This window comes from Saccostrea cucullata, unplaced genomic scaffold (assembly GCF_032062105.1).
Source record: "Saccostrea cucullata isolate Sc308-1 unplaced genomic scaffold, CSIRO_AGI_Scuc_v1 ctg7323, whole genome shotgun sequence".
Taxonomy (NCBI): Eukaryota; Metazoa; Mollusca; class Bivalvia; order Ostreida; family Ostreidae; genus Saccostrea; species Saccostrea cuccullata.
Genome location: NW_026937297.1, coordinates 1 through 72089, shown reverse-complemented (window position 1 = coordinate 72089; position 72089 = coordinate 1). Strand labels below are relative to the sequence as shown.

Below are 72089 nucleotides of genomic sequence, written 5' to 3'. Positions count from 1 at the left end.
TTTGTCCTTTAAAACTGGTAATTTATTTTTAGCGAGATGTTAATTTAGAGATTTTAAAATGCACATTAAAGTTACTATTAGAAATGAAATGCGATTAATTTTTAGCGACATTCAATTTTAGCGATCTCGGCTAATAATGCCAATATTAAATCCTCGCTAAAAATTCTACTTATACGGTATTAATTCCATGCTTGAAATAAAAACTGTCATAAAGTTTGACATATTTTATTTTTAAAAAATACTTTTCACATTGACAATTTCAATGTTTCGATAAGGATGTACATGTATTAAATGCGTAGCAGATATAGAAAAAGCAGTCACAACTCCATTTCTGTCATGTTCTTCAAAACCTTAAAATTTCCATCTAAAACAAATAATCATATCTTGTAATCATAAACATGTAATTCTTTAAAATATGTGGTAAATATACACAGATAGTATCAATAAATATGGCACTCTTTCCATTTTTTTTTTTTTTTGATTTTCATTAAAATTTGTTGAAATATCAGCTCAGGTCAGACCTCAAGGAAGATTAATTCTAATGTTTCTTCCAACTTTCTTATCCTTAAAGTCCTGTGTGTGTTGAAGTCTGTCAGTTTGTCACCTTCCAGCCTAAATGTCCCCCTAAAGAAAATAAAAGTCATAATCAGATAAAAAAAACTATAATTTTATTCAACCTCCCAATTGAGAAAGAAGCCACGATTAAATGAAAGATATAATATAATATCACTTTAACAACCTCTCTTTTAATATTTGGTTCATCCAGCAGAAATAAGTACATGTACAAGTATGACTGTCTACTAATAAATGTGGTACACGTAGCATTTCCTAAGTGTTTAACATATTATCAGATTATTTTAGAGATTTTATCATTCAGAAACAAATTTAAAAATTGTCATACTGAATATGTCCCTCCTGCATGGTCAGTATGGTCCTTTTGAGGGCCACGCTGTCCTCTAGTTGTAGGGCACTGACCCCTGTTAGGGGCCACCACTTCCCCGCCTCATCAATGACCTCCCACCTCGGGGAACCGGAATCTGGGGATTATTAAATTTAACATGTATATATAATTATATATATATATATATATATATATATACTCGAAAAATGAAGTAAACACTGGGTTATGAATGAGATGTTTCAACTTCCCATTGAGAATAAAAAAAACACCCACTTTATTTGTGATCATATTTTAAAAATGAGTGTAAGACCAATTGAAAGAAAAAGGTATTGTTTCCATACAAATTTTGCCCTGTGAAAATGAAACTGATGTAAAAGTTTAAGACTCCTGATTTTTAAAAAATTGAAATTCAATACAGAAAAATCATACAAGTCATTTTTCTCACATGTGTTAAAATGCTAATTATGACGTCATAAACATGTGCATTTTCCCGTATTTTCTTAAAAAGTTGCAGAAGACACCAATTTTCAATAAAGTTTTCTTTCAGATAACATTGTCCACAGGCATCGCCCACAAAGATCTTGAGATATGTGATTTGTCATGAATTTTGCACAAAATATCAAAAAATAAACGTGGGGGACGGCTGTTGAGTGGACACTGTGTTCTAAAGGAAAATCACCCTTGAAATGTGCCATTTTGGGGCTTTTTCTGTTGAAAATAGATAAATGCTTCACATTAATGACTTAATTCATATTTGCAGAATAGTAAATCTTCATGCCATATTCTTTCCTGATTCATTAGAGTCATTTATTTAACTAATATTTAAGCAAGTTTCAAAACTTTTTGATGTCATTACATATTTAGGGCGCAAAAAAAGCTAAAACCATACCTTCTTCTTTTTTAAATATTAATTGCACAGTCTTGCTACATGAATATTGATACAATCAGAAGTCAAGATCTGTTTTTAACTAAGGAATTACCCCCCTCCCCCTCAATATATACATGTACTAACAAATTCTCGCTGTAGTCATTTCTTGTAAGTATAAAAAATAATGTTTCATCATTGATATAACGTGCAAGTGATAAATCATTACCAATTAGTCCTTCCAAGTCAATGAGTGGAGATTCTCTACAAAGGAAAAAAATGGTAATAAATAAAGTTATCACTGATTACTAGAAATATAAATTTAAATAAGACAATTTTTATGGCCCTATCCCAAATATATGAAAAGTGTTATTTTTGAAATAAGGCTTCAAAATAATCAACAGACACATCTCTCAAACTTACGCAACGTCAATGTCAAATCTTTCTTGATCTCCAAATCGGTAAACATTCAATTCATGTGCAGCTAATGGTGAACGCCAGCATACCTGTTGTAAGGAGAAATTAAGAAAAAATTTAATGTTTATATCCATAAAAGATTATATCTAACTAGTCACTATAAACTAGTGTAAACTAAATGTAAATTGCGCCCCCCCCCAAAAAAAAATTTTTTTTTTGATTGACATTATATTTTATTGAACAATTTACAACACAGTTAAAAAAAAGTACTACATTTAATACTACAAAATAATAAATGATAAAGAAATCCCCCCCTAGTTTTCCCTATTACATGTATAGTCCTTGTAAATCAATTTTAATCTGATAAGTTTTAACAAACACCATTAAATTTACATAAATGTTGTTTGTTTGAAAAGAGTACAAGTATTTTGTATATGGGAACAAATTGTGAGGGTAATTTTTGCAATTTATCAACCTATTTACCTAAAATCTATTTTTTTTTCTCTTTCAAAAAAATAAATGAAAACAGGACCATCCTCTACTAACACAAAAACAAAATTAGGATTTAACATGTTTCAAGAAAAAAATTGAATATCCCTCCATCTGATGAAACCTGACAAGGAACATTCTGCAGATGTGCCTGGTTGACAGGGAGCTTACTCCTCCATGGCACCTGATCCCACCGCTGATGTTTTTAGATGTCTGTATTTGCTCTGTTGTTTTAATGGTCTACTGTTCATTATCTTTAGAGTTCATTCAGAATGTCTGATTGTATTTCACAGTGGTTTTCACATACCTTGACTAGCCGTCCTCCATCTTTGTTGATGATGACGACCCCTATTTCATCTGGACCTCCATCTTGATCGTCATAATTCCAATGTCTGCCTTCAAAAGTGTTTTAAATGATAAAGTTATTACTGCATCAACATTATAAATCAATATAATTTGATAAATTCTTAGTACAATTTTTTTATTACACCCAATCCAAATACATATATAAAGAAAAGAGCATCAAAATTTACCTTGTAATGTAAAATTTGAACTGTGAAATTGTTACATTAAATGGTTAGTTTTAAGTTTCTATGCCATAAAACATTGAACGATGGCCTCCGGTTTACCTCTTCTGACCAGTGTTCCTACAGGTAAGGCTGTGTAACCCGAGACTGGTGAGGATTTGTAGAAGAGCAGGTTCTCCTGGTCAAATGTCCAGCAGTGGTACCTTGTCTCCAGTGTCAAGAACAACAAGAACATACTGGGTCTCTGAAAAAAACAAGCAAAATAGAAGGACTACAGATATTTTACCAACATTTGATTTAGTCTAGCTACCATGATAGAAAATTTGTAAGGAATCATTGTTTAGTTTGTAGGGTATGCCAGGGCATCAATAATAAATATGTACGAGGGTTGTCCCGTAAAATCGTGGACAAGTTGTCTAGTGTATAAAATAAATATCACTGCGTTTTGAAATTTTCACTATTTATTTAGTACATATTTTAGTAATATGCACAGCTTTCAGATTAATATATGCATCAATAAACACATTATGAGATTTAATGCCATGTATTGTATCACCTTAAGGCGCATGGATTATAACGTCAAAGTGTCTAAAATACCGTCACGTTTTATCTTTGCTGAAAATGAAGTTGGATAAGTCCGACTTAAATTTAGGAATTTCATTGATACACATTCTTTAGTCTCCATAAACAGCCGAACAACCAATTGACACCCTCATGCAATCTTCTGAAGATTTATTAGTTTAAGTTACGGACAATATTCTCACCATCATTCAACTAATAAAAAAATCTCATATCGGCGGTCTACTGTGGCAGCGTCTTTTGCTATTACATAAGAAGTTTGTCCGTATGTTTTGCACTCCCAAGGGGCTCGTTCAAAAAAGAATTCGCTAACAAAACTCCCATTTCATTTGTATACTTAAGATATGGTGATATCTTTACAATCTTTTTTTCTTCTATGGTAATTTCAAGTCTCTAAAGGTGTCATTACAACATCAAATTAAAACGGAACTGCTCTCCAGTGCGCCGTAACGTCATTAAACGTCACCATTTTTCGCGTGTTGTGTTTACCACTTTCCCATTTCGAATGCTCGAGAAACTGCAAAAAATTAACCAAATGCCTTAAAATATTTACAAAGACTACAAAATTTAATGTTGAATTGAATTAGGGTAATTTTTATCCAAATCTTATGCATTAAAAACTTTTATTTTGAATTTAAACTTGTGTCTTCTTTAATAAAACCTTGGTTTATGTGCGTGCGCCGTAGGACAATACCCCGTGCACATTCAAGGATAATAATATTTTTATTTTTGCCTATATCTTATAAAAAAAATTATCATGCACTTAAATATGATAAACAAGTTGCTGTCCTTTAAAAAAAGGACTGCAATACGTGGACCATATGCGTGTTTTTTCTAACTGAAATTCAATTAAGAAAATTTCTAGGTGTAGGGAATATACATGTACGGTTTGTTCACTTATTCTAAAATTATCTGCCACTTATAACTGATCGTTGTCTCAAAACACACATGTGAAATTTTATTTCCGATTAGCGATCTTTAGTTTTGTCAGTTGTAACATGTTTTAAAAATCGGGTTATTTTGACACGTGTAACAAATATTGGCTGGGACTTGACACCTGTTCTGGATTTATACGGAAGAAATTTATCATGGGAAAAATGGAGAACTGATGGTTCACGTGTAGCACACCTCTGTACAACGCAGATTTTTTTTTATTTTGTCGGAGTCCCCATCCCCACCCCTACCCCCAACACACACACATTGAAAGCCCTTGCTACAGACCTTTATCAAACAATAATTAGATTGCTGAAATATTTAATTATTTTGCGAGTCTTGATGCACAAAGCTTATGCCAGTGGAAACTTGTTCTACTTTAAAAGCTTTAAAAGCTAAATTTATTTCTGTTCGTTGAGTGACATTTCTCATTCAAGTTGTTAATTTACATGTACTACCACGGTATATACTGTAACTTCTAAAATGTTTGTACCATAGAATCAATGTTTAGTGTAAAAGTACATGAATAAAAGAGAGGAAATCGGATCTGCCAATGAATATGTAAATGCTATGTGCAGATTTAAAAGCGCGATTTGCCAATGAATGGCATATTTTAATTCGAATAGGGCGAATTATTCTACGGGCAAGTTACCTAAGGTGCGAACTCTCTAGCATTCCCGCGCATGTGTAGCCTGTCGTTTGCCCAGGGCATCCGCTTTAACTTCGCTTATATATTTACTGCGTGGACCGCAGGGTCCACGCAATAAACATTAACTGAAATTTTCAGCTTAGTGCGCCCATTACTTTTCGAGAAAACGCTTTGTCCACGATTTTATGGGACAACCCTCGTACATTTAATTTGAAACATAGGATAAAAACATGCTGAAATTTATGCTGACACAAGATAGAGAAAATTTTAAATCTATTTAAGATTGAAAAAGAAGACCTAAGTCAAAATTAAGAGTGTACGAAACATTAACTTGTTGTGAACTTGACAATCATTGAATTAATTAACATGTATTTATTTGTATTTGTTCTTATCAACGTCATTTTCTTTTTCTAAAAAAAATTTTATATTTGGCCAAACTTAAGCATATTACCGGTTAGTATATATGTAACCCCAATATCTCTGAGCCTTATAGATGTAATCCCTCAATACTATGTGAAAAGTAAGAGACGTGATCACCCGTGGGTATAAGACGGATGGATTGATCTATAATCTTTCCCTTTATTATATTTCTTTCTGAAACTCTATTACCCGGCATGCCCCCGTGTCCCCAGTTCCTATGCAGAGCTGTTTGTCAGTGATGACACCGTCCCAGCTGGAGTTACACGTCATAGCAGAGGTTATGGGAATGCGTAGATGTCGTAGTACAGCATAACTGTCATTATCACCAGTTCAATCAATTTCTATAAGTTGTATGTGAGGATTAATTTATGCGCGTAAGCACATTTAAGGGTAGTTGTTTGGTCATGGTATATAAGAAGTTGGTCAGGCGTAAAGCGGTCATCGACGAGCAATAATCAACCAGATTTCGAACACGCTTTACCTGGAATGAATGAGTCAATTTCTAGTCACGAGGAGCGGGTTATACATGCATGCTGCGCCTCAAATTGGCCAAAGTGGACGACCTTGCTTGACACAAAATTAGCAAGATGAATCCACTACTCAAGATGCACTGGATATTTTTACAGACAAATTCGATAGGGCGCTTAGACGGCAAAAGCAAGAAATCGTCAGCGAGTTGAATTTAGCCCAGAAGTCCACAGAAAAAAGGTACCTGACTTTAGATATCAAGGCAATAAAATTCAGTTTGAATTCAATGCAGAAAGGGACATTGACATTAAAAAAGTACATGTATTAAACCTGTTGGAAAATAACAGATTAGAAGCGGCTAAAGACATTTTGAATTTTACTATATCTCATTTGAATAAAAGGAACAAAACTGTTCGCATAGCGGATAAATATGGTTGGGACGTTGTACGAGTATGATGGTGATCCTCTTACTGACGACGCTGACGATGCTACTAAGCTTCGACAAGCTATTTTCAGAGCAAAGAAAAGAAGCAACAAGAAGAAGCCTTTCAACAGAACAACACGTGCTTATCCTAGATGAATCAAATTGCTGATGCGTACAGTAAGATTTTTGATTTTGATGATTGGTCAGTGGGTGATCACATTTTCCAGTTTTTAAGTAAGAAATGGGGGCCATTTGATAATGATTTATTTTCAAACTGTAAAAATAAGAAAGTAGAAAAAAAATTATTCCAGATTTTGGAATCCTGGAACATCAGATGTAGATGCTTTTGGGTTTGATTGGTCAAAAGGTAATAATTGGATAGTACCTCCTGTTAATCTGATTATAAAAGTGATTAAACAATTGATTTTGTGCAAAGCAAGAGGTACTCTTATTGTTCCTAAATGGCAGTCTGCACCTTTTTGGCATGATTAGTTAAGCCGTTTTCTGGAAATTTTCAAAATTTTGTTAAAGAATGGCTTGAATATCACAAGCCTTGAAACTTTTTTAGGAAAGGATTTCATGCAGAGAGTGTGTTTGCTGAACCACAGTTTCAAAGTAATGTTATTGTGCTTTATATAGACTGTTCTGATTGTTGAATTTTGTGTTTATGCTATGTTATAACAGACAATGATAATGAATGTATGTTAGCCTTTATGGGGCTTTTGTAATGAAAAAAAAGCCCGGATGGGGCAATTGTGATGAAGCCCGGATGGGGCAATAATGATGAAGCCCGGATGAGGCAATTGTGATGAAGCCTCGATGGGGCAATTGTGAATAAATTTTATATTATGTTGCGTACAATTGTTAATGAAGCATTATGATTAAGATTACAGATGTGCTTATTAGATTTTATCAAGAACGGGCTGAAATGTTGATCAAGAGACATAAATGTATATATATTTAATATGAAGTAATTTTATTTTTTTTTTAATTTCAGCTCACATTTAGTTTCTCGCATTGGAAAGAAATTAAAAAGATTCAAGATCCTAGACTCAAGGACACGGTACTCAAAATGAATGATATAGTAATGCACAGTAAAAGTGATAACACGTATAAAAATACAGAAGCTATTTTTTACAGTTTAAGGGGGCCGACTATAGTTTCCATTGCGCAATATTTTGCGCATCATAGTAAAATGAAGCGTATTTACTGTTTTAATGCAACTTTTTTTCGCTTAATTATTAAAATAATCAAAATTAAGAAATTATAGGTATGAAAATGTAATTACAATTTGATATAACTGATTTTTTAACTGATTTTGCAATTGATAGGTAGGTTGACGTCGTTGCAGTGTGTTTTTGACGTTATGATAATCTGTAGCTCTTAAAGAAAGGGGTAATAAAAATATTACTAAAGAAAAAGTAATAAACATACGCTCTTGAAATTTAAAACATAGAAATTTGAGAATATCTCCAATATTTTTGTTATGTTTTCATGTAAATCCATTGTGTACGTCATATTTTGTAATACTCTATAAAAATAGTAAAATTTGCTAATTTTTTGCATTTTGAGATGCCCCCCTCTGGCAACAAGACGGTAGAATTTTGTGTTTCTTACGTATATTGTATAATATAGTATTACTCATCAAATATTATAGTTTGAACAAAATGTCTATTGTAGTATTTATATAATTTGCTTTAAAGTGCTAAAAATTGGCATTTTCCTATATAATCCTATAGTAATTGTACCTGTATTTTGAGACGGTCCCTTATAAATACCTGGACGGTAGATTTCCCCCAAACTTTGCATGTACACTGAACTTAATGTAAGTTATATATGGTATAAAAATGAAGAGTTTCGCTATTGTAGTTTTCACACAATAAAACTATAGTCGGCCCCCTTAAGTCCTGGTGCGCCTAATTTAAATTTCTTGCATTACCTGCTACACCATCTTATGTTGCAGTTTATTTGTCTTATCTTATACAAAAGCAGTCTTCAGTTGCAGTCAATAATGCGGCATATTATAGTATTCAATGGGCACATCATATTAATCTTTGTAATAATCCATGTGCAGACAACCTTGTAAATTTGATTTTAGAAGGAGGGAAGAGATTGTTATCGAAACCTGTAGTTAAGAAGGAACCTATTACACCTGAGATTTTAGATAAAATAATGGATAAATTTCCACAGTTAAAAAATTTATATCATTGAGATTGGTATGTATGGTATTATTAGGTTATGCAGGTTTCTTAAGATATGATAAACTTGTGTATATTCGAATGTGTGACATTTAGTTTCATGAATCAGGTTCACATGTTGAAATTAGAGTTGAAAAAAGCAAAACGGATATTTTCATGCAATGTAATATTGTTGTTATAGCGAAAATAAGTAATAAACTTTGTCCTGTTTCTTATTTTGAAAAATACATATCATTAGCTGGTCTTACTTTTCAGTCTAATGATTTTATTTTTAGAGAGGTTACATTTTTCAAAAAGGACAATGTTTATAAGTTATGTAAATCAAATAAACCTTTAACTTATACTAGAGCTAGAGAGCTTCTTCTAGATGCTCTTAAAAGTGTGTGTGTAGATTTTAAAGATTATGGTGTAGTTGGGATGCTAAACGTTAAAGGAAAACATATCGAAGACGTCTTGATAATTACAGGGTCTAATGACATTATCTTTATGTGAAATGTACGCATAGTTATACTTTGAAAAGTAAATTTATGGTTTTGTTTCATTTACTGTTCTTTTATTGAAAATCAAAACGAAAAGCCAAGATGTTATTTAAATAAAAAAAGCAATGTAATTCACAACAATTAATTCTTACTATAAGCACTTTTTGGTTATCAATCTATATAAATTGTACTAGTAATCAAGTTGCCCTCCGAACACTCCTGGCTTACCCGTAGGGACAGTGAGCGGCGGTAACAACCCATTGGTCGGACACCAAAGTCCCTCCACAGAAATGACCGCGGTCATCCTGAAAACTGACCTGCCAGGGCCACTCACCATCCAAAGCTGGTTCACCGCCCACCACTCTAAGGCGCGGATCTACATGGCGTGTCTGAACCCGTGTTATTTGTCTGCACTTGTCTGTGCCTTGAAACAAATAGACAGGTAACAAAAATAGTCTGGCAGGCTTTCTTTCCCAACTTAAAAAAATATGTACATGCATATATGCACTTTGTGAAACATATTAAAATTACTGTCAGATCAGATACTAGCTATAATAAAGCATTTCTTTGTTACATCTTGTGCGTGAAGTGCTAAGAGAAGTTAACCTGGATGTGCTGGTTCGGGATTGACAGTAGATGGCGCTGGTTTGCAGCAGACGTTCTTTCTACATCCCAGAGCATACTGGTCTACGTAGCCATCACAGTGGATGTTTGACCGAATGCACGATCCGCCTCTTGTCGTGCACGTGTCGACTCTTGCATGGGGCTTTCCTAAATGAGAAGGAGTCTATACTAAGCATTGCTGTAACAAATTTCAAACTCGGAGGTCAAAAGTGAACGTTTAACCTTACCGACTATAGATCTCACATTTATTAATGCCAGAACGAAAAGAAAAGACCGAATCATAGTACATATATTAGAATTCAGTGGAATTACCGATAATACCGGAACTTAACTTTGTCTTAATCTCCAGATCCTCCTTAAAGTGGAAATGTCCTTGTCATCAGAGAAATGGTTAATTATTACTGGAGACATCTTTCTACAGGAGTGTCGTAGTTATCTACAATTCTGCAAAAACAAAATGGCTACCCTTGCTAAACAAACCATCAGTCGATTGACTGTTTATTCCTTTCCAATATTAATTTGTTGAAATTTTCTTGACCCCTGAGTACTAAAAATTGTTGTGACAAATAAATTCATTGTTGTTGTATACTGTTCTTTATCCTGACACCAGATTCTTTTACATTGAAATGTGAATCCTTAATTTAATTCAATGGAGTATACATTATCAACATGTTAAAGTATACTGGACAAAAAGTTACGATCATCGAATTAAATGTCTTTTACATAGATTTATCACAGAAAGCAGAATTCAATTTTAATTTCAGTATCATATTTTATATTTAAATAAAAAGTTTGAAAATTAAACATTAAATGCGATAAGTATGTTTGAATATACGCTACTAATTCATAACGGTTACTTTAAAATTCGCCATATGTTGGATGAAGACCAGAAAATAACAGCTTTATTCAGAAAATTCAAATAATGTCGGTAAAATGTTTGCCAGCAATTTGTATCCCAGTGACATCCCCGCGAGGCAGTAACGGCCCTACAGCGCCATTCATGCTGCCGAATCAGCCGAACAAGGCTAGTCCGAGGGATCTGTTACCATTCCTCCTGCAAATCTGCTTAATATGCTCTTGTCAAATTTAGGAATCGTTACATCAGCTGAAATGCAGTGCTAAAGATTTCCCATGCATGTTCAATTTGGTTCAGGTTTGGACAACGACGTATGATCCATGAGGTCGAACATTATCATCCATAAGTACCTCCAATAGGTCTCCCGGTATTTCAATAATGTGCAGATCAGTTTTGTTGTCAACATTTAAACCTGTCCAAATCATCACTGAACCTCCATTTAATGTCTTGCTTAGAAATGAAACAATCAGCATACATTTCCCCCTCTGCTCTTCTGCAAAATCGCGACTCGTCTGAGCAGAGAAGAACGGTGCCATACTGCAACATTGGCCAAATAACGACCCTCAATTTAAATACATAGAAAAAATTTAGAGCCCACAACAGACAAGTATGATATTATTACAATAATAAGGAAAAGGTAAGCCAATGAATAGCAAAACGATTATACAATTAGTAGTTGACATAAATCATTTCATCAATAATCCTGTTTCAATTAAAAGGAATACATCAATATACATCAATATGCATGTATATGTAAAGACTAATAATACACGTAGGTAGTGTAGATTCATGCTTATTTTTTCAGATCAAGGGCCAAAGGGGGTAGGGTGGGCTTCGGGGACACTGCTGTAAAACTTTCAGTCAATATTGAAATGACTTTTTTTCTTGCTAAAATGGTTAATTTAGTACGACGGCGTATTAGTGCCATTTTAACAATGTAAAAGTTTTTTTTTTAAATCGTTTGTACGATTTACTCAATCGTTTGTACAATTTAATAAATCGTTTGTACGATTTAATAAATCGTTTGTACGATTTACTAAATTGTACAAACGATTTAGTAAATCGTACAAACGATTTATTAAATCGTACAAACGATTTAATAAATTGTACAAACGATTTACTAAATTGTACAAACGATTTAACAAACAGATTGTACAAACGATTTATTAAATTGTACAAACGATTTACTAAATTGTACAAACGATTTATTAAATCGTACAAACGATTTACTAAATCGTACAAACGATTTGCTAAATCGTACAAACGATTTACTAAATCGTACAAACGATTTACTAAATCGTACAAACGATTTACTAAATCGTACAAACGATTTACTAAATCGTACAAACGATTTAATAAATTGTCCAAACGATTTATTAAATCGTACAAACGATTTAAAAAAAAATTCTACATTGTTAAAATGGCACTAATACGCCGTCGTAATTTAGCTATGTGGCACCTTGTTATTTTTTTTAAACGCATTTGAATTACACTTAAATGTACCAGCAACAGAGCAATGACATACATTTACAAAATCTTTTATTTATCACGAGTTGAAATCCACAATTTTTACTGCGTTTGGAAATATTTAACGCTAGGCAGTGTATAAAGCTGATAATTTAATTAAATCGTCATTTGACTCCAACCAGGAAGTATAAATACCGGACAGGTATAGATATTGCACAGGTGAGCAGGTAAGTGGGTCATGTGCTCCTATACATTGATTCGGATATCATTTGGCCGACAAGACAGACGCCATTAAAGTCAGGTAAAAATAATGGAATGATTTCATTTGATAAATTTGATTTAATTAATACATACGAATTTCATACAAGACACAAATTAAACTACAAGTATCTATAATGTAAAATGAAAGAAATTTTTCGACATGTAAGATCGTTTTGAAGACATGCGTACATTCTTGAAATATATTCATAAGAATGTGTATCCCTTTAAAAAAATGTTTTCAAGGTCATTGATATAAATAATGATCAAGGCAGCAAGAGTGTCACTTGACAATATACTAGTAGTAATTCACTATCATTTGCAGTGGAGGATCCAGAAGGGAGGGGGGGGTTACGGGGGTTGCAACCCCCTTTGGATTTGCAAAAAAAAAAGGAAGAGAAAGAAGAAAGTCTCCCATTTTTGTTGTGTTTTTACTAGTAGTAAAATATGTTCAGTGAAAGACTATGTTGTAATATATATAGAAATTCGGTTGAGAATACATAGTTAAACTCCACCCACTTTACAAAACAGGAATTTCGGGTTCGGAGATATATTTTCCTTTCTTTTTTCAAAAACTTTCAGGTAATTCATACAAGAAGATCTACTTTTTCCCAGATTGATCAACCTCCCACTTTAAAGAAACCAAACACTACCAGGTATCCTATTGAGTTATTTAAGGACATACGCAACGTATTTTACCTACTGATAATTTTTCAAGATATTCTTAATTTAAACCTTTTAATAGCATTGCATGTTCTTAGACAAAAAATCAGCATGCCTTACCAGGGGTTTTGAAAAGATATCAAATTTTGAAAAATTTTGCATTATTCAAAGAAAAATGCACAAAAATTACAAAACATAAACTCCAGATTTTTTTCATCGAAAATTGTTTTAGGAGAGGTGTACAAATCCATATATAGACATTAAAAATATTGCACACAAGTCCTTCATTTAGTGGAACTCTTCAACTCCAGGGAAGAACCCAATTAAGTTAAAACTACCTTGCATATGACCTTAACTACATGTATGTGCAAAACTTACTTAATTTATAATAAATCCTCTCCCCTTTATCCCCCCAGCCCTTTGAAAAACTCCTTCAATCCCTCCTCTGAAAAATTTCTAGATCCGCTAAACAGTTTTTATTATTTTCGTTCTCCTGGACTTGACTAAGGATAAATGTGACTTGATAGTATATTGATAACAGTCAATACATTGAGATGCCATCAGTGTAATTTTATCATTCTAACAATGCCACCTTTTTCTACACTACAGGACTACTCTGATCATGGACCCCCGTACCAGTGCCCAGGACGTGATGCGATGTGACCTGTGTGAGACCGCTGTGGTACAGATGCACTGTGATGCATGTCTTGTCAACCTGTGTAAGGCCTGTGTGGGAGAACACATGGTATCTGATCAATCCAAAAAACATGAAGTTGTTCAGTTCAAGCTTAGAAAATCTACGCTGCTCTTCCCTGTGTGTAAAATTCATGACAAACAACAATGCACAATGTACTGTAATCAATGTGACGTTCCTGTATGTGATACCTGCCTTGCTTCTGATCAACATCTAGGTCATAAATTATCAAAAATATTACAAGTTATCGATGAAAAAAAGGAAAACATCATTAAAGAAAAAATTGAGCTAAATGACACAATATACCCAACCTACCAGGACATTGCCTCTGATGTACAAAACAGAATGAGTCAGTTAGAAAAGGAATATGGAGATCTCTCTACAGCCATAACAAAACATGGAGAGGACTGGCACAGAGAAATTGACAAACTTGTCAGGAAACTTAAAGCTGAACTTGATGAGATGAAAAACACACAGTTACAAACTCTACAGAAGCATCTGGATGAAATAAACAAGACAATGTCGGACATCAAGGATGAAATTGATTCAGTTGATGTTGCTGTGGAATCTAATGACTTGTCAAAACTATTTAAATTTACATTCAGTGTAGAGAGATATAGAAATCTTCCACAAAAAGTTCTGCCATCTTTACCTACATTCACGCCATGCAAAATCAAAGGACAACACCTTAGTAAAATATTTGGAACTGTATCATCGAGTTCTCCTACATCAGATAAATACGGCTACAGCATGAAGACAACAAAAAATTCACCAGAAGCTGGATCCTCTCCTCCAGTCAAACAGCTGCTTGATGAACCACAGATGGTCACCACCATAGACACTGGGTATGAAAGACTTTTCAATGTGGCCTGTCTGAGTGATGAAGAAATCTGGACAAGTGGACTTGACAGAACAATGAAACTCTTCAGCATCAATCAGGGATCACTACTCAAGTCAATCACAACAAAGTCAGGGTACAGTCCATTTGACATAGTGACAAAAAGTGGAGATCTAGTTTATACTGATTACTATAATAGTACATTGAACATTGTGAAGAATGAGAAGATAGAGGAGTTGATCAGCCTACAGAACTGGCATCCTCAGTGTGTCTGTAGTACCTCTTCTGGTGACTTCCTGGTTATCATGGAAAGTTATCATGGCAAACAAACAAAAGTTGTCCGTTACTCTGCCTCCAAAGAGAAACAAAACATTCAGTTTGATGATAAAGGTAACCTTCTCTATTCATCTGGTAGTTATAACAGATACGTAACAGAGAACAGGAACCTGGATATCTGTGTGTCTGACAGTAGAGCTAATGCTGTAGTGGTGGTCAATCAGGCCAGGAAACTGAGATTCAGGTACACTGGACATACTCCTGCTCCAAAGAAACAAACATTCTGTCCACAAGGAATTACTACAGACAGTCAGAGTCACATCCTTATAGCTGATATTGACAATGACTGTGTCCACATCATAGACCAGGATGGACAGTTCCTCCGTTACATATACTGTGAACTGAGTGGACCCAAGGGACTGTGTATAGATACAAATGATAATCTGTTTGTTGCTCAGTGGAGAAACAGACAAGTTAAGAAAATCAAATATTTAAGTGAAATTTAACAGTGTATCAGTATACATATTAAAATGTTTTAAAAATAAATTTCTTTTGTGTTTCAACATCATTAAGATAGTTAAATGAAAGCAAATACTGTATACAGGGTTATTTTATCCCGTCTTATTTTCGCCCTTTTGAGCTTGTGAACAATTTTGCCCCGTTTAAAATTCGCCCGGTCATAGTTCTGTTAAAGAAATTATGAGGTGTAATTTGAATTCGCCCGTTTTCAATTGGCCAAATCAAGGAGAGGGCAAAGGGGCGAAAATAAATTGGGGGTGAAAATTTACCTGTATACAGTAGCCACAGACACAAGATAAATTAAACAAGTACAGGTTATTGAAGAAATGTTTATCGCATTAAATTTAATGCTATCAATACTGACTTGAGTAAATAAAGAGTTGAATATCAGTAGGCATATAATTTGGTTCAAACAATACATAACAAAGAAATTGGTTGGAAATTCATTTTCAATAAAAAACTAGAACTGTCCAGTAGGGACAAATACCCCCCCACTGGGTTTTTCAGAGAAGGTGCCAATTCAAAAATACTTTATGGATCTAGAGGTGTTCACAATTTACTTACAAAAATTTGCAGTGAAATATAATTGCTCATCATGTTTCTTAATGAATGAAACAAAGGTGCAAACATTCAAATGAAACATCAATACTCATACATTGTAATTCCATTGTAACATTAGTTATTTATTTTATTTTTTTATTTCTGCATTAAAAAAATATATTGCAATTATGTGTTATGTCACTCTGTAAACTGATTGTTGAAAAAAAAATCATACCTGTATTATACAAAATCAAATTAATCTTGATAACTTTATATCAAATTCATTTTGAAAATAAAGAACTGGTCATCCAGTTATGAAGTGCTTTGACAGACAATATTTTTAATTACAATTAAGAGAATAAGAGAAGAGAGATCTTTAATTCTTGTGCTCGATTCCCACGAGATTACACATGGTTGATAATGAGATGCCTTAATGTTCAACTTCCCACACCAAACTCATTAATTTATCTTTAACTGGATGCATGTTCAGTCATTATTCCCAAGAGACAAATGAAATTAAATTATCTTCTGTGCAATGTAAAAACTGTTTTTAACACTTGATGATGTTTCTTTTTTAAAAGTTTTTATGAGTAGTTTTAAGCTGAAGTTAACGTTTTTGTACAGATATTCTAGATTCTATATCTCAAACCTTATACATGAGTCCAAAATGAACAAGTCAATTTACATAAAAAATAAAACCTGTAAAATGCTGAAAAATGAACAAAAGGAGTTGAAAATTCCAGGTGCACACCTTCATATGGTGAATAATAAGTGTACAAATTTTCAGATTAATCCTTGCAATAGTTTCTGAGAAACGGTCTGGACAAAACCACAAAATAAAAATGAAAAAAACACCTGTAAAATTCAAAATAATAATGGAATCACGATGAAAATTTCAGGTGCACAACTTCATATGGTGAATAATATATGTACAAATTTTCAGACAAATCCTTTCAATAGTTTCTGAGTAATGGTCCGGACAAAATCTTGTCTACAGACAGACGGACAGACAGACAGACGGACATGGTGATTGCAATATACCCCCCCCCCCTAGACTTCGTTTGCGGGGGGTATAAAAAATACATATTTAATATTTTTTTAAAGATTTCATTAAAAAGAGAACAAGCGTTATTCAATTTATCACTGAGCACAGATCCAATGTATGTTAGAAATATTAATTCCATGCTTGAAATAAAAACTGATATAAAGTTTGACATATTTTATTTTAAAAATACTTTTTACATTGACAGTATCAATTTAATGTTTTGATAAGGATGTATTAAATGCGTAGTCAATATAGAAAGCAGTCACAACTCCATTTCTGTCATGTTCTTCAAAACTGTAAAATTTCCATCTACAACAAGTAATCATATATTGTAATCAGATAATCCTTTTAAATATTTGGTAAATATACACATATGATATCAATAAATATGACACTCTTTCCAATTTTTTGGATTTTCATTTAAATTGTTGAAATATTAGCTCATGCAGACCTTTAGGAAGATTCAATTCTCATGTTTCCTCCATCTTTCGTATCCATAAAGTCCTGTGTGTGTTGAAATCTGTCAGTTTGTCACCTTCCAGCCTAAATGTCCCCCTAAAGAAAATAAAAGTCAAAATTAAATGAAAGATTAATTTATTACCCGCCTCTCCTTTCATTTTTGGATACTCCAGTTAAAGTAAGTACAATCTATACTGACAAAATGTGGAAATATTACAAAAACATTAGATATATATTTCTACATAACATTAGTAATATTTCTCCAAAACATTAGATATATACATCTACATACTGAGTATGTCCCCCCTGCATGGTCAGTATGGACTTTTTGAGGGCCATGCTTTCCTGTAGTTCCAGGGCACTAACCCCTGTCAGGGGCCAGCAATTTCCTGTCTCATCACAGACTTCCCAGAATCTGAGGATAATTATATATAATCTATATATATACTAAAAAGTGTAGTAAATACTGGGTAATTAATGAGATGTTTCAACTTCCCATTGAGAATAAAAAACCCACTATATTTGTGATTATACGTTGAAAACTATTGAAAAGGCCAATTGAAATTTTATAAATTGTGCAAAGTCTTGCTACACATGCATGCATATTTATTTGATCAGAAGTCAATATCTGTTTTTAATTACTAAGGAATTACATCCCCTCTCCCCCCTTACAATGTATACAAGTCATGTACTAACAAATTCTCGGTGCAGACCCCTATAACTTTTTTAAGTATAATAAATGTTTCATCATTGATATAATGCACAAATGATTAATCGTTACCAATTAGTCCTTCCAAGTCAATGAGTGGAGATTCTCTACAAAGGAAAAAAAAACGGTAATAAATATCACCGATTACGAGAAATACCGGGTACATTAAATAAGGCAATTTTTTTTCTATGCCCCCTCCAAAATAAATGTCTTGAAAAGTATTATTTTTGAGATAAGGCTTCAAAAAAAAATCAACAGACACATCTCTCATACTTACGCAACATCAATGTCAAATCTTCCTTGATCTCCGTATTTGTAAACATTCCGTATTTGTAAACATTCAATTCATGTGCAGCTAATGATGAACGCCAGCATACCTGGTGTAAGGAGAAATTTAGAAAAAAATTATGTAATATCCATAAAAGATTATATCTAACTAGTCACTATGAAAAAGTGTAAACTAAATATAAATTGCCCCCCTCCTAATTTTTGATTGACATTTATATTTTATTGAACAATTTACAACACAGTGAAAAAAGAGTATTACATTTAATAATGCAAAATAATAAATGATAAAGACCCCCCTTCCAGTTTTCCCTATTGCATGCATATTCCTTATAAATCAATTTAATTTTTAAGTTTTAACAAATAATATGATATACATGTAATATATAAATGCTGTTTGCTTGAATAGAGTAAAAGTATTTTGTATATGGAAAAAATTGTGAGGGTAATGCAATTTATTGACCTATTTACCTTTATTATACCCCCGCAAACGAAGTTTAGGGGGGTATATTGGAACCATCATGTCCGTCTGTCTGTCTAGCTGTCCGTCTGTCTGTAGACAAGATTTTGTCCGGACGGTTTCTCAGAAACTATTAAACGGATTTGATTGAAAATTTGTACACTTATTATTCACCATATGAAGGTGTGCACCTGGTATTTTCATCATGATTGGATGATTTTTCTGCATTTTACAGGTGGTTTTTCTTATTTATTTTATGGTTTTGTTTGGCGCATAACTAAGAAATTATTAGACTGACAATCATCAAACTTAGACAATTTATGCATCTTGGGTAGAAGGTGTGTCACAACCTATTTTAAGGTCACAATGACCTTTAATTTAAGTGAATTTTTAAAAAGATTAAAAGTTAAGTGAATTTTTAAAAAGAAACCTGTCTTTTACTATTGAATTACACAATCCCAAAAATGTAAGATTGTTTTTTTTTATCCCTGTTTAAAAAATGCTAAATTACGAAAATAATATTTTTTCAGTATATACTTTACAGCAATCCATATCAAATGTTATTTTATAAGAGATAATCTATCTCTCCCAAGGGTATAATTATCAAGCACTGGTCAAGGATAATTTTGATAATAGAAAATTGGATCCCTTGGCATAAATCAGTGGAACTGCATCCAGTCAAAGATTAATTAATGAGTTCATTGTAGGAAGCTAGCTGTCTCTATCATTTCTGTTGGCTGATATCTCTGATAGGTCCTTTGGGAATTAGACAGAAGAACTGCTGGTCAGTTTAAATAGCATATGCTAATTGATGGCCAGCCTTCTATTTCTAAAATCCATTTGTTATAGATTAAGTTTTTAATACTTATTAGTTAAATTGATATATTAAATTTTTTTTTAAAATATCAAGTGACAAATTTCAGAGCATCATGTCCCATATGAAAGATTTATGCATATATATGTGTGTGTTTGTGGGGGAGGGGCATTTGTCAAGCTATAATGCAACCATTTGATGATTATTTGTTATAATTAATGCTTACACCACAGGAGATGTTTAAACAAATATCAAAAGGAATAAAAAAAATTATGGAAATCCTTTTAAAGGTTGCCATGATATCCTCGCACCCTAAATATTTTATATTAATTGAATGGACACTACGGGTGTTTGACGGGAGTATCGTGCTGTGGTGGGGTACTTTATTATTTTAAAATGAATTTCATACAATCTTGCATTGTATTCAATAGCACATTTGTCCCCAGCCAACAGACGTTTCCTACCTCCATTGCCAAAGAGTTCTGCTAAGTTAAGTAATCGCGATATCAAGTATTTAGTGTAGTGCAGTGTAATTTCTGCAACGTGACGCCAGAATCCATCATTCCTGCTGCCCAGCGTTCGTGCATACTCATTGACTTCTTCTTAGCGTCTTGTCACCAAATCTGGTCAGAAATACTAAAATTTTCTTGCATTCACTTTTCTTGCATTCACCCTCTTTGATATTTCTATGTTCCCATTGTTCCATTTACTTTTAAACACCACGCATTTTCCTAAGTAAAATGCCAAAAAACTCGCCAAATGCGTGTTGCTTAGGTGAAGACTCGTACTTATTTAAAAAAAAAATTTTAAAAACAAATTCACAAATGCTTAAGATTCAATCCAAAGTTTTTTTTTCAGTGCACCTGAATTTCAAAAGAATTCTTCAGTTTCTTGATGGCTTATCCCTCTTTCCATGTATGCAAGTTTTCACAGACAGGGGAATACATGCAACAAGCAATCTGAAAGGCTTGCATTAGAATACTTGTTGCTTTTAATTATCGGCAGTGTGTGTCCTGCTTCTGATTAAAAACGCCATATTTCCGAGAAAAAAAAAACCTCACCGAAGCTGAACAAAATGCAAACTTTACCAGTAACTTATCAGGGTAGACTACATGTACCATACAAAAAATCAGCTCGATACCTGTCAGTGTTAATAAGATATTTTCAAATCATAATCCTCGAGGTATGGACCACAATTTAAATATATAGAAAAAATTCTTTCAAAAATCTTCTCAGGAACAGCAAAGCCATGATTGATCATATTTAATATATGGGAGCATCCCTACATGTACGTAGTGTATATTCATGCTTATTTTTTCAGATCAAGGCCCAAAGGGTAGGGTGGGCTTCGGGGCCACTCCTGTAGAACTTTCAGTCAATATTGAAACGACTTCTTTTTTTGTTGCTAAAATGATAATCTTAGCGATGTGGCATCATCTTAATTTTTAAAAAACGCATGTGAATTACACTTAAATGTACCAGCAACAGAGCAATGACATACATTTACAAAATATTTTATTTATCACGAGTTTAAATCCACAATTTTTACTGCGTTTGGAATTCTTTAACGCTATGCAGTGAATAAAGCTATTAATGACTCCAACCAGAAAGTATAAATACCGGGCAGGTAGATATTGCACAGGTGAGCAGGTAATCCAATACATTGATTTGGACATCATTTAGTCGACAAGACAGACGCCATTAAAGTCAGGTAATAACTATGGAATGATTTCATTTGATAAATTTGATTTAATTTGATTACATACGAATTTCATACAAGACAAAATAAACTTCAAATATGTATAATATAAAATATTTACATTCGCTGTGTTTTACTACTAAGCTAACTGTGAAACTGATTTTAAAACCATTTCATAGGCGTCGGAACCGGGGGGCAAGGGGGGGGGCCCCCACTTTTTTTCCAAATATATACTTAGTTTAGACATTGAACATATCTACGTAGGTTTACCCCCCCCCCCCACTTTCCACAGATAGGTCTTAGTGTAGGTTTAAAGTGCGGAAAGTGGTTGTGTTGGGAAAAGATTTTGGTACTGAAGTTCGAACCCCCCCCCCCCCCCCACCACCACGAAATAGGTATTTCGAGTTTGGGCAATTTTTTTTTTTTTTTTTTTTTTTGCTTGTCAGGTTTTTTTGAAGGTACAAACAAAATTTTCTTTACACTTAGCCCCCCCACTTTCATTTTGCTTCCGACGCCAATGCATTTTCGTGTATACTCACGCGTAGAAATATACACGGGGAAACGTGTTAACGTGACGTCACAATGAGACTGCAGCGACGTTAGAAAAATACAACGATATAGGGCAGCGAGAATTCAGATATTGAGTATATTTTAGTTTCTCCCAAACATGTAAAATGTAAATATAAGGAATGTTTTTAAGTTTTGTGTTAGTTATTGGTGTGAGAATCACACAGACTTGCACGTAGGCATATTTTTCATGAAGCGCTAGCGCGCTTCATGAAATATGCCTACATGACAAGTCTGTGTGTTTCAAACACCAATAACTCACATAAAACTTAAAAACATTCCTTATTTGAAGGAAAAATTTCGACATGTAAGATTGTTTAGAAGACAAGCGTACATTCTTATCCATCATAAGAATGTACCCCTTTCAAAAATAATGTTTTCAAGGTCATGGATATACATGTAAATAATGACTAAGGCAGCAAGACTGTCACTTGACAATACAGTATTTCAGTATCATTTGCTAAACATAATTTTAGAATATCGACTCAGTTTTATTATCTTCGTTCTCCTGGACTTGACTAAAGATAAATACAGGTGACTTGATAGCATATTGATTATGTACAGTCAATACATTGAGGTGCCATTAGTGTAATATTAGCATTAACAATGCAACCTTTTTCTACACTACAGGACTACTCTGATCATGGACCCTCGTACCAGTGCCCAGGACGTGATGCGATGTGACCTGTGTGAGACCGCTGTAGTACAGATGCACTGTGATTCATGTCTTGTCAACCTGTGTAAGGCTTGTGTGGGAGAACACATGGTATCTGATCAATCCAAAAAACATGAAGTTGTTCAATTCAAGCTTAGAAAATCTACGCTGCTCTTCCCTGTGTGTAAAATTCATGATAAAAAGGAAGACATTATTAAAGAAAAAAATGAGCTAAATGAGACAATTTATCCCACCTACCAGTACATTGCCTTTGATGTACAAAACAGAATGAGTCAGTTAGAAAAGAAATATGGAGATCTCTCAACAGCCATAACAAAACATGGAGAGGACTGGCACAGAGAAATTGACGAACTTGTCCAGAAACTTAAAGCTGAAGTTGAAAAAATGAAAAATACACAGTTACAAACTCTACAGAAACATCTGGATGAAATAAACAAAATCATTTCTGACATCAAGGATGAAATTGATTCACTTGATGTTGCTGTTAAATCTAATGACATGTCAAAAATATTTAAATCTACATTCAGTGTAGAGAGATATAGAAATCTTCCACAAAAAGTTCTGCCATCTTTACCTACATTCACGCCATGCAAAATCAAAGGACAACACCTTAGTAAAATATTTGGAACTGTATCATCGAGTTCTCCTACATCAGATAAATACGGCTACAGCATGAAGACAACAAAAAATTCACCAGAAGCTGGATCCTCTCCTCCAGTCAAACAGCTGCTTGATGAACCAGAGACTGTAACAACCATAAACACCAGGTTTTATAACCTTTATAATGTGGCCTGTCTGAGTGATGAAGAAATCTGGACAAGAGGAGGTGACAGCACCATGAAACTCTACAGCATCAATCTGGGATCACTACTCAAGTCAATCAGAACCAAGTCGGGGTACGAACCATCTGACATAGCAGTGACAAAAAGTGGAGATCTAGTTTATACTGATATCAGTGATAGAACTGTGAATTAAATATCCCCTTAGATTCCAAAAAATCCCCTGTTGTCCCCCTGTCAGTCCCTGACATTTTCCTGTCTCTCCCTGACTTTCTCCTATGATCCCCCTGTCGTTGTCCCTGCTCTCCCTGTCCAGTCCCTGTCGTCCCCTGTCGTTGTCCCTGCCTTCCCTGTCTACTCCCTGTCGTCCCCTGACATTCTCTGATCTCCCTGTCCAGTCCCTGTCGTCCCCTGTCGTTGGCCCTGCCTTCCCTGTCTACTCCCTGTCGTCCCCTGACATTTATTTTGGCCAACAAAAGGAGTTTAAAAAATATTTTTGTTGCATTTAAGAGTGAAAATGATATAGTCTTGAATACTTTCAGTATTTTTTTTTTTAAATATAGACTTAGTAAAAAGTTAACACATTTTTAAATGCCTGAACCTAATCCCCTGTAATTTAGTTTCTATTACTTGTATCAATGTGATTTTTGTTTGGTTCGGTAGCATTTCGGGTGAAGAACGGCAGAGAATTGCATCGATTCTAAAGAAGAAATAAATTACCAATTTATTTCATCTTGTGATGGTAGACGGCATATACATTGTACTTTATGAACCTTTTGTATATATTTATAAACTTTTTCATTTTTTATTTGATCTACTTTGAAACATCTTTGAGTGTAATAACTGTCTTTGTAAGAGAACTAGATTTAAACAAAATCGGAATACATTATCAAATCCATGCATGGGGTATTTTGTTTTCCCAAAGAAAAAAATGAATAAAAAATTAATTGAAAGGAATGATATATAAATGCATTAATAAAATAAATTTTTATTTAATTAATAAAAATTATTAAATAAAGTAAAAATCTATTGTATTCATTTATTTTCTTATGTAAATAAATCTACAAATCGACTGAATGATTGAATTAATAAATAAATAAATAAATAAATAAATAAATAAATAAATAAATAAATGAATGAATGAATGAATGAATAAATTAAATAAATAAATAAATAAATAATAATGAGAAGTATATAAAATTATTCATTTATTTTTTAATTTATCACTCATTAATATCCCCAAAATGTGTTTTATTAGTTTTAATTTAATTTTTTGCTGAAATATGCTACAAAGTATTTTATTGGCATATTTAAACGACTTCTTAATACTTTAAGTCCATGATGGGTATCAAAATGATCGTCTCATTATGCACAATATTAATATGTCAATTAGACTTTTGATACATTGTTTTGATTAAAAAATCGTTTTTCAAAACCCTAACACGGTTCTAAAACAACATCAAAGCCATTGATGTTTACCAGTAATTAACTCGGGGTACACAGTCATGACACCTATTATCTTTTTCACCGACCGCTCTACCTTGTTTATGTTGTGGCAGGACGACCGTGTGTAGTTTGCAGCTGTTTGAAATAACATTTTCCCTTTTGTATGAGAACTTAATTTTTTTTCAATCAAAACAAAATAAAAGTATCAAAGAAGCTATTGCCGGGTAAAGATTGTGCATAATGAGACGATTATTTTGATATCCATCGTGGAAGTAAAATAATTAAAAGCCTATTTAATATGCTTCAAAAATACTTCGACACATATTTTTTTCGTAAATAGTTTAACATATAATAAGACAAAAAATCCCATTTTTGGGTATTTAATTACTTAATTTGTTTGTACCGTCAATTTTGAAAATAAAAAAGATTGTTTTTATAATAAATAAATACATGCAGTTAATAAGTTTTTTTTTTTTGTTTACTAACTATTTAAAAACATTCATTGTATTGATTTTAAAAACTGAATTATTATAAAAAATGCACCAATACCCCCTGCTGTCTATTAACTTTTTTTTCTTTTTATTTCTTTTTTTTTTTTTTTTTTTTTATGACAAATGGTACAAAGTCAAACCAGTATTTAACGAATACAACAGATTGCAGCAAAATAAACTCATAGTAAATAAATAAAATAAAATAAATGAATAATAATAAAAAACATTATTAATAAAATATCAATCTATTTATGTTTGAAGTTAAAAATACAACAGATTTAGGAATCATTTATATCTGCAAGAAATTGTTTTTCTTTAGTTTTATTTCATACAAACACTTGCATCCGTAGATGTGCTACAAAGTATTTTATTAGTGTACTAAAACGCTTTTTTATTATTTTAAGTACATGATGGATATCAAAATAATCGTCTCATCATGCACAATATTAATCTGTCAATTTGATTTTTGATACATTGATTTGATTGAAAAAATCAGTTTTCAAAACCGTAACACGATTCTGAAAGAACATCAAAGCCATTGATGTTTACCAGTAATTAACTCGGGGTACACAGTACACAGTTATGACACCTATTGTCTTTCTCGCTGACCGCTATACCTTGTTTATGTTGTGTTCAGAGTGACCGTGAACAGTTCGTAACTATTTGAAATAACATTTTCTCTTTGTGTGAGAAATTAATTTTTTTTAATCAAAACAAAATAAAAGTATCAAAGAAGCTATTGACGGGTAAAGATTTTGCATAATAAGACGATTATTTTGATATCCATCATGGAAGTAAAATAATTAAAAGCAGATTTAATATGCTTTAAAAATACTTTGACACATATTTATCGTAAATTAGTTTACATAGAATATGGCAAACAAATCCCATATTCGGGTATATGATTATTTAGTTCTCTTGCCCGTCAATTTAAAAAATGATAACATTCTTTTTATGATGATTTAATACATGCAGTTAACAAGTTTTTCTTATTTACTTACTATTTAAAATCAATTATGTATTGGTTTTAAACACTAAAATATTCAAAAATGCGCCAATACCCCCTGCTGATTTTTTTCTTACAAATGGTAAAAGTCAAACCAGTATTTAATGAATAAAACAGATTACAGCGAAATAAGTACATAGTAAATAATTAAGAAAAAATAATAATAAAAAAAAAATGAAATAAATAGAAATTAAATATCAATTTATTTATTTTTGAAATTGAAAATACAACAAATAAGTCAATCATTTATATCCACAAGAAATTGTGTTTCCTTAGTGTTGTTTTATTCATGTTTTATTCATTTAATAATGGAGTGACTTTCTACCTTTTGTAAAAAAAAAAAAAAACAAAGAAAAAGAAGAAGAAGTAAAGACAGCAGGGGTGCTGGCGCATTTTGGAATATTTTAGTTTTTAAAATCAATACAATAGTTGATTTTAAATAGTAAGTAAATAAAAAAATAAATTAACTAATTAACTGCATGTATTTAATCATTATAAAAACGATGTTTTTATTTTCAAAATTGACGATACAAGCAAAGTAAATAATCATATACCCGAAAATGGGAATTGTTTGGCATATTCTATGTAACCTGATTTACGATTAATTTGTATCAAAGTCTTTTTGAAGCATATTTAAACTGCTTATAATTATTTTACTTCCATGATGGATATCAAAATAATCGTCTCATTATGCACAATCTTTACCCGTTAATAGTTTCTTTGATACTTTTATTTTGTTTTGATAGAAAAAAAATCGGTTCTAAAAGAGAAAATGTTATTTCAAACAGTTGCAAACTGTACACGGTGTCGCATAATATTTGGTCCGCCTCGTTTAAAGGTCCGGCCGGACCAAATACGATAACATAATTGGTCCGCCTTTTATAAGAAAAGGTCCGGCCCGTATAAGGAAAGGTCCCCCTACGTTTTAAGGTCCGGGTGGTACAAAATGATTTAATCTTGACTTTAACATATGAAATTAAAGAAAGTTAGTTTATACTATATAATAAGAAGGATTTAACCTGTTGTGTTTTAGTTTTTATACAACATACATGTATTTCTAGACAAGAGTCTACTCGTTTAGTGTACTTTGAGCAGTGCCGTTTAGAACCATTATATCTTAAATAATAATGCCACAATTATTGTGCAAGTGTTTGTTTTTCCTTAGAATTTGCTTTGTGTAAATTATTACGATTAAAGGTGTGAAATCTGTCGGTGTGTATAGCTTATTAAACAATGGGGTGTGACGTATTTATTTACCTGACAGGTACCCACAGGTAGAGCCCGCGGCAGATGGCGCCGTCATTGAATGGTCGGTGAACCTAATGATCATGTGTTAGCTTTATATATCAATAGATTTGAATTTTTTAATTAATAAATTATGCTAAGAAACAAAATATTCATGCGTATACTTCAAAACTGCTACATTTATAATAATTATAATCATATAGACTTAAAGCCTTTATTTGAATATTTTAAGCTAAATATGGCGTATCATAATCAGAGCTAAAAATTAAAAATACTAGATTAAGCATATGATAATTTACATGAGATTTGATATTTATGTTCAAATTAAAATTTTCACCGATATTGAACTTAAATATCCCCACGTTTCTATTAGTTAAATTCAAACTAATTGAATTAAAACTGTTCTGATATTTAAATGCCGAGTCGATAAGAATCTGTCATTGTTTTAAATCTCTGATATCTATACATGAAACGCAATTGATTTAAATTTCGGTAATGAAAAATTTTAAAGAATTATAGACTGTTTAGCAAATCAAATGTCTTGGACATAAGTTCGGAGCAGTCTTGGACATTTAATTTAGTGAACATTAAATTTGATGAAAAAATTGTATGCTCATTATTTAAACTCTGTTAACTAGACTTAGTTCTTCATGTACAGATGTATATACATAATTTTTATATTAAAGATGTATATACAGAATTTTTATATTAAAAATGTTGTGTATAAGAGATTTTTTTTTCAAAATTCCTTTTCTACGTACATGTACCTGGTAAACCTTAAATTGCCGGAGAGGTACCTAGCAAAAATTCCGGAAATGAAAAGAAATAAACGTCGGGAAAAAAAGAGTAATTGTCGGAAATAAAATAAAGAAATGTCCGGAAATGAAATGCAGCGGTTCTTTCTGTATATAAAAGATCTTTTTTTTTTAAAATATTGTTAGTCTTAACTTATAAAAAAAACCGCCTTATATGATTTAAAAAAATTCCTTATCCCAAGTGTGGAGTTTAATACTACATGTAAGATCGATAAAGAGTACATGTAATTCTCTGGTTTCCGGTAGTCTTCACAATTACCTTTTGTTTTCTGTTTATAATCATATTTTGGTCCTTTATTTGTGGAAAGTGTAAAATATAACCTCATATTGAATTCGATCTCTATTTACAATTACTGCAGAAACAAAATACATGATTGTAATGTTCAGTTAAAGACTAAAGCAGCTCACTCTATTTGGAAAACATATACATCAATGGATTGTTTTACAAATTAAGAACTTACGACTCAGACCAAAAACTTAAGCTGATTGTATAATTTTATAAAATTAATGATTCTTTTTGAAGTAGCTGGCATGAAAATATCTTGTTAAATTCTTTTTTAAAGATTAAAACTATTATCAAATCAACGTACAATAAAAAGTTATGATCAGATTGAAAGGTCTAATTTTTTTTTTTGTTTTTTTTAAACGGGCCCAAGAATTATAGTTTTTAGCTCACCTGAGCTGAAAGCTCAAGTGAGCTTTTCTGATCACCCGTTGTCCGTCGTCCGTCCGTCCGTCCGTCTGTCTGTCTGTCCGTCCGTCTGTCCGTCTGTAAACTTTTCACATTTTCAACTTCTTCTCAAGAACCACTGGGCCAATTTTAACCAAACTTGGTACAAAGCATCCTTGGGTGATGGGGAATTTAAATTGTTAAAATCAAGGGCCAAGTCCCTTTCCAAGGGGAGATAATCAAGAAAATACAAAAATAGGGTGGGGTCATTAAAAAATCTTCTTCTCAAGAACCACTGGGCCAGAAAAGCTGAAACTTATGTGGAAGCATCCTGGGGTAGTGTAGATTCTAAATTGTTAAAATCATGACCCCCGGGGGTAGGGCGGGGCCACAATAGGAAATCAAGTTTTACATAGACATGTATTGGAAAAAACTTTAAAAATCTTCTTCTCAAGAACCATTCGGCCAGAAAAGCTAAAACTTATTTGGGAGCATTCTGGGGTAGTGTAGATTCTAAGTTGTAAAAATCATGACCCCTTGGAGTAGGGCGGGGCCACAATAGGGAAACCAAGTTTTATATAGAAATATATAGGAAAAAACTTTAAAAATCTTCTTCTCAAGAACCATTCGGCCAGAAAAGCTGAAACTTATGTGGAAGCATTCTGGGTTAGTGTAGATTTACTCCAGCATGCTAGAGGTCTCGGCGAGATACTTTTGACTTGGCGCCGCGTAACCTCTAGCATCCATTGTAAAAATTCTCGCCGCAGAAACCCCAAGTGGAAATAAATTATTTTATTAAGAAATAAGGCTTTGTATATTAACAAATGGTATGAAATAATGATATAATCAATATTTACGATAAAACTTACGCATAAAACACTGTTAACCTTTCGTATAAGCAATAAACATGATAAATCCATTAGGCCTATTTATTAAATCGAAGCAGAAATTGAAACAAGTCGTCTGTTTAAAATTCGGAAATGGATTTCAGAAAATCTGACGAAACGAAACTAGTGTAATGCAACAAAAATTTCGTTTTCTGACAAGCAATCCGCAAAATTAATGTGAAGTTCAAATCGAAAGTACTTCTGGTGACAAATTGGAATAATGACAATTTTCATTAATTAACAATAATGCACACCGAATAAAATGGATTTTATTATTTCTTGTGACTTTAATACCCCATGCAAACATGTAGGTACTTGAAATTTACTTGTTAACAGTTTATTTCACGCATAATACGTTCCGCCCAAAATCTCAGGCGGAACGAGCTCTTTAGAAAATGGCCTTCGGATGTAAGAGTCCGAGGTATATAAGGAGCGTAGGGACGTTAACCGAGGCTTTTACTTGTAGGAGTAGTGTAGATTCTAAATTGTAAAAATCATGACCCCTGGGGGCAGGGCAGGGCCACAATAGGGAATCCAAGTTTTACATAGAAATATATAGGAAAAATTTTTAAAATCTTCTTCTTAAGAACCACTGGGCCAGAAAAGCTGAAACTTATGTGGAAGCATTCAGGGGTAGTGTCTAGATTCTAAATTGTAAAAATCATGACTCCGGGTGTAGGGCAGGGCCACAATAGGGAATCCAAGTTTTACATAGAAATATATAGGAAAAATCTTTAACATCTTCTTCTCAAGAAGCAATGGGCCAGAAAAGCTCAAACTTATGTGGAAGCATTCTGGGGTAAGTGTAGATTCTAAATTTTCCAAATTATGACCCCTGGGGGTAGGGCGAGGCCACAGTAGGGAATCCAAGTTTTACATTGAAATATATATTGAAAAATCTTTGAAAATCTTCTTAAGAACCATTGGGCCAGAAAAGCCGAAACTTATGTGAATCTTGGGGTAGTGTAGATTCTAAATTTTCCAAATCATAACCCCTGGGGATAGGGCTTGGTCACAATTGGTATTACGAAGGGGGGGGATCTGTTAAAGAACAGCATGGCCAAAGTTTCTTAGGTGAGCGATGTGGCCCATGGGCCTCTTGTTTGGCTTGGATCTAATTTATTCTTATACATGTATCCCTCATCCTCGTCATAACGAAAAGCATAATACATGTAAATATTTATTTTGCGGAAAGAAAAATGGAAACTTTACACTAACAATTTCACTTTTTATTATGACGTTGCAGAATGCGGGATAATCTTGTATTGCAAGAGCGATTAAATTTTGAAATCTTTTCAGTAACCTAACTGTAAATTATTTTCTATTATAACCGACATGGAGCCTTTTGCGAAAAGTTGTTTATAATTATTTACCTTACGCCTGTATGAAAAGGATAAGCCTGAGATGAAATTTTTTTTATAAGTTCTCGTCCATATATACTCAAAAATAGAGCCCTAGAGTCGCAACAGTACCCAGAAATAGCTATAGCGCATTTGATAGGCATTTTCGCCTACACTACTAGTGATTATTTTAATTACATTGCTTAACCTAAATTTTGTCATACAATCTTAGTTTATACATGCATAAAACCAAATCACACAATAATGATATGCCAATGTTAATAGTTCCCTCATATGATAAATATAAAAATTATCCAGTTTGTATGGAATATATATATTAAATATTGAGGTATCCACCTTACGATGACAAATTGTTGCCAAAGACCACCCTTAACCAGAAAACAACTTTTGAATAATTTTATTTGGATATGACTGTTCTTCATTACATTTACATAAATTTGGTTAAAGGTGGTCTCTGCTCATTGCAAAGGATACTTCATACGCGGTTTATTTTCGTATAGCATAAGAATCAGAGAAAGTGACATAACGGACCTTAAAGCGCAGCATAATATATAAGGTCCGTCCTCTGTATTTCAGATATCTGTATGTTATAAAGGGAAATTTTTGGACAGGGTTTATTTTCGTAGCTTAAAAACTAGAGAAAGGGACAGGGCGGACCTTAAAACGCAGTTATCAGAAAAGGTCCACCCTCTGTATTTCAGATATCTATATTTTAAAGGGAATTTTTTGGACAGGGTTTATTTTCGTACCTTAAAAAACTAGAGAAAGGGACAGGGCGGACCTTAAAACGCAGTTATCAGAAAAAGGTCCGCCCTCTGTATTTCAGATATCTTCATGACATAAAGTGAAATTTTTGGACAGGGGTTATTTTCGTAGCTTGAAAACTAAAAAAAAAGTAGACACTGGGGCGGATCTTAAAACGCAGTTATCAGAAAAGGTCCGCCCTCTGTATTTCATATACCTTTATGTCATAAAGGGATCTTTTTTGACAGGGTTTATTTTCGTAGCTTAAAAAACTAGAGAAAGATACAGGGCGGACCTTAAAACGCAGTTATCAGAAAAGGTCCGCCCTCTGTATTTCAGATATATTCATGTCATAAAGAGAAATTTTTGGACAGGGTTTATTTTCATAGCTTAAAAAACTAGAAAAATAGACAGGGCGGACCTTAAAACGCAGTTATCAGAAAAGGTCCGCCCTTTGTATTTTAGATATTTTTATGTTATAAAGGGAAATTTTTGGACAGGGTTTATTTTCGTAGCCTAAAAAACTAGGGAAAGAAACAGGGCGGACCTTAAAACGCAGTTATCAGAAAAGGTTCGCCCTCTGTATTTTATATATCTTTATGTTATAAAGGGATCTCTGTTGGACAGGGTTTATTTTCGTAGCTTAAAAAACTAGAGAAGGGGACATAACGGACCTTAAAACGCAGTTACCAGAAAAGGTCCGCCCTCTGTATTTCAGATATATTCATGTCATAAAGAGAAATTTTTGGACAGGGGTTATTTTCGTAGCTTGAAAACTAAAAAAAAAGTAGACACTGGGGTGGATCTTAAAACGCAGTTATCAGAAAAGGTCCGCCCTCTGTATTTCAGATATATTCATGTCATAAAGAGAAATTTTTGGACAGGGTTTATTTTTGTAGCTTGAAAACTAGTAAAATAGACAGGGCGGACCTTAAAACGCAGTTATCAGGAAAGGCCCGTCCTCTGTATTTTAAATATTTTTATGTTAGAAAGGAAAATTTTTGGACGGGGTTTATTTTCGTAACTTGAAAACTAAAGATTAGAACTTTTTTAGTGTGCAGTGTTTAGAACTTCCTTAATTAATATTTTAAATAGCAGCCTAATAGTGTGCAAATTTCCTACTTTCACACAAGCTTTATAAGTGTATTATACGTGTTTTGCCATTCACACAAGTTTGTACAAAGTTAGGCTCACAGTAAACAAAAACTTTGAAATGAATGACCGTTCTCGATTTACTATTAATAGAAGATCACAAAAGTCGGCTGACCCCTACCACATTGTATGGTTTTGTTCTTTATATTTCATGAATTTCAGCGTAAAAAATTGTTGAATCGTATATGATATATATATAAATTAATGATTGATCAATTAATGATTTGATATCAAAAATTTGCTAACTTTGTTTATTTTTTCGGTATCGGTATATTTTAAAACTTTAAACTTTTTTGACAGGTATCTGCGTGATTTTACTACACTCCATTACCCCTCCCCCCAAAAAACATTTAGGAGGGGGTATAAAATGTTCGGATTTTTATTGAAACCGAAACCGAGAGACATAAGTATAAATAATATATCATAAATGTAGTGCACAGAGATTTTATATGAGCGACATGTATATTAAATATGAAAAATAAAGGCACTTTTAAATCCAGCAATTTATCGACTTAATTTGGTTGATTTCGCCAATTAATGCACGTTTACCTTGTCCCGAAGTAATATTTAGTAGGCCGCATTTCATTTCCGGAATTTTCTGAACTTTTCATTTCTGACATTTTTAAGTTTTTACATTTTAAAAGTTTTCATCTCCGACATTTGTCAAATTCCTGTCAGTACTTTTTCGTAAATGAAAAAAGAATTCATGCATTCGTTATAAAAATCCTTAAGGTAAAATATTTTAGATAATAAAAGACTTTGCTCTTAGCTGTCAAAGAAACTTAATTGATTTTACCCTGGAACAGATGTAGGTACATGTATTGTGAATGTGAAGTTTCACTTAACTGTTTCCTTTACTTATTAACTAGACTTCTACTACTACTACTACTACTACTACTACTACTACTACTACTACAAGAAGTAAACAATATTAAATGTTAAACTTAAATTGCCGTAAAGGTATCATAAAAAAATCCGCAAATGTGAAAAAAATAACTAATGTCGAAAATGAAAATAAAATTGTCGGATTCCGAAATAATAACAAAAATTGTCGGCAATGTTAAATTCAGGAAATGAAATGCAGAGATCAAGTAGATATAATAATTAACCTTTGAATATGTAAGAAACAGTGTTAACTTATAAAAAAAAAAACAGGGGATATGGTACGTTAAGTTTTCTCAAACGAAACAATTACAGGCTAACCCCCAACTGCCCAATCCGTAGGCATGTTGTTTTTACAATAAGGGGTGTAGGGTAGTAGACCGTGACATAAGCCCCTGTCACAGCTAGTGACCCTCCAGTTATTTACAACAATATTAAACGTGATTTCTTTTATCAATACTATAAAGAAATATATTTTGAAAGATGTGAACTTCAGTTTTTGTGAGTGGATTAGTCAAACGTTTAATATCATGTTTATAGGAAAGAGAGTGTAACTAAATGATTCGTGTTGGACTTACGAACATTTATCTGTTCATTCAATACTGATTAATCTGCCAGTAAACAAGGCGGTGAAGGTAAATGTATGTACATTCTTAATATTTTTTTAATGATAATGTTGACATTAGTATATTAATTTAAACGACAAAAGAAGCATGTCCCATCTTCCCGACAGGAAACCCGATCAATAAATCTATACATTCCTTTATTTATGTATTAATTTCGATTTCTTACTTATTGTTCACTACATTTTCTTGGAGATAACACTAGCTATTAATACGACTATATATATCCTTAAATAATTTTAAAAGAATAGTTTTTTTCAATTAATATCGAATGAACACAGGCATACAATTTGTATAAAAGGCCGAGGGCGGACCTTTTCTTATAGAGCTAGGCGGACCAAATATGTTATCGTATTTGGTCCGGCCGGACCTTTAAACGAGGCGGACCAAATATTATGCGACAACGGTCACTATGAACACAACATAGACAAGGTATAGCGGTCAGCGAGAAAGACAATAGGTGTCATAACTGTGTACTGTGTACCCCGAGTTAATTACTGGTAAACATCAATGGCTTTGATGTTCTTTCAGAATCGTGTTACGGTTTTGAAAACCGATTTTTCAATCAAATCAATGTATCAAAAATCAAATTGACAGATTAATATTGTGCATAATGAGACGATTATTTTGATATCCATCATGTACTTAAAATAATAAAAAGCTTTTTAATACGCTAATAAAATACTTTGTAGCACATCTACGGATGCAAGTGTTTATATGAAATAAAACTGAAGAAACACAATTTCTTGCAGATATAAATGATTCATTAATCTGTTGTTTTTTCAATTTCAAAAATAAATAGATAGATATTTTATAAATAATTTTGTTTTATTATTCATTTATTGTATTTTATTTATTTACTATGAATTTATTTCGCTGCAATCTGTTTTATTTGTTAAATACTGGTTTGACGTTGCACCATTTAAATAAAAAAAAGAGAAGAAAAAAGGGAGAGACAGCAGGGGGTATTGGTGCATTTTTGAATAATTCAGTTTTTAAAATCAATACAATAGTTGATTTTAAATAGTTAGTAAACAAAAAAAAAAAAATAAATAAATAAATAAATAAACTTATTAACTGCATGTATTTATTTATTGTAAAAACAATCTTTTTTTTATTTTCAAAATTGACGATACAAACAAATTAAATAATCAAATACCCGAAAATGGGATTTTTTTGGGTTTTTTTTTATGTTAAACTATTTACGAAAAATATGTGTCAAAGTATTTTTGAAGCATATTAAATCGGCTTTTAACTATTTTACTTCCATGATGGATATCAAAATAATCGTCTCATTATGCACAATCTTTACCTGTCAATAGCTTCTTTGATACTTTTATTTTGTTTTGATTGAAAAAATTTAGTTCTCATACATAGGGAAAATGTTATTTCAAACAGCTGCAAACTACACACGGTCGTCCTGCCACAACATAAACAAGGTAGAGCGGTCAGTGAAATTGATAATAGGTGTCATGACTGTGTACCCCGAGTTAATTACTGGTAAACATCAATGGCTTTGATGTTGTTTTAGAACCGTGTTAGGGTTTTGAAAACCGATTTTTTAATCAAAACAATGTATCAGAATTCTAATTGACAGATTAATATTGTGCATAATGAGACGATCATTTTGATACCCATCATGGACTTAAAGTAATAAAAAGTCGTTTAAATATGCCAATAAAATACTTTGTAGCATATCTCAGCAAATAATTAAATTAAAACTAATAAAACACATTTTGGGGATAGAAATGGGTGATAAATTAAAAAATAAACAAATAAATGAATAACTTTATATACTTCTCATTATTTATTTATCTATTTATTTATTTATTTATTTATTATTATTTATTTATTTATTTATTTATTTATTTATTTATTCATTCATTCAATCATTTATTTATTTATTTATTTATTTATTTATTTATTCTTTCATTCATTCTTAATTCAGTCTCTTTGTAGATTTATTTACATAAGAAAATAAATGAATATAATAGATTTTTACTTTATTTAATAATTTTTATGTATTAAATAAAAATTTATTTTATTAATGCATTTATATATCATTCCTTTCAATTAATTTTTTATTTATTTAATTCTTTGGGAAAACAAAATATCCCATGCATGGATTTGATAATGTATTCCGAATTGTTTAAATCTAGTTCTTTTACAAAGACAGTTATTACGCTCAAAGATGTTTCAAAGTAGATAAAATAAAAAATGAAAGAGTTTATAAGTATATATAAAAGGCTCATAAAGTACAATGTATATGCCGTCTACCATCACAAGATGAAATAAATTGGTAATTTATTTCTTCTTTAGAATCGATGCAATTCTCTGCTGTTCTTCACCCGAAATGCTCCTGAACCAAAAAAAAAAATCACATTGATACAAGTAATAGAAACTAAATAACAGGGGATTAAGTTAAGGTATTTAAAAATGTGTTAACTTTTTACTAAGTCTATATTTTAAAAAAATATACTTAAAGTTTTCAAGACTATATCATTTTCACTCTTAAATGCAACAAAAATATTTTTTAAACTCCTTTTCTTGGCCAAAATAAATGTCAGGGGACGACAGGGAGTAGACAGGGAAGGCAGGGCCAACGACAGGGGACGACAGGGACTGGACAGGGAGATCAGAGAATGTCAGGGGACGACAGGGAGTAGACAGGGTAGGCAGGGACAACGAAAGGGGACGACAGGGACTGGACAGGGAGAGCAGGGACAACGACAGGGGGATCATAGGAGAAAGTCAGGGAGAGACAGGAAAATGTCAGGGACTGACAGGGGGACAACAGGGGATTTTTTGGAATCTAAGGGGATATTTAATTCAGTAGTGCTACTGACAAAATGTGGAAATATTACAAAAACATTAGATATATATTTCTACATAACATTAGTAATATTTCTCCAAAACATTAGATATATACATCTACATACTGAGTATGTCCCCCCTGCATGGTCAGTATGGACTTTTTGAGGGCCATGCTTTCCTGTAGTTCCAGGGCACTAACCCCTGTCAGGGGCCAGCAATTTCCTGTCTCATCACAGACTTCCCAGAATCTGAGGATAATTATATATAATCTATATATATATACTAAAAAGTGTAGTAAATACTGGGTAATTAATGAGATGTTTCAACTTCCCATTGAGAATAAAAAACCCACTATATTTGTGATTATACGTTGAAAACTATTGAAAAGGCCAATTGAAATTTTATAAATTGTGCAAAGTCTTGCTACACATGCATGCATATTTATTTGATCAGAAGTCAATATCTGTTTTTAATTACTAAGGAATTACATCCCCTCTCCCCCCTTACAATGTATACAAGTCATGTACTAACAAATTCTCGGTGCAGACCCCTATAACTTTTTTAAGTATAATAAATGTTTCATCATTGATATAATGCACAAATGATTAATCGTTACCAATTAGTCCTTCCAAGTCAATGAGTGGAGATTCTCTACAAAGGAAAAAAAAACGGTAATAAATATCACCGATTACGAGAAATACCGGGTACATTAAATAAGGCAATTTTTTTTCTATGCCCCCTCCAAAATAAATGTCTTGAAAAGTATTATTTTTGAGATAAGGCTTCAAAAAAAAAAATCAACAGACACATCTCTCATACTTACGCAACATCAATGTCAAATCTTCCTTGATCTCCGTATTTGTAAACATTCCGTATTTGTAAACATTCAATTCATGTGCAGCTAATGATGAACGCCAGCATACCTGGTGTAAGGAGAAATTTAGAAAAAAATTATGTAATATCCATAAAAGATTATATCTAACTAGTCACTATAAAAAAGTGTAAACTAAATATAAATTGCCCCCCTCCTAATTTTTGATTGACATTTATATTTTATTGAACAATTTACAACACAGTGAAAAAAGAGTATTACATTTAATAATGCAAAATAATAAATGATAAAGACCACCCCCTTCCAGTTTTCCCTATTGCATGCATATTCCTTATAAATCAATTTAATTTTTAAGTTTTAACAAATAATATGATATACATGTAATATATAAATGCTGTTTGCTTGAATAGAGTAAAAGTATTTTGTATATGGAAAAAATTGTGAGGGTAATGCAATTTATTGACCTATTTACCTTTATTATACCCCCGCAAACGAAGTTTAGGGGGGTATATTGGAACCATCATGTCCGTCTGTCTGTCTAGCTGTCCGTCTGTCTGTAGACAAGATTTTGTCCGGACGGTTTCTCAGAAACTATTAAACGGATTTGATTGAAAATTTGTACACTTATTATTCACCATATGAAGGTGTGCACCTGGTATTTTCATCATGATTGGATGATTTTTCTGCATTTTACAGGTGGTTTTTCTTATTTATTTTATGGTTTTGTTTGGCGCATAACTAAGAAATTATTAGACTGACAATCATCAAACTTAGACAATTTATGCATCTTGGGTAGAAGGTGTGTCACAACCTATTTTAAGGTCACAATGACCTTTAATTTAAGTGAATTTTTAAAAAGATTAAAAGTTAAGTGAATTTTTAAAAAGAAACCTGTCTTTTACTATTGAATTACACAATCCCAAAAATGTAAGATTGTTTTTTTTTTATCCCTGTTTAAAAAATGCTAAATTACGAAAATAATATTTTTTCAGTATATACTTTACAGCAATCCATATCAAATGTTATTTTATAAGAGATAATCTATCTCTCCCAAGGGTATAATTATCAAGCACTGGTCAAGGAGAATTTTGATAATAGAAAATTGGATCCCTTGGCATAAATCAGTGGAACTGCATCCAGTCAAAGATTAATTAATGAGTTCATTGTAGGAAGCTAGCTGTCTCTATCATTTCTGTTGGCTGATATCTCTGATAGGTCCTTTGGGAATTAGACAGAAGAACTGCTGGTCAGTTTAAATAGCATATGCTAATTGATGGCCAGCCTTCTATTTCTAAAATCCATTTGTTATAGATTAAGTTTTTAATACTTATTAGTTAAATTGATATATTAAATTTTTTTTTAAAATATCAAGTGACAAATTTCAGAGCATCATGTCCCATATGAAAGATTTATGCATATATATGTGTGTGTTTGTGGGGGAGGGGCATTTGTCAAGCTATAATGCAACCATTTGATGATTATTTGTTATAATTAATGCTTACACCACAGGAGATGTTTAAACAAATATCAAAAGGAATAAAAAAAATTATGGAAATCCTTTTAAAGGTTGCCATGATATCCTCGCACCCTAAATGTTTTATATTAATTGAATGGACACTACGGGTGTTTGACGGGAGTATCGTGATGTGGTGGGGTTCTTTATTATTTTAAAATGAATTTCATACAATCTTGCATTGTATTCAATAGCACATTTGTCCCCAGCCAACAGACGTTTCCTACCTCCATTGCCAAAGAGTTCTGCTAAGTTAAGTAATCGCGATATCAAGTATTTAGTGTAGTGCAGTGTAATTTCTGCAACGTGACGCCAGAATCCATCATTCCTGCTGCCCAGCGTTCGTGCATACTCATTGACTTCTTCTTAGCGTCTTGTCACCAAATCTGGTCAGAAATACTAAAATTTTCTTGCATTCACTTTTCTTGCATTCACCCTCTTTGATATTTCTATGTTCCCATTGTTCCATTTACTTTTAAACACCACGCATTTTCCTAAGTAAAATGCCAAAAAACTCGCCAAATGCGTGTTGCTTAGGTGAAGACTCGTACTTATTTAAAAAAAAAATTTTAAAAACAAATTCACAAATGCTTAAGATTCAATCCAAAGTTTTTTTTTCAGTGCACCTGAATTTCAAAAGAATTCTTCAGTTTCTTGATGGCTTATCCCTCTTTCCATGTATGCAAGTTTTCACAGACAGGGGAATACATGCAACAAGCAATCTGAAAGGCTTGCATTAGAATACTTGTTGCTTTTAATTATCGGCAGTGTGTGTCCTGCTTCTGATTAAAAACGCCATATTTCCGAGAAAAAAAAACCTCACCGAAGCTGAACAAAATGCAAACTTTACCAGTAACTTATCAGGGTAGACTACATGTACCATACAAAAAATCAGCTCGATACCTGTCAGTGTTAATAAGATATTTTCAAATCATAATCCTCGAGGTATGGACCACAATTTAAATATATAGAAAAAATTCTTTCAAAAATCTTCTCAGGAACAGCAAAGCCATGATTGATCATATTTAATATATGGGAGCATCCCTACATGTACGTAGTGTATATTCATGCTTATTTTTTCAGATCAAGGCCCAAAGGGTAGGGTGGGCTTCGGGGCCACTCCTGTAGAACTTTCAGTCAATATTGAAACGACTTCTTTTTTTTGTTGCTAAAATGATAATCTTAGCGATGTGGCATCATCTTAATTTTTAAAAAACGCATGTGAATTACACTTAAATGTACCAGCAACAGAGCAATGACATACATTTACAAAATATTTTATTTATCACGAGTTTAAATCCACAATTTTTACTGCGTTTGGAATTCTTTAACGCTATGCAGTGAATAAAGCTATTAATGACTCCAACCAGAAAGTATAAATACCGGGCAGGTAGATATTGCACAGGTGAGCAGGTAATCCAATACATTGATTTGGACATCATTTAGTCGACAAGACAGACGCCATTAAAGTCAGGTAATAACTATGAAATGATTTCATTTGATAAATTTGATTTAATTTGATTACATACGAATTTCATACAAGACAAAATAAACTTCAAATATATATAATATAAAATATTTACATTCGCTGTGTTTTACTACTAAGCTAACTGTGAAACTGATTTTAAAACCATTTCATAGGCGTCGGAACCGGGGGGGCAAGGGGGGGGGGCCCCACTTTTTTTCCAAATATATACTTAGTTTAGACATTGAACATATCTACGTAGGTTTACCCCCCCCAACTTTCCACAGATAGGTCTTAGTGTAGGTTTAAAGTGCGGAAAGTGGTTGTGTTGGGAAAAGATTTTGGTACTGAAGTTCGAACCCCCCCCCCCCCCCCACCACCACGAAATAGGTATTTCGAGTTTGGGCAATTTTTTTTTTTTTTTTTTTTTGCGTGTCAGGTTTTTTTGAAGGTACAAACAAAATTTTCTTTACACTTAGCCCCCCCACTTTCATTTTGCTTCCGACGCCAATGCATTTTCGTGTATACTCACGCGTAGAAATATACACGGGGAAACGTGTTAACGTGACGTCACAATGAGACTGCAGCGACGTTAGAAAAATACAACGATATAGGGCAGCGAGAATTCAGATATTGAGTATATTTTAGTTTCTCCCAAACATGTAAAATGTAAATATAAGGAATGTTTTTAAGTTTTGTGTTAGTTATTGGTGTGAGAATCACACAGACTTGCACGTAGGCATATTTTTCATGAAGCGCTAGCGCGCTTCATGAAATATGCCTACATGACAAGTCTGTGTGTTTCAAACACCAATAACTCACATAAAACTTAAAAACATTCCTTATTTGAAGGAAAAATTTCGACATGTAAGATTGTTTAGAAGACAAGCGTACATTCTTATCCATCATAAGAATGTACCCCTTCCAAAAATAATGTTTTCAAGGTCATGGATATACATGTAAATAATGACTAAGGCAGCAAGACTGTCACTTGACAATACAGTATTTCAGTATCATTTGCTAAACATAATTTTAGAACATCGACTCAGTTTTATTATCTTCGTTCTCCTGGACTTGACTAAAGATAAATACAGGTGACTTGATAGCATATTGATTATGTACAGTCAATACATTGAGGTGCCATTAGTGTAATATTAGCATTAACAATGCAACCTTTTTCTACACTACAGGACTACTCTGATCATGGACCCTCGTACCAGTGCCCAGGACGTGATGCGATGTGACCTGTGTGAGACCGCTGTAGTACAGATGCACTGTGATTCATGTCTTGTCAACCTGTGTAAGGCTTGTGTGGGAGAACACATGGTATCTGATCAATCCAAAAAACATGAAGTTGTTCAATTCAAGCTTAGAAAATCTACGCTGCTCTTCCCTGTGTGTAAAATTCATGATAAAAAGGAAGACATTATTAAAGAAAAAAATGAGCTAAATGAGACAATTTATCCCACCTACCAGTACATTGCCTTTGATGTACAAAACAGAATGAGTCAGTTAGAAAAGAAATATGGAGATCTCTCAACAGCCATAACAAAACATGGAGAGGACTGGCACAGAGAAATTGACGAACTTGTCCAGAAACTTAAAGCTGAAGTTGAAAAAATGAAAAATACACAGTTACAAACTCTACAGAAACATCTGGATGAAATAAACAAAATCATTTCTGACATCAAGGATGAAATTGATTCACTTGATGTTGCTGTTAAATCTAATGACATGTCAAAAATATTTAAATCTACATTCAGTGTAGAGAGATATAGAAATCTTCCACAAAAAGTTCTGCCATCTTTACCTACATTCACGCCATGCAAAATCAAAGGACAACACCTTAGTAAAATATTTGGAACTGTATCATCGAGTTCTCCTACATCAGATAAATACGGCTACAGCATGAAGACAACAAAAAATTCACCAGAAGCTGGATCCTCTCCTCCAGTCAAACAGCTGCTTGATGAACCAGAGGCTGTCACCACCATAGACACTATGTATAGGTATTACCTTTACAATGTGTCCTGTCTGAGTAATGAAGAAATCTGGACAAGAGGAGGTGACAGCACCATGAAACTCTACAGCATCAATCAGGGATCACTACTCAAGTCAATCAGAACCAAGTCAGGGTACATACCATCTGACATAGCAGTGACAAAAAGTGGAGATCTAGTTTATACTGATATCAGTGATAGAACTGTGAACATTGTGAAGAATGAGAAGATAGAGGTGGTGATCAGACTACAGAACTGGAAACCCAGCGGTGTCTGTAGTACCCCCTCTGGTGACGTCCTGGTTATCATGTACAGTGACGATTACCCATACCAAACAAAAGTTGTCCGTTACTCTGGCTTTACAGAAAAACAAATCATTCAGTTTCATGATAAAGGTCAACCTCTCTATTCATCTGGTACCATAGCTGAGAACAGGAACCTAGATATCTGTGTGTCTGACTGGAAAGCTAATACAGTAGTGGTGGTCAATCAGGCCGGGAAACTAAGATTCAGATACACTGGACATACTCCTGGTCTCAAGAACGAAATATTCAGTCCACGAGGAATCACCACAAATAGTCAGAGTCACATCCTTACAGCTGATCATAACAATGACTGTGTCCACATCATAGACCAGGATGGACAGTTCCTCCGTTACATAAACTGTGGACTGAGTAGACCCTGGGGACTGTGTATAGATACAAATGACAATCTGTTTGTTGCTCAATGGAAAACAACAAAAGTGATGAAAATCACATTTCTGCAGTGAAATATCGTACTGTTCATCAGTGCAAATTATAAATGAGATTATGCTTCATTTTCTATATAATAGTTCAGTGACCATTGTTGTAAACTAAAAGTATATATTATGATATCATTTTCAAATATCGGGATACAAATACAGGTTGGTCAAAAGATCAATACAATTTGATTTATGTTTTGTTTAATACAATTTTATACTGGGGAAAAAACCTGAAATGGGACATTCTGTCATTTTTTTTAATCAGGAATAAAGACTTAATTAAAACCCTAAACTATAGTGTTGGAGAATATATACACAGGAAAGATATCCACGTGTATATGTTTGCTCATCATACTCAAATGAATAAGCAGTTAACTTAAACACCAGATATCTTGGATGCAGTAAATCGAAAACAAGAGGCCCAGGGGCCACAGCGCTCACCTGAGCACATCGGGCTTGAATTTATCCCCCCTCCAGGCGTTCATCATTTGAACAAATTAGAATCTACACTACCTGAGGATGATTCCATATAAATATCACTAATCATAGCTTTGAAGTACTTGAAAAGAAGATTTTAAAAGGTTTCCCTATATATCCCTATGTAAAACTTGGGTCGGCCATTTTGGCCCCACCCTAGCCCCGGGGGTCATGATTTGAACAAATTTGATTCTACACTACCTAAGGATGATTCCACATGAGTTTCATCTGTCATGGCCCAGTGGTTCTTGAGAAGAAGATTTTTAAAGATTTTTCCTATATATTCCTATGTAAAACTTGGGTCGGCCATTTTGGCCCCACCCTAGCCCCGGGGGTCATGATTTGAACAATCTTGAATCTACACTACCTTAGGATGATTCCACATGAGTTTCATCTTTCCTGGCCCAGTGGTTCTTGAGAAGAAGATTTTAAAAGATTTTTCCTATATATTTCTATGTAAAACTTGGGTCGGCCATTTTGGCCCCACCCTAGCCTTGGGGGTCATGATTTGAACAAACTTGAATCTACACTTCCTGAGGATGATTCCACATGAGTTTCATCTTTCCTGGCCCAGTGGTTCTTGAGAAGAAGATTTTTTAAAAATGCCATTAATTTTTCTCTAATTCATAATTATCTCCCCTTGGAAAAGGGTGTGGCCCTTCATTTGAACAAACTTGAATCCCCTTTACCCAAGGATGCTTTGTGGCAAGTTTGGTTGAAATTGGCCCAGCGGTTCTTGAGAAGAAGTCGAAAATGTGAAAAGTTTACGGACAGACAGACAGACAGACGGACAGACGGACGCCGGACAAAATGTGATCAGAAAAGCTCACTTGAGCCTTCGGCTCAGGTGAGCTAAAAATTGTAAAAGTAGCATATATAGGTACTATATCATTTTCAGCATGGTTATTTTTCATTCCATTTTTTTAAACGCAAGGTAAACAAAATTTCCAGCAAATTTACCTGGTCATTTAGTTGCATTTACGGGATCTTTATAACCTTATCCTCATGTGCAGCGTAAGATGTCCCGAGTCTACACGTTGCCATAGCAATTGATACCTCTGACAAATTCATTCAATACTTTTAGTCTGATTGTAGTTATAAAAATCTTTTGGAAAAATTGCAAATCTTGATTGTTTTTCTTATCTTTCAACCATTCATAGAGAGATAAACAATGTGTAATACATGCATTTTAGCTAGGTGTCAATTAACTACTAGTATTTTTATGATTGGCACTTCTTAATGAAAGAAGCAGGCTAGCCTATTCTGTAAAATATCAAATGAAATTGGTAGGGGTGTCACGGCAACATGTTAAGTAAGGACCCCTGACATCAGGGGGATAATATAACCCTTCCTCAGGGTCTGAATCCATGATCAAGGGAACATTAATTTCAGAATTGTGGCAAATTAAACAGTCTAGATACTCCACATGATTGCTTTAAGCCATAATAAATGTCAAAAATTAGGAAGATTTTCAAAGAACTTATTATGAGGATCCTTTGTGTCACATTGAAAGTAGCCCGTGGGGTCTCACTGGCGAAGACGGGAAAATACAATAATAGGAATATTAAAGAATGTCTCCCCTTTCTCAGAATACTAAAAGGTATCTCATACATGTATTACTACCTAGTATTTAAGATTTTTTTTTTTAAAAGTTACTCAATTTATCAGCACATGCGGCTGTCTGCATTACATATATGAACCAAGGCATGGTAAAAATATTAAATTCCATGCTTAAATAAAAACTGTAATAAAGATTCACAGTCTAAACATATTTTATTTTAAAAATACTTTTTACATTGACAAATTTAATGTTCTGATAAGAATGTACATGTATTAAATGTGTAGCAAATATAGAAAAAGCAGTCACAACTCCATTTCTGTCATATTCTTCAAAACTGTTACATTTCCATCTACAACAAGTATTCATATCTTGTAATCATATTATTCTGAAAAAAAATATATGACAAATATATAAAGATATATCAATAGATATGGCACTCTTTCCAATTTTTTTTGGATTTTCATTAAAAATTTTAGAAATTTAAGCTTATGACAAACCTCTAGGTAGATTAATTCTCATGTTTCTTCCATCTTTCTTATCCATAAAGTTTTGTGTGTGTTGAAGTCTGTCAGTTTGTCACCTTCCAGCCTAAACGTCCCCCTATTGAAAAAAATCACGAACCAATGAAATATCAATTCATTACCTCTCCTTTAATATTTGGATCCTCCGGCTAAAATAAGTACAAGTAAATCTACCGAAAAAAATGTCGAAATATTACTGAAACATTAGATATATATTTCTACGTAACATTAGAAATATTTTCTACAAAACATTAGATATATACATCTACGTACTGAGTATGTCCCTCCTGCATGGTCAGTATGGTCTTTTTGAGGGCCACGCTGTCCTGTAGTTCCAGGGCACTAACCCCCGTCAGGGGCCAGCAATTTCCTGTCTCATCACAAATCTCCCACCGCGGGGACCCGGAATCTGAGGATAATTATATATAATCAATATTTATACTAAAAAAGTGTAGTAAATACGGGGTATAATTAATGAGATGTTTCAACTTCCCATTGAGAATGTAAAACCCACTATATATGTGATTACACATTGAAAACTATTGAAAAGACCAATTGAAATTTTATAAATTGTGCAAAGTCTTGCTACACGTGCATGTATATTTATTTGATACAATCAAAAGTCAATATCTGTTTTTAGTTAAGGAATTACACCCACCTCTACCCCTTACAATATATACTACCAAATTTTCTGTCTAGGCCCCTATAACTTTTTAAGTCCTTCTCTTAAGTACATGTATAATAAATAATGTTTCATCATTGATATAATGTACAAATGATTGTTACCAATTACAATGTAGTCCTTCCAAGTCAATGAGTGGAGATTCTCTACAAAGAGAAAAAAAGATAATAAAGGTATCACCTATTCCTAGAAATATAAATAAGACAATTTTTATGGCCCTCTCCCAAATATATGAAAAGTATTATTTTTGAAAAAAGGCTTCAAAATAATCAAAACACACATCTCTCAAACTTACGCAACATCAATGTCGAATCTTTCTTGATCTCCATATCTGTAAACATTCCATTCATGAGCAGCTGAAGGTGAACGCCAGCATACCTGTTGTAAGGATAAATTTAGAGAAAAATTAATGTCATTAATGAAAGATAAAATCTAACTAGTCGCTATAAAAAGGGTAAACTAAATGTTAAATTCCAAAAAAATTCTGATAATCATTTAATAATTTATTGAACAATTATCAACACAATAAAAAAAAGAGTACTAGTAACATATGATAGTAACATTTGTAGAGAGGGCTTATATAGGCTATGCCTGCTGCCTAATCCGTTTATGTAATTCTTACATAATAAAATATGTTCAAATCAAATCTAATACTACAAAATAATAAATGATAAAGAACCCCCCCCCCCCCCCCAGTTTTCACTATTACATAGTCCTTGTAATTCAATTTTAATCTGACAAGTTTTAACAAACATTATGATATTACAGAAATGTTGTTTGTTTGAATATAATAGTACAAGTAGTATTTTGTATATGGAAAAAAATTGTGAAGGTAATTACTGCAATTTATCTACCTAACTTTCAATTTGATTTTTTTTTTTGCAAAAAACAACAATAATAATAATAATGATAATAATAATAATAAAAACAGGTTAAACTTGCACTAACACACACATGTACAGTAAATAGCATTATGATTCAAGATTTTTTTTTGGAATATTTCTCCATCTGATCAATCATGGTAGGAAGCACATTGCAGTTTTGACTGGTAGACAGGGAATGCTTACTCCTCCATTGCACCTGATCACAACCCTGATGTTTTTGTAACTCCGTAGTTGCTTTGCTACAACTCTGTGTGGTTTCAATGAACTTTTTAGCGTGTTTACTGTTCATTATACCCCCCGCTTGAAAAGTGGGAGGGTATATAGTAATCGGGATTTACGTCTGTCCGTCCGTCTGTCCAGCTGTACGTCCGTCCGTCTGTTACGCTTTATCTCTTATCCTCAACTCCTCTTATAATTCTTTGAATGTCGTACCGACAAATCATCTCTGCACAGTGGTTAATTTTCACATACCTTGACTAGTTGTCCTCCATCTTTGTTGATGATGACGATCCCTATTTCATCTGGACCACCATCTTGGTCGTCATTATTCCAATGTCTGCCTGCAAAAAAGTGTTTTAAAATTATAAAACTATCACTGCATGATCAAAATCATAAACCTACATAATTTACATCATTCTCATTCTAAAATTGGTTATTACACCCAATCCAAATACATATAAAGAAAGTAAGGTAAAATTGGAACTATGAAATTGTTATATTCAATGGTTAGTTTGAAGTTTCTATGCCATAAAAACATTGAACAATGGCCTCTTGTTTACCTCTACTGACCAGTGTTCCTACAAGTAGAGCTGCATAGCCCACGTCTGGGGAGAACAGTAGGTTCTCCTGGTCAAAGGTCCAGCGGTAATATTCCTTTTCTCCAGATTCCAAAACAACAAGGACATACTGGGTCTCTGTAGGAAACAAGCAAAATAGGGGGACTATAGATATTTCATCAAAATTTGATTTAGTCTACCACAGAAAATTATGTAAGGAATCATTGTTTAGTTTGTATGGTATGCCATGGCATCAATGATAAATATGTACATTTAATTTGAAACATGGGATAAAAAACATGCTGAAATTTATGCTGACACAAGATAGAGAAATTTTTTAATCTATTTAAGATTGCAAAAGAAGACCTAAGTCAAAATTAAGAGTGTACGAAACATTTACTTGTTGTGAACTTGACAATCATTGAATCAATTTACATGTTTTTTTTATTTGAGGTCTGATATTTGTTCTTATCAACGTCATTTTTTTTCTACAAATTAATTCTATGTTTAGCCAAACTTAAGCATACTACCAGTTAGTATTATACATAATCTCAATATCTCTGAGCCTTATAAATATAATCCACCAATACTATGTGATAAGTAAAAGACTCGATCACCCGTGGGTAAACGACGGATGGATGGATCTATAATCTTTCCCTTAGCTCAGAATCTTCCTTTTTGAACCTCTATTACCCGGCATGCCCCCGTGTTCCCACTTCCTATACAGAGCTGTTTGTCAGTGATGACGCCGTCCCAGCTGGAGTTACACGTCATAGCAGAGGTTATAGGAATGCGTAGATGTCGTAGTACAACATTGTCACCAGTTCCTTCAACATAAAGACGTAAAATACAATGAATAACACAAATTCCTAAGTAAGTGCTGCTATAACTTGATTTTTTACAATCAATTTCTGACCTGAGTATACCCCCAGCCACTGATGTAGCAATGGTCTGTGTCTGTAAATACGTCATATTTCTGATGCAGGCAGGCCGTTCTGACGATATATTCGGTCAGATTAACTGGTTGTGCGAGCTGGACTAAAGCTATGTCATTAAGGAGACCGTGTTCAGGGGAGTAGTTGGGGTGCTAAAAGTTAAAGAAAAACATTTCCAACACGTCTTGATAATGACAAGGTCTAATGACACTTTCTTTATGTGAAATGTAGACATAATTGTACTTTTATGGTTTTGTTTTTCGTTTCTTATTCTTAGATTTCCCAAATTGAAACGAAAAACAAGATTTTATCTAAATAAAAAAACAATGATATTTACACAACAATCAATTCTTACTATGAGCACTTTTTGGATCGTTGTATTCCGCTCGTTGTTCGAAGTGTATTCTTGATGATGTTCGCCAAAAAGCAAATTAATTCCGTCAGTAGATTGTCTGTCAAAGAATTCAGTTTAAAACAAATAGCTTGTCAATAGATTAGGAAACATTTGGTCATTAGAAATATATATTGCTTGTAACCATTTCGAAATTTGAAGGTTTTCAACTTATATAATCAGGTTGCACTTCGAACACCCCTGGCTTACCCATAGAGACAGTGAGCGGCGGTAACAACCCATTGGTCTGACACTAGAGTCCCTCCACAGAAATGACCGCTGTCATTCTGAAGACTGACCTGCCAAGGCCACTCACCATCCAAAGCCACCACTCTTAGGCGTGGATCTACATGACGTGTCTGTACACTTGTTATTAGACCGCACTTGTCTTACCTTAATACAAATGGATAGGTATTTAAAAACAATCAAGTACAGTAAAGGTAGGCTCCACTCCAACTTTAAAAAGTAAGCATAAACTCCATAAATATACACGTAGTGTAAGACACTTTCATAACTCGTAAGATACACCGTGAAAATAAATTTATTATTTTTCCATTTTAATGCCATTCCAATCTGGTTTTAATCAGATGATGTACTATATTTAGTTACATCTTGCGCATTAAGTGGTAAGAGAAGTTAACCTGGATGTGCTGGTTCGGGATTGACAGTAGATGGCGATGGTTTGCAGCAGACATTCTCTCTACATCCTAAAGCATAATGGTCTACGTAACCATCACAATGGATATTTGACCGAATGCACGATCCGCCTCTTGTCGTGCACGTGTCGACTCTTGCTTGGGGCTTTCCTAAATACAAAAGGTTCCAGTCTAAGCATCGCTATGTACACCAAATTTTAAAAATCAAACACTGAAGTCAACATTGAACATTACCGACAATGGGTCCCACATTTATAGATGCTAGAACAAAAAGGAAAGACCAAATCATATTTTCAAGTTAAGCCGATAATACCGGAACTCAAATCTGTCTTAATCTCCAGATCCTCCTTAAAGTGGAACTGTCCTTGTCATCAGAGAAATGGTAAAATAGTACTGGAGACATCTTTCTACACAAGTGCTGTAGTTATCTACAATTCCGCAAAAACAAAATGCCACCCTTGCTTAACAAACCATCAGTCGATTGATTGTTTATCCCTTTTCCATATTTGTTGAAATTTTCCCGACCCCTGAGTACTTAAAATTGTTGTGATAAACAAATTCAATGTTGTTGTATACCGTTCTTTATACTGACACCAGATTTTTTTACACTGAAATGTGAATCCTTAATTTAATTCACTTGAGTATGTTAAAATATACTGTGCAAAAAGTTAACGATCATCGAATTAAATATGTTTTACATTGACTTTATCACAGAAAGCAGAATGCAGTTTTAATTTCAGTATCATATTTTATATTCAAATAAAAAGTTTGAAAATTAAACATTAAATGCGATAAGTATGTTTGAATATACACTACTAATTCATAACGGTTACTTTAAAATTCGCCATGTTGGATGCAGACCTGAAAATAACAGCTTTATTCAGAAAATTCAAATGATGTCGGTAAAATGTTTGCAGCAATTTGTATCCCAGTGACATCCTCGCGAGGCAGTAACAGTCCTACAGCGCGTCATTCACATAGGCGTCGGAACCGGGGGGGCTGGGGGGGGGGGGGGGTTGCCCCCCCCCCCCCCCTCACTTTTTTTCCAAATACATACTTACTATAGTATAGACATTTCCTTTTTTTTTTGCTTGTCAGGTTTTTGAAGGTAAAAAAAATATTTTTAGTACACTTAGCCCCCCCCCCCACTTTCAATTTGCTTCCGACGCCAATGATTCATGCTGCCGAATCAACTGAACAAGGCTATAGTCCGAGGGATCTGTTACCATTCCTCCTGCAAATCTGCCTAAAGCTCTTGTCAATTTTAGGCATCGTTACATAAGCTGAAATGCAGTGCTAAAGATTGTCCCATGCATGTTCAGTTTGGTTCAGGTTTGGAACACGACTTATGATCCATGAGGTCGAGCATTATCATCCATAAGTCCCTCCAATAGGTCTCCCGGTATTTCAAACATGTCAGATAGCCTTCAATAATGTGCAGATCAGTTTTGTTAAACCTGTCCAAATCATCACTGAACCTCCATGTAATCTGTCTTGCTTAGAAATGAAACAATCAGCATATGATCCCTCCCACCTTTGCTCTTCTGCCATCATGGAAGTCGAAACAAATTTGCGACTCGTCTGAGCAGAGAAGAATGATGCCACCTTGCAACATTGACCAAATAACGACCCTCAATTTAAATACATAGAAAAAAATTCTTTCAAAATATTTTTCAGGAACAGCAAAGCCATGATTGATCATATTTGACATATAGGAGCATCTCTACAGAAGAGAACAGAACATTTTATTTCTGATTTAGAGCCCATAACAGACAAGTATGAGATTATTACAATAATAAGGAAAAGATAAGCCAATGAATATCAAAACAATTATACAATTAGTAATTGACATAAATTAATAGATTCATGCTTATTTTTTCAGATCAAGACCCAGCAGGGGTAGGGTGGGCTTCGGGGCCACTGCTGTAAAACTTTCAGGCAATACTGAAATGAATCTCTTTTCTTGCTAAAATGGTTATTTTAGCGATGTGGCATCTTGTTAATTTTTAAAAACGCATTTGAATTAAACTTAAATGTACCAGCAACAGAGCAATGGCATACATTTACAAAATCTTTTATTTATCACGAGTTGAAATCCACAATTTTTACTGCGTTTGGAAATATTTAACGCTAGGCAGTGTATAAAACTAATAATTTAACTAGTGCTAATTGTAACGGGAACCGTTACAGATGTTCCCCAAACGCTCCCCAACTCCCTTTTGGTGCCATATTCCATGTAAGCTTCATTAAATAAGACAAACTCTGTGCATTACGTTTTCCCAAAAGGATACCAATTATATTCAAATTTTAGCATTGCACCCAAGCGCATATGAATGCATGTGCGTTATAACCATATCATCTTGTCTACATTACTATATATTTTAATAACTGTACATTAAAGCATTCAGTCCAAAAGTAATAAAAAATCACTCATTCAAGTGTATTTTCAATTATACTCGTTCCAAATGCACGCACGTGCGTGCAGGTGCATGATGACCATACCTTCTTATAGGTGTCCCTTACATCTATCTATGTTCTAAATCCCATCCGGTTTGGTTGAAAAACAAGGGAGTTATAGCCATTTCAAGTTTCAGCCAATCAGATTGCAGCACACGTGCATGCGCGTGATTTCATGATTTTTTTCTACACCATATTGTAGGATATCCTTATGCATGGCAATATTTTAAATTTCAAAGAATTTCGTCAAAAAACAAAGGAGATATAGCCATTTAAAGTTTCAGCCAATCATATTGCAGCACGCGCACATGCGCATGCTTTCATGAAAATTCTTTTATATCATGCTGTAGATCTTCATAATGTAGGACTATGTTCAAAATTTCAAAGGATTATGACGAGAAACAAGAAAGATATTGAGACTTTAGTTTCAGCCAATCAGAGCAAAGCGCACGTGCATGCGCGTGAGATCTTGCTATTTTGACCATGCTATCTTGTCTATACTTTTAATGTATCCTTACATTATGAGTTTCAAAAAAATTCATAAAAAAATAGAAAAGTTACGGCAATATCCATTATATTAGTCATTTCACGTGTTGCACGTGCACGCTCTTGCAAGCACGTGCGCGCAAAATGGCCTTGATTCCGCAAATCTACATAACATGTCTACTGACCCTATAAAGGTTTTACCTACATCGGACGAAAAGTTAACAAGATCACTCCCGGACAAAAAAGTACCCAGGAAGAAGAAGAAGAAGAAGAAGAAAAATAATAACTAGTGCTAATTGTAACGGGGACCGTTACAGATGTTCCCCAAACGCTCCCCAACTCCCTTTTCGTGCCATATTCCCTGTAAGCTTTATTAAATAAGACAAACTCTATGCATTTGAGACTTTAACAACGTTTACCCAGAAGTGTACCAAGTTCATTCAAATTTGGTGTGCGCATGTGAATGCATGTGCGTAATGACCATATCATCTTGGCTACACAATCTATATATTTTTATATACTAAATATTAAAGCATTTAATCCAAAAGTATGAAAAAGATACGCTCATTCAAGTGGTTTTTTTTATTTTGCTTATTTCACGTGCACGCACGTGCATACATGAGCATGGTGACCATATCTTCTTGTAGATGTCCGTTACATCTATCTATGTTCTAAATCCCACCCCGTTTGGCTGAAATCCAAGAGAGTTATAGCTGTTTCAAGTTTCAGCCAATCAGATTGCAGCACACGTACATGCACGTGTATGCATGTGCATGTTGACCATATTTTCTTGTAGTAGTCCAGTATATCTATCTATGTTCCAAATCCCATCCTGTTTGGTTGAAAATCAATGGAGTTATAGCTATTTAAAGTTTAAGCCAATCAGATTGCAGCGCACGTGCATGCACGTGTTTTCATGATAATTGCTATATATCTTGTTGTAGGATATCCTAATGCATGGCTATTTTCAAAATTTCAAAGGATTTCGTCAAAAAATAAGAAAGATATTGAGACTTAAGTTTCAGCCAATCAGAGCAAAGCGCACGTGCATGCGCGTGAGATCCTGCTATTTTGACCATGTCATATTGTCTATGCTTCTAATATATCCTTATATTATAAGTTTCAAAGCATTTCATCAAAAATTTAAAAAGTTACGCCTATATCAATTAAATCGGTCATTTCACATGTTGCACGTGCACGCTCTTGCAAGCACGTGCGCGCAAAATGACCTTCGTTCCGCAAATCTACATAACATGTCTACTGACCCTAAAAACATTTCACCTTAGTCGGATGTATAGTTTACGAGATCATTCCCGGACAAAAAAGTACCCAGGAAGAAGAAGAAAAATAATAATAATAATAAGAAACAGAGTAAAAACAATATGTTCCCCAACTTCGTTTGGGGAACATAATAACTAGTGCTAATTGTAACGGGGACCGTTACAGATGTTCCCCAAACGCTCCCCAACTCCCTTTTGGTGCCATATCCCTTGTAAGCTTCATTAAATAAGACAAACGTTATGCATTTGAGACTTTAACAAAATTTTCACAGAAGTGTACCAAGTTCATTCAAATTTTAGCATTGCACGCGTCCGCGTGTGAATGCATGCGCGTAATGACCATATCATATTGTCTACAGAATCTATATATTTTAATATACTAAATATTAAAGTATTTAATCCAAAAGTATTAAAAAATACGCTCATTCAAGTGTATTTTTTATTTTACTCATTTCACGTGCACGCACGTGCATACATGAGCATGGTGACTATACCTTCTTGTAGAAGTCCATTACATCTATCTATATTCTAAATCCCACCCCGTTTGCTTGAAAACCAAGGGAGTTAATTATAGCTGTTTAAAGTTTCAGCCAATCAGATTGCAGCACATGTACACGCACGTGTATGCATGTGCTTGGTGACCATACCTTCTTGTAGAGGTCCATTATATCTATCTATGTTCCAAATCCCATCCTGTTTGGTTGAAAATCAAGGGAGTTATAGCTATTTAAAGTTTAAGCCAATCAGGTTGCAGCGCACGTGCATGCACGTGTTTTCATGATATTTGCTATATATCACGTTGTAGGTTATCCTAATGTATGGTTATGTTCCAAATTTCAAGGGATTTCGTCAAAAAACAAGAAAGATATAGAGACTTTAGTTTCAGCCAATCAGAGCGAAGTGCACGTGCATGCGCGTGAGATCTTGCGATTTTGACCATGTCATATTGTCTATGCTACTAATATATCCTTATATTATGAGTTTCAAAGCATTTCATCAAAAATGTAAAAAGTTACGCCTATATCAATTAAATCGGTCATTTCACATGTTGCACGTGCACGCTCTTGCAAGCACGTGCGCGCAAAATGACCTTCGTTCCGCAAATCTACATAACATGCCTACTAACCCTAAAAAGGTTTTACCTAAGTCGGATGTGTAGTTTACAAGATCACTCCCGGACAAATAAGTACCCAGGAAGAAGAAAAATAATAATAATAACTAGATACGATCTCGTTGCGAGCAACGAGTGGGTCTTCCGTCCGATTCTTGATAAGATGAGATAAGATTTTGATTGAGAATTTTATTCTAAAATAATGATAAAGATTGTGAAGAAGAACGATTTTGCCTCCATAATCTGTAAACAAACATTGAACATAAAGACTCAAAAATTCGACTTTTGGCCCCTCAGGTGATCAGTCCTTTTTTCTTCATATCATCTTTAACCTCTCAGGATTTTGAACACTTTTTGTTCAAAAACTATTCAGAGATTCTTTTTCGTTTTCCAGTTATTTGAAAAAGAAATATTTAGGGGCCAACCCTTCAACTCCTTAATGGGGACATTTAGCGAAAAATGAAAGGTTGCATATTATTCAGAACATTATTTTGAACACCTTTTGTTCAATACTACTTATCAAAATATTTCCCAATTTTGAGATATAAAGCGTCAAAGATTGAGCACTTTGGCCCCTTGTGGCCCCTTACTATGCACCATACGACATTCAAATCATAATATATAGTTGTAGATTGTTGAGATAAACATCATTGCTTCAGTAATGTTTAACAAAATATTGACTGCTAAAGAGTTATCGATTAAAGACTTTTGGCCCCTTTTGGCCCCTAATTTGAGTTCCCAGTCCCTTTTTCTTGATCTGACTTTAAAGCTCTTTGGATTTTGAACACTTTTTGTTCAACAACTATTCAGAGATTCTTTTTCGTTTTCAAGTTATTAACAAAAGAAATATTTAGGGGCCAACCCTTCAACTCCTTAAAGAGGATGTATAGCGAAAAACTAAAGGTTGCATATTGTTCAGAACATTATTTTGAACACCTTTTGTTCAATACTACTTATCAAAATATTTCCCAATTTTGAGATATAAAGCGTCAAAGATTGAGCACTTTGGCCCCTTGTGGCCCCTTACTATGCACCATACGACATTCAAATCATAATATATAGTTGTAGATTGTTGAGATAAACATCATTGCTTCAGTAATGTTTAACAAAATATTGACTGCTAAAGAGTTATCGATTAAAGACTTTTGGCCCCTTTTGGCCCCTAATTTGAGTTCCCAGTCCCTTTTTCTTGATCTGACTTTAAAGCTCTTTGGATTTTGAACACTTTTTGTTCAACAACTATTCAGAGATTCTTTTTCGTTTTCAAGTTATTAACAAAAGAAATATTTAGGGGCCAACCCTTCAACTCCTTAAAGAGGATGTATAGCGAAAAACTAAAGGTTGCATATTGTTCAGAACATTATTTTGAACATCTTTTGTTCAATATTACTTATCAAAGTGTTTTCCACTTTTAAGATATAAAGCGTCAAAGATTTGGCATTCTGGCCCCTTATGGCCCCTTATTATGCACCATACGACATTCAAATCATAATATATAGTTGTAGATTGTTGAGATAAACATTCTTGCTTCAGTTATGTATAACAAAATATTGACTGCTAAAGAGTTATCGATTAAAGACTTTTAGCCCCTCTCGGCCCTTAATTTGAGTGCCTAGCCCCTTTTTCTTGATCTCATCTTGAAGCTCTCAGGATTTTGAACCCTTTTTGTTCAACAACTATTCAGAGATTCTCTTTCGTTTTGGAGTTATTTGCAAAAAAAATATTTAGGGGCCAACCCTTCAACTCCTTAAAGGGGACGTTTAGCGAAGAACTAAAGGTTGCATATTGTTCAGAACATTATTTTGAACATCTTTTGTTCAATATTACTTATGAAAATATTTCCCTCTTTTGAGATATAAAGCGTCAAAGATTTAGCATTCTGGCCCCTTATGGCCCCTTATTATGCACCATATGACACTCAAATTGTAATATATAGTTGTAGATTGTTGAGATAAACATTTTTGCTTCAGTATTTAATAACAAAATATTGACTGTTAAAGAGTTATCGAATAAATTTTTTTGGCCCCTCTTGGCCCCTAATGTGATGAGTCAGCACATTTTTCTTGATATCATATTAAAGATCTTGTCATTTTGCACAAATATTGCTCAGTATGTTTTAACAAAATAATTATATTTTAAAAGATATGATGCAAAATGTCTCAAAAATTCAGTCATGATACGTGTCCTAGATTTTGACCCCTGCCGAGCTTCCATACTAGGCATTTCCGGAAAATTTGAAAACCATTGTGCATCTTGACAACATGTCCTTTATCTTTGGTAAAAATTTCAGTGTTCTAGCGTTAGCCGTTCTTGAGTTCTGGTGATGACAAGGAGGTCCTCTAAATTTTGATTAAAGGGCAATAACTTCCGACCGGAAGTGATTTTCGAAAAAATGAGAAAAACGGATCAGGTTTAGTTGACGACACACCTTTCCTGAAAATTTCAAGTTAATCGATCAAGCCATCTCCGAGAAATCTTCTGCACAAAAATTGTAAGAAGAAAAAGAATAATAATAATAATAATAATAATAAAAGTGAAAAAGAAACAATAGAATAATAGAAGGGTCTTCCGTTGGAGACGGAAGACCCTAATAAGAAACAGAGTAAAAACAATATGTTCCCCAACTTCGTTTGGGGAACATAACTAGATGCGTTCTTGTTGCTAGGGCAACAAGCAGGTCTTCCGCCCAACTTTTTGTTAGAAATCTCTGCTACGTCAGGCCATGAAATAGATTTCAGAATGTATTTTTATCGTTTACTTTCATTGACAGCAGACTCTTAACACAGATCGTGATTATTACAGTTATTCCACAAAATATCTCAAAATATAGCTTTTAAAATCGACAAAATCTTCCATACATTATAAAAAAGAAAGAAAAGTCATATGCAACTGAAAAAAGACAAAAAGAAAGAAAAATTTTTTGCAACGCCCCCAGCTGGATTCGAACCCCCGACAGTGAGATAAAGTTTGGATTGGTCATATCTTTGCAACAAATGCACGCATGAAAATGTTGAAAACATATTTAAAGTTCTTAAAAAATACTCTATCAACCCTGTGATTTCCAAGGAAAAATAGTGAAAAACCAAAAAGTTGAAAAATTAGACTTTTAGAAATCACTTCCGTTTGCGACCGGAAGTCAGAACGACGAAAAATGAAGGTCGATCAACACATCTACATTCGATGTTCTATCACGTCCGTAAGTTTCAATTTTATATCTGTTACCGTTCTCGAGAATTTTTTGCGACAAAATTCCATTTAAAAAATACAAATTTCCCCAAAAAACGCGAACGGAAGTAAATTTCGAAAAAGTGAGGGACACCCCTGGAGATATTAACATGATGCACCATCCCTGAAAAAATCGTTCAAATTGAACCACGCACAGCGGAGATATGACCTGTACTACGAAAAGTGGAATAATAATAATAATACTAGAGCAAAGCTCGTTGCAAAGCAACGAGTAGGTCTTCCGTCCTGTTTTGACCGGAAGTGACGTCAACAAATGAAAGCAAATGAGCTAAGTGGTCTCCATTGACTTTATAATTTTGATTTTGTATTTAAACCTTCAAAAATAAACTATTTTTGGCTACTTCCGGTCACTTCCGGTTTGACCGGAAGTGATGTCAACGGACAGAAAATGAAGTTTTATGCTTCCAGATACATATGTTACACAAAAATATGTCAAGAACAGCAAAAATATGCATATTCTGACGACTTCCGGTATGACCGGAAGTGACGTCGCCGGACGCATTTCGACGACTTCAACAGATTAAGCTTGACATTTTGAACAACTTTGCTTTTTAGACGTATAACAAATTCTCAATACTTTTTGAGATATAAATGAAAAACTTTCGGCCCCTCTAGGCCCTTTATTTTAGGGACCAGCCCTTTTTACGATATATCATTTGAAAGATCATGTAATTCTACACTTCTTTTGTTCTATATGTCTTAACAAAATATTTGTATGTGAAAAGATATCGAAGAAAAGGTGTTAGAAATTTTAAAATTCTCGACATGCCCATTTTTGGACCATAGCGAGCGTCGGCGTGCAGCACTTCCGGTAAAAATGAAATGCGTATGTCACATCTACAGACATTGCTCTATCATTGCTCAAAAAACTCAAGTTTCTATCTTAAGCCGTTTTTGAGAAAACTCGCGGACAAACTGACCCCCTGAAAATCACTAAATCGCAAAAATCTCAAAACCGGAAGTGACGTCATCAAAACAAAAAATTATATATCAGCTTTGTTTGATGCTTTATCAGTCCTGAAAGTTTCATGAAAATCGAGCGTGCCGTTTCTGAGAAATCGTGTACACAAAATCGGTAAGAAAAAAAACAATAAAAATAACTAGAGCCGAGCTCGTTGCAAAGCAACGAGTAGGTCTTCCGTCCTGGTTGACCGGAAGTAACTTTCATTAAAAAAAATGAAGAGTTATGAAGTCCCAAAATGGTTTAATCCTCCAAATCTATGGTAATTATTGCAAAATTAAGCCATTTTTGGCAACTTCCGGTTTGACCGGAAGTGACGTCGACGGACGGAAAATTAAGATTTAAGCTTCCAGTGACATTTGATATCCAAAAACCTGTCAAGAACAGCAAAAATATGCAATTTTTGCCAACTTCCGGTTTGACCGGAAGTGACGTCGCCGGACGTATTTTGACGACGCCATTAGATGAAGCTTGATATTTTGAACAAGTTTGCTTCTTTGACGTATTACAAATTCTCAATACTTTTTGAGATATAAAGGAAAAACTTTCGGCCCCTTTTGGCCCTTTATTATAGGGACCAGCCCTTCATCGTTGATATCTTTCGAAAGATCGTGACATTCTTCACAACTTTTGTTCTATACATCTTTACAAAATAGTAACATGTAAAAAGATATTGCCAAAAATGTGTGAAAAATGTCTAAATTCCCCATAGATCTTTTTTCGAGCCATAGCGAGCGCCGACGTGCTGCACTTCCGGAGAATAAGAAAGGTGTGTGTCACATCAGCATATGTTGCTCTATCATCGCTGAAAATCTTACGTTTCTATATAAAAGCACTTTTGAGAAAAATGCTGGACAATGTGACCCTCTGAAAATCACTAAATCTCGGAAATCTCGAAACCGGAAGTGACGTCATAAAAATAAAAAATTATATATCAGGTTTGATTGATGTTCCATCAGTCCTGAAAGTTTCATAAAAATCGATCGAGCCGTTTCCGAGAAATCGCGTGCACAAAATCGGTAAGAAAAAAAAACAATAATAAAAATAATAAAAATAGTGGAAAAGAAACCTAAGAATAACAAGAAGGTCTTCCGCTGAAGACGGAAGACCTTAAATAGAAAACAGAAGGAAAACAATAAGGTCTTCCGAAGGAAGTCGGAAGACCTTAACTAGAGCCAAGCTCGTTGCAAAGCAACGAGTAGGTCTTCCGTCCTGTTTGACCGGATGTAGCTTTCATTTTTAACATAAATGAGAATAACGCCTAAAATGGTTTGAATCCTCTAAAGCTATCTTAATTAATGCAAAAATATGCAAATTTTTGCTACTTCCGGTTTAACAGGAAGTGATGACGATGGACGGAGAATTAATTTTTATGCTCCCAGAGACATATATAACCCAAAAACTTGACAAGAACGGCAAAATTACGCATTTTTGACTACTTCCGGTTTGGCCGGAAGTGACGACGCCGGACGTATTTTGACGACATAAATAGATTAAACTTGCCATTTTGAACAACTTTGCTTCTTTGACGTTTTACAAATTCTCAATACTTTTTGAGATATCAATTAAAGACTTTTGGCCCCTCTAGATCCCTTATTTTAGGGGTCAGCCGTTTTTTCGAGATATCAATTGAAAGATCTCAGAATTCTTCACAACTTTTGTTCTATATGTTTTAACAAAATATTTACAAGTAAAATGATATAACAGAAAAAGTGTTAGAATTTTGAAACGCTCAATATGACTTTTTTCAGTCCATACCGAGCGTTAACGTGCAGTACTTCCGGTGAAAGTTAACAACACAATGCAAATCTACATATGTTGCTCTATCTTCCTGAAAAGGTTTCATCTTCCTGTGATGAGCGGTTTTCAAGAAGAGCGACGGACAAACTGACCCTTAAAAATCACAAAACTGCGAAAATCTCCGAACCGGAAGTGACGTCATCAAAATAAAAAAAAGGGTATCGAGATTTTTTTAAGTTCTATAAGACCCAAAAGTTTCATAAAAATGTAACGAGCCGTTTTTGAGAAATCGCGTGCACAAAATCGGTAAGAAAAAAAATAAGAAGAACTAGATGAGATCTCGTTGCGAGCAACGAGTGGGTCTTCCGTCCAATTCTTGATGAGATGAGATAAGATTTTGATTGCAATTTTTATTCTACAATAATGATTTACCACAATCTGTTAAAAGACATTGAACATTTGAGACTTTTAAAAATCGGTATTTTGCCCCTAACGGCCCCTAATTTTAGGAATCCGCCCTCTTTATTCATATCATCTTAAAAATCTTAAGATTTTGAACATTTTTTGTTCAACAACTGTTCAGAAATTCTTATTTGTTTTTGAGCTATAAGCAAAAGATATAATTAGGGGCCAACCTTTCAACTCCTTAACGGGGACGTTAAGCAAAAAATGATAGGTTGCATATTGTTAAAAACATTATTTTGAACAACTTTTGTTCAATATTTCTTATCAAAAGATTTCTCCCTTTCGAGATATAAAGCATCAAAGATTTAGCATTCTGGCCCCTTATCATGTACCATACGACATAAAAACTACAATATATAGTTGTAGATGGTTGAGATAAAGATCTTTGCTTCAGTAATGTATTACAAAATATAAGCTGATAAAGAGTTATCGATTGAAGACTTTTGGCCCCTCTTGGCCCCTAATTCGAGTGCCCAGCCCCTTTTTCGGGATCTCATCTTAAAGATCTTAAGATTTTGAACATTTTTTGTTCAACAACTGTTCAGAAATTCTTATTTGTTTTTGAGCTATAAGCAAAAGATATAATTAGGGGCCAACCCTTCAACTCCTTAATGGGGCCGTTAAGCAAAAAATGAAAGGTTGCATATTGTTCAGAACATTATTTTGAACATCTTTTGTTCAATATTGCTTATCAAAATATTTCTCCATTTCGAGATATAAAGCATCAAAGATTTAGCATTCTGGCCCCTTGTGGCCCCTAATTCTGAACTATACGACATAAAAATCATAATATTTAGATGTAGATGGTTGAGATGAACATCTTTGCTTCAGTAATGTATAACAAAATATTAACTGATAAAGAGTTATCGATTGAAGATTTTGGCCCTCTTGGCCCCTAATTTGAGTGCCCAGCCCCTTTTTCAGGATCTCATCTTAAAGATCTTAAGATTTTGAACATTTTGTGTTCAACAACTGTTTAGAAATTCCTTTTCGTTTTTGAGCTATTAGCAAAAGAAATATTTAGGGGCCAACCCTTCAACTCCTTAATGGGGCCCTTTAGCAAAAAATGAAAGATAGCATATTGTTCAGAACATTATTTTGAACATCTTTTGTTCAATATTGCTTATCAAAATATTTCTCCATTTCGAGATATAAAGCTACAAAGATTTAGCATTCTGGCCCCTTGTGGCCCCTAAATATGTACCATACGACATAAAATCATAATATTTAGATGTGGATGGTTGAGATAAACATTTTTGCTTCAGTAATGTATTACAAAATATTAACTGATAAAGACTTATCGATTGAAGACTTGTGGCCTCTCTTGGCCCCTAATTTGAGTGCCCAGCCCCTTTTTCAGGATCTCATCTTAAAGCTCTTAAGATTTTGAACATTTTGTGTTCAACAACTGTTTAGAAATTCCTTTTCGTTTTTGAGCTATTAGCAAAAGAAATATTTAGGGGCCAACCCTTCAACTCCTTAATGGGGCTGTTTAGCAAAAAATGAAAGGTTGCATATTGCTCAGAACATTATTTTGAACATCTTTTGTTCAATATTGCTTATCAAAATATTTCTCTATTTCGAGATATAAAGCATCAAAGATTTAGCATTCTGGCCCCTTGTGGCCCCTAATTATGTACCATATGACATAAAAATTATTATATAAAGTTGTAAATGGTTGAGATTAACATTTTTGCTTCAGTAATGTATAACAAAATATTGACTTTAAAAGAGTTATTGAATAAAAACTGTTGGCCCCTTTCAGCCCTTAATTTGATGAGTCAGCACATTTTTCTTGATATCATATTAAAGATCTTGATATTTTGCACAAATGTTGTTCAGTATGTTTTTACAAAATATTCATATTTTAAATGATATGATACAAAATGTCTCAAAAAACCACTCATAAAACGTGTCCTAAATTTTGACCCCTACCGAGCTTCCATACTAGGCACTTCCGGAAAATATCCTGACCCAGGTGCAATATGGGAACATGTCCTCTATCATCACTAAAAATTTCAGCTTTCTAGCTTGAGCCGTTTTTGAGTTCCATCACAGACAAGGAGGTCCTCCAAATTTTGATCAAAGGGCGATAACTCCCGACCGGAAGTGAATTTCCAAAAAATAATTTGCCGGAATTAACTTCAGATGATAACGCATCTACCGTGAAAATTTCAAGCAAATCGAACGAGCCATCTCCGAGAAATCTTCTGCACAAATTTTGTAAGAAGAAAAAAGAATAAAAACTAGAGCAAAGCTCGTTGCAAAGCAACGAGTAGGTCTTCCGTCATGTTTAACCGGAAGTGGCTTTCATTTTTAACAAAAATGAGAAATAACGTCCAAAAATGGTTTGATTCTTCTAAATCCATGATAATTATTGCAAAAATAAGCCATTTTCTGTTACTTCCGGTTTGACCGGAAGTGACGACGACGGACGGAAAATTAATTTTAATGCTCCCAGAGACATGTGTTACCAAAAAACTTGTCAAGAACAGCAAAAATACGCGTTTTCCGACTACTTCCGGTTTGGCCGGAAGTGACGACGCCGGACGTATTCTGACGACTTCATTAGATTAAGCTTGACATTTTGAACAACTTTGCTTCTTTGACATATCACAAATTCTCAATACTTTTTGAGATATTAAGGAAAAACTTTTGGCCCCTTAAGACCCCTAATTTAAGGGGCCAGCCCTTTTTGAGATGTCATTTGAAAGATCTTGTAATTCTACACCTTTTTTGTTCTACACGCTTTAACAAAATATTTTTAGGTAAAAAGTTATCGTTGAAAAGGTACTTAAAATTTTGAAATTCTTGATAGGACTATTTTCGGGCCATAGCGAGCGTCGGCGCTTCGTACTTCCGTTAGTTGTGATATACTTAGTGCACTTCTCCAAAAGTTGCTCTAGCATCACTGAAAATTTCAAGCTTCTGTGTTAAGTGCTTTTTGAGAAAACTGTCGGACAAAGTGACCCTCTAAAAATCACTAAATCGCAGAAAACTCCGAACCGGAAGTGACGTCATCAAAATTAAAAAATATATATCTAGATTTTTTGATGTTCTATCAGACCTGAAAGTTTCATGAAAATCGATTGAGCCGTTCTCGAGAAATCGCGCGCACAAAATCGGTAAGAAAAAAAAACAATAATAATAAAAAATAGTGGAAAAGAAACCTAAGAAAAACAAGAAGTCTTCCGCTGAAGACGGAAGACCTTAATAATAATAATAATAATAAAGGTAAAAAAGAAACCGAAGAATAATAGAAGGGTCTTCCGCTGAAGACGGAAGACCCTAAAAACAGTGGAAAAGAAACAAACGAATAACAAGAAGGTCTTCCGCTGAAGACGGAAGACCTTAATAAGAAACAGAGTAAAAACAATATGTTCCCCAACTTCGTTTGGGGAACATAATTAAATCGTCATTTGACTTCAACCAAGAAGTATAAATACCGGACAGGTATAGATATTGCACAGGTGAGCAGGTAAGTGGGTCATGTGCTCCGATACATTGATTCGGATATCATTTGGCCGACAAGACAGACGCCATTAAAGTCAGGTAAAAATATAGTCCGAAAAATCTGACGTTTTTCTGGCTTTTTTACGATTTTGATATTTTACATGCCAGGAAAACGTCAGAACCGGCGCCATTACGAAAACTGGGAAATCGCCGCCTTCAACAGGTCGAGACCACTACCTTATATGGAAGCCAATTTTTAACACGTGACAATGTCTTCGTCACACCCGTTGTCCAATCAAGCGACTGATTCCCAAAGCATGACAGTCTACTACGTGTTTATTATTCAATGGCGACACGTGGTTTTCGTCGGTTTGTTGCACAATATTTACCTCGTCATCGGAAAAACTGTAGAGCTTCTTTGTCACTTTATAAGACCGAAATTGAAAGATTATATTCTAAAGACATTGCTCCATGCTCACATTTAATATTTGAGTTGTTTTAGATGATTAATAGTTGCTTCTAATACCTTAAAAACACTTTGACGTTTGCATGTACATAAAACACTTTCTGATAATATTGTGGAGTTAAATAATAATTGCACACCCTCTCCTGCAGTCTAAAACCAAGGACCTATGTACTACCTGCTCAAACTATGTTCACGTATATCACGTGGAGAAAAACTCAGTGTATCGACACGATAGCACTTATGTCTCTTTGAACAATGTTTATAGGCCGATTTTTTATAAGTTGATATAAGGCTTCATAGCGCAAATTTTGTAAATGTGAGCATAGAAATGAAAGATTATACATCATTTTAAATATTTCTCCCACAAATCTTAAAAAAAAAATTCGAAATAATTTTCCAAGGAACAATTCAAGTTTCCTTTTATTTTCAACAAAGCTGGGTACTACTAGTAACCCACAATGCATGGTAAATTCATTCATCAGAAGGTAAAGTAAACAGGTATGCAAATTTATGCTGACGTCAGAAATTCTAGTGGTCTCGACCTGTTCAACTGAAGTTGATTTTCTATACTTGGGAACCGAATTAGATGCCGAAATCACAATTTATCAATGGCACAATGCTCCTAGAACTCACCAATAGCGATGAATAGAAATTACCACTCCACATTCCGATTAAGAACTTGCACGATTTTAAAATGCACGAAATGAAAACAAATCTCGACAGCCAGATAAAATGTGTTCATCGGATTATATTATTTCATAAACGAAACATAAAAACGATGTTGGTGAGTACTATAAAGGTTTTGTACTATTGATAATATGTGACTTCAGCATTTAATTTGGTTTACAAGTATCGAAAACCAACCTCTGAATGCCGCCTCCGGTTGGAGGCGGCGATTTCCCAGTTTTCGTAATGGTGCCGGTTCTGACGTTTTCCTGGCATGTAAAATATCAAAATCGTAAAAAAGCCAGAAAAACGTCAGATTTTTCGGACTAGTAAAAATAATGGAATGATTTCATTTGATAAATTTTATTTAATTAATTCATATGAATTTCATACAAGACACAATAAACTACAAGTATCTATAATATAAAATGAAAGAATTTTTTCCACATGTAAGATCGTTTTGAAGACATGCGTACATTCTTGAAATACATTCATAAGAATGTATCCCTTTCGAAAAAAATGTTTTCAAGGTCATGGATATAAATAATGATCAAGGCAGCGAGAGTGTCACTTGTACTAGTAGTAATTCAGTATGATTTGCAGTGGCAGATCCAGGGGGGGGGGGGGGGGTACGGATTAGCAAAAAAAGGAAGAGAAGAAAGTCACCCATTTTGATGTGTTTGACCTAGTAATAAAAAATGTTCAGTGAAAGGCTATGTTGTAATATATAAAGAAATTCGGTTGAGAATACATAATTAAACCCCACCCTCTTTACAAAACAAGAATTTCGGGTTCGGAGATATATTTGCCTTTCTTTTTCAAAAACTTTCAGGTATATTATACAAGTAGATCTACTTTTTCCCAGATTGATCAACCTCCCACTTTTAAAAGAAACCAAACTGTGTAAAACATATAATAAATCCTTTCCCCTTTACCCCCCCCCCTCCCCACCCCAACGCCTTTGAAAAACTCCTTTAATCCCTCCTTCGAAAAATTTCTAGATCCGCTAAACAGTTTTTATTATTTTCGTTCTCCTGGACCTGACTAAGGATAAATGTGACTTGACAATACATTGATAACAGTCAATACATTGAGATGCCATTAGTGTAATTTTATCATTCTAACAATGCCACCTTTTTCTACACTACAGGACTACTCTGATCATGGACCCCCGTACCAGTGCCCAGGACGTGATGCGATGTGACCTGTGTGAGACCGCTGTGGTACAGATGCACTGTGATACATGTCTTGTCAACCTATGTAAGGCCTGTGTAGGAGAGCACATGGTATCTGTTGAATCCAAAAGACATGAAGTTGTTCAATTCAAGCTTAGAAAATCTACGCTGCTCTTCCCTGGGTGTAAAATTCATGACAAACAACAATGCACAATTTACTGTAATTAATGTGACATTCCTGTGTGTAATACCTGCCTTGCTTCTGATCAACATTTAGGTCATAAATTATCAAAAATATTACAAGTTCTCGATGCAAAAAAGGAAAACATAATTAAAGAAAAAATTGAGCTAAATAAGACAATTTACCCAACCTACCAGGACATTGCCTCTGATGTACAAAACAGAATGAGTCAGTTAGAAAAGGGATATGGAGAGGTTTCAACAGCCATAACAAAACATGGAGAGGACTGGCACAGACAAATCGACAAACTTGTCCAGAAACTTAAAGCTGAAGTTGATGAGATGAAAAACACACAGCTACAAATTCTACAGAAACATCTGGATGAAATAAACAAGACAATGTGTGACATCAAGGAAGAAATCGATTCACTTGATGTTGCTGTGGAATCTAATGACTTGTCAAAACTATTTAAACTTGCATTCAGTGTAGAGAGATATAGAAATCTTCCACAAAAAGTTCTGCCATCTTTACCTACATTCACGCCATGCAAAATCAAAGGACAAGATCTTAGTAAAATATTTGGAACTTTATCGTCGAGTTCTTTAACATACCCTTACCAAAATATTGACCTTCTGGCAACATCTTCTGGCTTTATTGCCGCAATATTGCAGCAACATTCTGGCAATACATTGCTGCAATATTGCGGCTATATCGTTTTTCGTATGTAAATTAGTTTTGCGGCAATATTGCCAGAAAGGGGTTGCGGCAATATTGCTGCAAATCATGACCAAAATATTGATCTTCTGGCAACATCTTCCGGCATTATTGCCGCAATATTGCGGCTATATCGTTTTTCGTATGTTAATTAGTTTTGCGGCAATATTGCCAGAAAGGGGTTGCGGCAATATTGCTGCAAATCATGACCAAAATATTTTCTTCTGGCAACATCTTCCGGAATTATTGCGGCAATATTGTTTTTTGTATGTAAGTTAGATATAAATTGGTATTTAATAGAAATAATGATCTAATCAATCTAACAATTAACAAACTGTGCTGAGGAATATAACAAACAATAGCGAGCCACAGGGTCAATAAGAAATAGCTACTTCTGCTAGAAAATAATGTTGATCATCAGAATGAAAATCAAGATATGTTTGTGAAACACTATGCGCCTGGTGGCTATAAAGTTTGAAAAAGCTATTTATAGCATATGGGTCACAGTCAAGGTCACAAGGTCATTGATCTTGGTGTCATTTGAAAGAACTTAATTAGTGGAGTATACATACTAAGTATGAAGTCTCTATCTCTTATAGTTCAAAATTTATGGCAGAGGATCAAAATGGCTATTTTTAGCATATGAGTCACAGTAAAGGTCAAATTGTCATTGACCTTGGTGTTATTTGAAAGAGTTTAAATAGTGAAGGGTGTATACCAAATATGAATTCTCCATCTTTTATGACTCAAAAGTTATGTCGAAGTTTCAAAAAATCTATTTTAAGTATATGGTCACAGTCAAGGTCCCAAGGTCATTGACCTTGGTGTTATTTGAAAGAGCTTAATTAAGGAAGGGTGCATACTTAATACACGTTCTCTATTTTTTATGGCTCAAGATTTATGTCCAAGGTTCAAAAAATCTAGTTTAAGGATATGGGTCACAGCCAAGGTCTCAAGGTCATTGACCTTCAGGTGTCTTTTGAAAAAGCTTAATTAGTGAATTATGCAAGCTAAATATAAAGTCTCTATCTTCATTAATTTTTAAGTTATGGTGAATATTCGAAAAGCTATTTTTAACATATAGGTCACAGTCAAGGTCACAAGGTCATTGACCTTGATGTCATTTGAAAGAACTTAATTAGTGGAGTAGACATACCAAATTTGAAATCTTTATCTCTCATTGGTTCAAAAGTAATGGTGAAGGTTAAAGTTTACAAACAGACAGGACAAAAAACAATATGTACCCCCGATCTATCAAGACGGGCGCATAAAAAATGTTTATATAGAAACAATATTAATATGCCACTGTGCAAATGTCCAGCAACTCTGCATTAATTTTCAAATATATACATGCTTTAATTCATCTTTTCCTGCTACTCTAGGATATATAGACATACAAGTCTGAGTAGTATGCATGCATCACAAGCACTAATTGAAACACATATAATTTTTCCAATTTTATCTCCATTGAATCATTCATCTCAAAAAGAATATTGGTTTTGACTCACCAAGTCTGATGATATGGAAACAGAGTACACATTCCTATAATTCTGCTTAAATTCTTTTTTCTAGTCATTCCACACTATGCAGTCTTACTACTCATCTTCACTAATCCCACTGCACACAATTAACAACTCTAATTAACTTAATACAAGTCAGTAATGAAGCAAAACATGCTTGCCTTTGAATTCCCTCCACTTTATTTAAAAAGAGGAAGTAAATGACTGAGCATGCTCAACAAATGGCTCATGGGTAATCCTAGATGTTGCCAGAAAGTTTTTTTCTGGCAGTATTGCCAGAATGTCACCGGAAGTTGTTGCAGCTAGCGGTGATATTTCATTTTTTCTGGCAGTATTGCCAGAATGTCACCAGAAGTTGTTGCCGCTAGCGGTGATATTTCACTAACCCAAAAAGCTTGTTTCTGGTGACAAAAATGTGTTGCTGCAATGTTGCCGCAATATAGCGGCAATATTGCTGCAATAATTTTACTTTGGTAAGGGATATCAGATGAACATGGCTACAGCATGAAGACAGCACAGAAATCACCAGAAGATGGGTCCTCTCCTCCAGTCAAACAGCTGCTTGATAAACCAGAGACTGTCACCACCATAGACACTGGGTATGATGATTACCTTTACAATGTGGCCTGTCTGAGTGATGAAGAAATCTGGACAAGTGGAGGTGACAGCACCATGAAACTCTACAGCATCAATCAGGGATCACTACTCAAGTCAATCACAACTAAGTAGGGGACGAACCACACGACATAGCAGTGACAAAAGTGGAGATCTAGTTTATGCTGATAAGACATGATGGAGAGTGTGAACATTGTGAAGAATGAGAAGATAGAGGAGGTGATCAAACTACAGGACTGGGTACCTCTCACGGTGTCTGTAGTACCACCTCTGGTGACCTCCTGGTTATCATGGTCAGTGATGATAAAAAAACAAAACAAAAAACTATGCCCGTTACTCTGGCTCCACAGAAAAACAAACCATTCAGTATAATGATAAAGGTAAACCTCTCTATTCATCTAGACG

The 72089-nt window shown here is 33.9% G+C and overlaps 6 protein-coding genes and 1 long non-coding RNA gene across 7 annotated transcripts; 4 read left to right on the top strand and 3 right to left on the bottom strand.

Annotated features, from left to right (window-relative positions):
- Nucleotides 1-215: 215 nt before the first annotated feature.
- On the bottom strand, nt 216-6050 carry LOC134247779 (uncharacterized). Its single transcript, XM_062730168.1, has 8 exons — nt 5970-6050; nt 3302-3443; nt 2980-3068; nt 2190-2272; nt 1996-2030; nt 902-1037; nt 522-624; nt 216-364 (listed from the first exon to the last, which is right to left on the bottom strand). The coding sequence occupies exons 1-8, from the start codon at nt 6048-6050 to the stop codon at nt 344-346; spliced, it is 690 nt and encodes a 229-aa protein (XP_062586152.1). The 3' UTR covers nt 216-343.
- An 8380-nt stretch (nt 6051-14430) lies between these two features.
- Nucleotides 14431-15531, top strand: LOC134247778 (uncharacterized). Its single transcript, XM_062730167.1, has 2 exons — nt 14431-15048; nt 15298-15531. Exons 1-2 carry the CDS (start codon nt 14431-14433, stop codon nt 15529-15531), a joined length of 852 nt encoding a protein of 283 aa, XP_062586151.1.
- Nucleotides 15532-17364: 1833 nt separating this feature from the next.
- LOC134247775 (uncharacterized) lies at nt 17365-17999 on the bottom strand. The gene is made up of 3 exons (XR_009987924.1): nt 17881-17999; nt 17581-17684; nt 17365-17438 (listed from the first exon to the last, which is right to left on the bottom strand). It is a non-coding gene; the product is annotated as an uncharacterized LOC134247775 (long non-coding RNA).
- A 3540-nt stretch (nt 18000-21539) lies between these two features.
- On the top strand, nt 21540-23773 carry LOC134247777 (uncharacterized). Its single transcript, XM_062730166.1, has 2 exons — nt 21540-21567; nt 22753-23773. Exon 2 carries the CDS (start codon nt 22766-22768, stop codon nt 23771-23773), a length of 1008 nt encoding a protein of 335 aa, XP_062586150.1. The 5' UTR covers nt 21540-21567; nt 22753-22765.
- Nucleotides 23774-41504: 17731 nt separating this feature from the next.
- Nucleotides 41505-44357, top strand: LOC134247774 (uncharacterized). The gene is made up of 2 exons (XM_062730164.1): nt 41505-41532; nt 42714-44357. Exon 2 carries the CDS (start codon nt 42727-42729, stop codon nt 44290-44292), a length of 1566 nt encoding a protein of 521 aa, XP_062586148.1. The 5' UTR covers nt 41505-41532; nt 42714-42726; the 3' UTR covers nt 44293-44357.
- Nucleotides 44358-46514: 2157 nt separating this feature from the next.
- LOC134247776 (transmembrane protease serine 12-like) lies at nt 46515-51996 on the bottom strand. Its single transcript, XM_062730165.1, has 12 exons — nt 51982-51996; nt 51134-51329; nt 50703-50880; nt 50457-50553; nt 50085-50253; nt 49860-49996; nt 49170-49362; nt 48862-48950; nt 47802-47884; nt 47618-47652; nt 47098-47233; nt 46515-46903 (listed from the first exon to the last, which is right to left on the bottom strand). The coding sequence occupies exons 1-12, from the start codon at nt 51994-51996 to the stop codon at nt 46819-46821; spliced, it is 1413 nt and encodes a 470-aa protein (XP_062586149.1). The 3' UTR covers nt 46515-46818.
- Nucleotides 51997-69059: 17063 nt separating this feature from the next.
- On the top strand, nt 69060-71798 carry LOC134247773 (uncharacterized). Its single transcript, XM_062730163.1, has 2 exons — nt 69060-69405; nt 71548-71798. The coding sequence occupies exons 1-2, from the start codon at nt 69060-69062 to the stop codon at nt 71796-71798; spliced, it is 597 nt and encodes a 198-aa protein (XP_062586147.1).
- The last annotated feature ends 291 nt before the right edge of the window (nt 71799-72089 follow it).

Bases quoted from the DNA above. Each gene is read 5' to 3' on its own strand.
- LOC134247774 (XM_062730164.1), top strand. From the start codon at position 42,727: ATGGACCCTCGTACCAGTGCCCAGGACGTGATGCGATGTGACCTGTGT.
- LOC134247773 (XM_062730163.1), top strand. From the start codon at position 69,060: ATGAGTCAGTTAGAAAAGGGATATGGAGAGGTTTCAACAGCCATAACA. The intron at 69,406-71,547 runs GTAAAATATTTG...TACTTTGGTAAG, and splicing joins AATCAAAGGACAAGATCTTA to GGATATCAGATGAACATGGC.
- LOC134247779 (XM_062730168.1), bottom strand. From the start codon at position 6,050: ATGACGTGTAACTCCAGCTGGGACGGTGTCATCACTGACAAACAGCTC. The intron at 2,031-2,189 runs GTAAGTTTGAGA...TTTCCTTTGTAG, and splicing joins AGATTTGACATTGACGTTGC to AGAATCTCCACTCATTGACT. The intron at 625-901 runs GTATGACAATTT...TATTTTCTTTAG, and splicing joins ATGCAGGAGGGACATATTCA to GGGGACATTTAGGCTGGAAG.
- LOC134247777 (XM_062730166.1), top strand. From the start codon at position 22,766: ATGGACCCTCGTACCAGTGCCCAGGACGTGATGCGATGTGACCTGTGT.
- LOC134247778 (XM_062730167.1), top strand. From the start codon at position 14,431: ATGTCGGACATCAAGGATGAAATTGATTCAGTTGATGTTGCTGTGGAA. The intron at 15,049-15,297 runs GTTATCATGGAA...CCTGCTCCAAAG, and splicing joins CCTCTTCTGGTGACTTCCTG to AAACAAACATTCTGTCCACA.
- LOC134247776 (XM_062730165.1), bottom strand. The intron at 50,881-51,133 runs GTTAACTTCTCT...TATTAAGGTAAG, and splicing joins TCCCGAACCAGCACATCCAG to ACAAGTGCGGTCTAATAACA. The intron at 50,254-50,456 runs GTAAGAATTGAT...TTTAACTTTTAG, and splicing joins CGATCCAAAAAGTGCTCATA to CACCCCAACTACTCCCCTGA.